The sequence below is a fragment of the Coffea eugenioides genome, chromosome 2 (genome assembly GCF_003713205.1).
Source record: "Coffea eugenioides isolate CCC68of chromosome 2, Ceug_1.0, whole genome shotgun sequence".
NCBI lineage: Eukaryota > Viridiplantae > Streptophyta > Magnoliopsida > Gentianales > Rubiaceae > Coffea > Coffea eugenioides.
In genome coordinates this window covers 953,762-1,022,833 of record NC_040036.1, presented here as the reverse complement: position 1 = coordinate 1,022,833, position 69,072 = coordinate 953,762, and the positions used below count along the sequence as shown (strand labels likewise).

General features: G+C 38.8%; 8 protein-coding genes across 12 annotated transcripts; 3 read left to right on the top strand and 5 right to left on the bottom strand.

Annotated features, from left to right (window-relative positions):
- The first annotated feature begins 523 nt into the window (after positions 1 to 523).
- On the top strand, positions 524 to 1,696 carry LOC113762169. The gene has a single exon (XM_027305478.1). The coding sequence runs from the start codon at positions 524 to 526 to the stop codon at positions 1,694 to 1,696; it is 1,173 nt and encodes a 390-aa protein (XP_027161279.1).
- An 11,195-nt stretch (positions 1,697 to 12,891) lies between these two features.
- Positions 12,892 to 16,559, top strand: LOC113762163 (luminal-binding protein 5). The gene is made up of 8 exons (XM_027305471.1): positions 12,892 to 12,949; positions 13,619 to 13,886; positions 13,982 to 14,196; positions 14,298 to 14,540; positions 14,671 to 15,150; positions 15,280 to 15,434; positions 15,592 to 15,674; positions 15,746 to 16,559. The coding sequence occupies exons 1-8, from the start codon at positions 12,892 to 12,894 to the stop codon at positions 16,239 to 16,241; spliced, it is 1,998 nt and encodes a 665-aa protein (XP_027161272.1). The 3' UTR covers positions 16,242 to 16,559.
- Positions 16,560 to 19,850: 3,291 nt separating this feature from the next.
- On the bottom strand, positions 19,851 to 24,261 carry LOC113761552 (acyl-CoA-binding domain-containing protein 1-like). Its single transcript, XM_027304599.1, has 6 exons — positions 23,301 to 24,261; positions 22,067 to 22,172; positions 21,876 to 21,982; positions 21,382 to 21,473; positions 20,963 to 21,060; positions 19,851 to 20,420 (listed from the first exon to the last, which is right to left on the bottom strand). The coding sequence occupies exons 1-6, from the start codon at positions 23,834 to 23,836 to the stop codon at positions 20,241 to 20,243; spliced, it is 1,119 nt and encodes a 372-aa protein (XP_027160400.1). The 5' UTR covers positions 23,837 to 24,261; the 3' UTR covers positions 19,851 to 20,240.
- Positions 24,262 to 25,984: 1,723 nt separating this feature from the next.
- Positions 25,985 to 28,194, bottom strand: LOC113762284 (glucan endo-1,3-beta-glucosidase). Of its 4 annotated transcripts, none has more exons than XM_027305671.1 (5): positions 27,846 to 28,194; positions 27,580 to 27,735; positions 26,759 to 27,447; positions 26,350 to 26,665; positions 25,985 to 26,243 (listed from the first exon to the last, which is right to left on the bottom strand). In XM_027305671.1, exons 1-5 carry the CDS (start codon positions 27,907 to 27,909, stop codon positions 26,221 to 26,223), a joined length of 1,248 nt encoding a protein of 415 aa, XP_027161472.1. In that variant the 5' UTR covers positions 27,910 to 28,194; the 3' UTR covers positions 25,985 to 26,220. The 4 variants fall into 4 exon arrangements, with proteins under 4 accessions (XP_027161472.1, XP_027161470.1, XP_027161471.1 ...); XM_027305669.1 differs by having other exon boundaries at positions 26,759 to 27,535; positions 27,632 to 27,735; XM_027305670.1 differs by having other exon boundaries at positions 26,759 to 27,508; positions 27,632 to 27,735.
- A 112-nt stretch (positions 28,195 to 28,306) lies between these two features.
- On the bottom strand, positions 28,307 to 29,973 carry LOC113761308 (thylakoid lumenal 17.4 kDa protein, chloroplastic). The gene is made up of 4 exons (XM_027304242.1): positions 29,814 to 29,973; positions 29,560 to 29,696; positions 28,972 to 29,221; positions 28,307 to 28,770 (listed from the first exon to the last, which is right to left on the bottom strand). Exons 1-4 carry the CDS (start codon positions 29,917 to 29,919, stop codon positions 28,547 to 28,549), a joined length of 717 nt encoding a protein of 238 aa, XP_027160043.1. The 5' UTR covers positions 29,920 to 29,973; the 3' UTR covers positions 28,307 to 28,546.
- Positions 29,974 to 35,847: 5,874 nt separating this feature from the next.
- LOC113763076 (uncharacterized WD repeat-containing protein C3H5.08c-like) lies at positions 35,848 to 41,196 on the bottom strand. Its single transcript, XM_027306774.1, has 8 exons — positions 40,905 to 41,196; positions 38,973 to 40,253; positions 38,786 to 38,876; positions 38,486 to 38,643; positions 38,336 to 38,387; positions 37,789 to 37,868; positions 37,592 to 37,685; positions 35,848 to 37,425 (listed from the first exon to the last, which is right to left on the bottom strand). Exons 2-8 carry the CDS (start codon positions 40,167 to 40,169, stop codon positions 36,893 to 36,895), a joined length of 2,205 nt encoding a protein of 734 aa, XP_027162575.1. The 5' UTR covers positions 40,170 to 40,253; positions 40,905 to 41,196; the 3' UTR covers positions 35,848 to 36,892.
- A 12,376-nt stretch (positions 41,197 to 53,572) lies between these two features.
- LOC113763708 (histone-lysine N-methyltransferase ATXR6) lies at positions 53,573 to 56,853 on the bottom strand. Its single transcript, XM_027307609.1, has 6 exons — positions 56,521 to 56,853; positions 55,798 to 55,878; positions 55,453 to 55,685; positions 55,029 to 55,129; positions 54,711 to 54,923; positions 53,573 to 54,298 (listed from the first exon to the last, which is right to left on the bottom strand). Exons 1-6 carry the CDS (start codon positions 56,813 to 56,815, stop codon positions 54,139 to 54,141), a joined length of 1,083 nt encoding a protein of 360 aa, XP_027163410.1. The 5' UTR covers positions 56,816 to 56,853; the 3' UTR covers positions 53,573 to 54,138.
- A 4,866-nt stretch (positions 56,854 to 61,719) lies between these two features.
- Positions 61,720 to 66,001, top strand: LOC113763473. Of its 2 annotated transcripts, none has more exons than XM_027307301.1 (8): positions 61,720 to 62,317; positions 62,709 to 62,843; positions 62,949 to 63,072; positions 63,365 to 63,789; positions 63,910 to 63,986; positions 64,098 to 64,233; positions 64,406 to 64,609; positions 65,423 to 66,001. In XM_027307301.1, the coding sequence occupies exons 1-8, from the start codon at positions 61,925 to 61,927 to the stop codon at positions 65,480 to 65,482; spliced, it is 1,554 nt and encodes a 517-aa protein (XP_027163102.1). In that variant the 5' UTR covers positions 61,720 to 61,924; the 3' UTR covers positions 65,483 to 66,001. The 2 variants fall into 2 exon arrangements, with proteins under 2 accessions (XP_027163102.1, XP_027163101.1); XM_027307300.1 differs by having other exon boundaries at positions 61,721 to 62,317; positions 63,359 to 63,789.
- Positions 66,002 to 69,072: the final 3,071 nt, after the last annotated feature.

Below are 69,072 nucleotides of genomic sequence, written 5' to 3'. Positions count from 1 at the left end.
TACTGCGCAGGACCCCCGTCATCCAGCCCAGGCGGCTACAGTGTCAGAGTCAGGCCTCCTGGCAGGGAACAGAGCCGTAATGTCGGGACGTGGGTCCCACCAGCATGAACCCTCCGCCCTGACCTCCACTCCCACTCTATAAATACCCCTCCTGTACATTTCGCAAGTAAGCATACTATTCATTTGACAATACTACTGCTTTTCTCTCGTTCTCATACTAACTTGATCGTCGGAGTGATCCCAGGGGAGAAGCCCCGCCATTCACTTCGGACACGAGAATACACATCACTTCATCTCAGAGGAGCCTGATTTTGGTCAGTTCAACTACCCATCAAAAATCACCTCTTCAATTGGCGCCGTCTGTGGGAACGAGATTACTGCTAAAATGAGATCCACGCGCTCCAGAAGTGGAAGAGTCACCTCAACCGGGGCTGGGCAAACATCAGGAGCCCAGCAAGATCGTATTTCTGAAGAACAAGGGTCCCCAAGGACCCAGCCCAACAACGAAGACGCCATCGCCAAGATGGCCGAATTCGTGGCTGATAACCCAAACATTTTCGAAGAACTGGGGAGGTACTTCAAGAGGCAGGGGAAAGAAAAAGCTGAATCCTCCAAGAGGAGACCGACGAAGTCCCCTGAAGTGCCTTCCGGCGAAGACTCCGATGAGGGGCACCACTCTCGGAGCACTTCCAGACGCGCCCCTTCCAAGGCGACGTCTAAGATCGCTTCCATTTTCCGGGCGTTTTCCCGGGGCCTACTGGGAAAACGAGCTGAGGACCCACCTCGGCGTCCCGGAGGCTTAGCAGCCGAATATCTGAGGGCACCGCCCTTCACGAATGACATCAATGGGGAGATGGTCCCCCCAAACTTTAAACTTCCCGCCCTGCGTTCCTACGATGGCCGAGGTGACCCCGAGAATCACCTCCGCGCCTTCCTCTCCGCTTTTCGGCTCTATTGCGTCCCCGACGCAGTAATTTGCCGAGCTTTCCCCATTTTCCTGCAGGGCACGGCCCGAAAGTGGTTCTGGGGTTTAGAACCGAGGAGCATTTCCTCACTCGATGAGTTGATTGATCGGTTCATTCACCGCTTTGTATCATCTCGTCCGATTACGAAGACTTCAGCCTACCTCTTGAACCTGCAGCAAGCCCCCGGCGAGTCACTGCGCTCCTACGTGCAGAGGTTCAATGAGGAGAACGTGCAGATACCTGTTCAGCATGAGCAGGTAACCATAGCTGCCTTCACCAATGGGCTGATCGCGGGAATCTTCAATACTGAGATACACCGGGATTACCCCCACACACTTCGGGAACTCTGGGATCGAGTAGATCAGGGAATCCGAAGTGAAGATCTAAACCGCATGAAGCGAGAGGCTCAAGCGGCTCGTACCGGGCAAGATTCCCGGAGGAAAAAAGACGCCGGCCGAGTCGAACAAGGCCCCAGTGGCTCGTCGACTCAGTTCCGAGGCCGCCGAAGTGTCTTCGACCGGATCGTAAAAGGAAGGTCGTCCACCTCGGACGCCGAGATGACACCCCTCAATTCCAGCCGGACCCATGTCCTGGCTGTGATGAGGCAGAATCACCTCGACCGAAACCCTCCTGAAATTCCGGGAAGGAGAGATAAGAGGAACTCAAACCTCTATTGTGCCTACCACCGGGATGTTGGGCACGGGACTGAAGACTGCAACGATCTGAAGTGAGAGATCGAGAATTTGATCCGGCAAGGGTACCTGAAGCAATTCGTCCGCAAGGATGGAGGCTTCAACCGAAGCGTCTCCCACCGGGAGAACTGGGGCCCCCGCCGAGATGACAGGCGGGACACGAGCATGCACTGCCAAGGTCCCGAGGATCGTAGGGAGGACAAGCAGCCTCCACGTGACGGATCACCGGGCTACGGCCCCAACATCGCCGTGGTGATCAACACGATCGCGGGAGGACCAACGGGAGGAGACAGCCAGAACTCCCGGAAGCGGACCTACCGCCAGGCCGGGATGGAGGTGGCCGAGCCGAGCTCTCGGTTGTCCGAGGTCATCACCTATGGTCCCACTGACCCCGTCCCCGCCGCTTCCAGCAACCATGAGGCCCTCGTGATTGAGATCCTCACCAACAACTACATAGTCAAAAAGGTCTATGTTGACCCCGGAAGCTCGGCAGACGTCTTGTACTACCGAACTTTTGAGAGTTTGAAACTGACCAGGGAGCAACTCACTCCTGTCAGAACTCCCCTCGTTGGATTCGGGGGACACGTCGTCCACCCTGAGGGCATGGTGACCCTGATGGTAACAATCGGGCGACATCCACGCTGCCGAACCGTGCCTGTCAGTTTTGCAGTGGTCAAAGCAGACTCCCCCTATAACATGCTGATAGGTCGGCCCACGCTCAACGCCTTGAGAGCCGTATACTCCACCTATCACCTAAGCTTTAAGTTCCCAACACCTGAGGGGGTGGCCGAGGTGAGCAGCGATGTGGGCGCCGCCCGAGAATGCTACCTCGCTACCATTCAAGCAGCAGTCACACCCCGGCTCTCGTCGAGGTCAGAAGAAAAGAGGCCCGCGGTCCTCTCCATAGACTGCGTCGACCCTCAGAGGGCAGGAGAGCCCAACAGGCTTGAGCCCGGGGATGAGGTGGAACAAGTGGTCTTGGATGAGGCGAAACCTGACCAAGTGGTCCAAGTAGGGGCCGGACTCCCCTCACCCCTGAAAGAAGAAATGATCTCCCTGATCAAGGACCACCAAGACGTCTTCGCGTGGTCCGCAGATGAAGTGGTCGGAGTGCTACCCGAGCTCATGACTCACCAACTCAACGTTAACCCACAGGCCCGACCTGTGCGGCAAAAACCAAGGCACTTCGGCCCCGAACGTAGCAAGGCCATATTGGATGAGGTCGACAAGCTCTTGCCGGCCGAAATGATCCACGAGGTCCAATATCCCACTTGGCTGTCCAACCCAGTCATGGTCAAAAAGGACACCGGTGGATGGAGAATGTGTGTAGATTTCACCGACCTCAACAAGGCCTGCCCCAAAGATTGCTATCCTCTGCCGAGGATAGACGCCCTCGTCGACTCGGCGATGGGGTATGTAGTCCTCTGCTTCCTAGATGCCTACAAAGGGTATCATCAAATAGGAATGAGTGAGGAGGACCAAGAGAAAACGGCGTTCTACACCAACCGAGGTACTTATTGTTACACTACCATGCCCTTCGGGCTAAAGAACGCCGGGGCGACCTACCAAAGGCTGATCAACCGACTCTTCAAGAATCAGATAAGCCGCAATGTGGAGGCCTATGTGGATGACATCCTCGTCAAAAGTCTCGCCACTTCATCCTTTCTGTCAGACGTGAGGGAAGTCTTTGGTGTCTTGCGAGACTCGAGGATGAAGTTAAACCCCCAAGAAGTGCGTCTTCGGCGTCACCTCGAAAAAATTCTTGGGGTATCTGGTTTCCCACCGGGGAATCGAGGCCAACCCCGACAAGGTCAAGGCCATTCAGGACATGTCCCCACCTCGGAACATCCGAGAAGTCCAACGGCTGAATGGACGCCTGGCCGCGCTGAATCGCTTCCTGTCCCAATCAGCTGAGAAAGCTCTGCCCTTCTTTAAGGTGCTCAAGAAGGCTGATCAGTTTGCCTGGACGGAAGAGTGCCAGGCTGCTTTCGACAAGCTGAAGCAATACCTCCATCACCTACCCACTCTCGCTTCACCTCGGCCCGAGGAGAAGCTCTACCTCTACCTCTCCGCAGCCGACGAGGCTGTCAGCGCTGTTCTTATCCGGGATGAGGGCACCCAAGTGCCAGTTTACTATGTCAGCCGAGTTCTCCGTGGGCCGGAGACTCGATACACTCAAGTGAAAAAACTTGTGCTAGGACTAGTTCACGCCGCCCGGCGGTTGAAACCCTATTTCTTAGCTCATCCCATCTCCGTCAGGACCGACCAGCCTCTCCGACAGATACTGGTGCGGCCCGAGGCCTGCGGGCGCCTCACCAAGTGGGCCGTTGAGTTGGGGGAGTACGACCTGTCGTATGAGCCGCGCACCGCCATAAAAGCTCAAGCCTTAGACGACTTCTTGGCCGAGCTCACCTTCACGGAAGGTCGAGACTCCATTTCCGCCATTGCCGAAGTGTCCACCACACACCTGTGGATGTTGTATGTGGACGGATCCTCTAATGGGGATGGAAGTGGAGCAGGACTGCTCCTAGAGGGCCCCTAGGGAGAAGTGTGCTCATACGCCCTCCGCTTTGACTTCCCGGCCACCAACAATGAGGCCGAGTATGAGGCCTTGATTGCGGGGCTCCAATTAGCCCGCAGGCTTGGTGCACAGCGGATCCACGTCCGCAGCGACTCCCAACTCGTAGTCTGCCAAGTCCTTGGTGAGTATGAGGCCAAGGACGAAACAATGCAACGGTATCTATCCAAAGTCCACCAACTCATCGCGTACTTCGAGTCTTTCGAGATCCAAAAAATCCCCAGCTCCCAGAATAGGCGGGCTGACGCCTTATCCGGGCTGGCTTCCACCTCATTCTCTGACCTCAACAAGACCATCTTGGTGGAAGTGCTGAGCGAGTTGGGATACATGGAAGAGGTGGCCTGCCCCGTGCACTCGGAAGATACTTGGATGAACCCGTTCATCCTTTTTTTAAGGCAGGGGATCCTCCCCGAGGACCGAGTCGAGGCAAGGAAAATACAACGCAAATCTGCTCGGTACGCGCTCCGCGATGGAGAACCGTATAAACGCTCATACTTTGGCCCCTGGCTGAGGTGCGTTACACCCGAGGCAGGACGCTAGGTCCTCCATGAGATACACGAAGGCTTGTGCGGAGCTCACGTCGGCCACAGGATGTTAGCCAGGAAGACCTTACTTCTTGGATATTTCTGGCCTTCCATTCGACAAGATGCCCAAAATCTTGTTCTCAGTTGCCCATCCTGCCAAGCCCACGCCCCTGAGCTTCACCAACCCTCGAATTTCATGGTTCCAATCACCTCATCCTGGCCGTTTGAGCAATGGGCGACAGACATCATCGGTCCTTTCCCTAAAGCGGTCGGGGGCTATACCTTCCTGGTAACCGCTGTGGATTATTTCACTAAGTGGGTTGAAGCCGAGCCCCTACGGACCATCACATGGCTGGCCATTTAAAAATTCTTTTGGAAATGCATTATCTGCCGCTTCGGCATACCTCAGATCATCATCTCGGACAATGGAAGACAGTTTGCCGAGAACCCATTTAAGACTTGGTGTGAGAACCTCGGCATCAAACAACACTTCACTTCGGTAGGCCACCCTCAGGCCAATGGTCAGGCGAAAAATTTCAACCGAACTCTCTTGCATGGCCTCAAGACCCGACTGCACCGAGTTGGATCGTCTTGGGTTGAGGAACTCCCCAGTGTTCTGTGGTCATATCGGACAACGCCGAGGTCTTCCACGCAAGAGAAGCCCTTCTCCTTGACCTATGGAGCTGAGGCTGTCATCCCTGCTGAGATCCTTACACCCAATCCTCGGCTGACAGCCTATGTAGCCGAGGTGAACGAAGAAGAGAGACAGTTGGATCTCGACCTCGTCGACGAGAAAAGGGACATTGCCTCAGCTCGGATTGCTTCCTACAAGAACACCCTGGCCCACTACTACAATGCCCGCGTCAAGCATCGGCGATTCCTGCCAGGAGACTTGGTGCTTAGAAAAAACTCGGTCAGCCGAGCAGAACCACAAGGGAAATTAGGTCCGAAATGGGAGGGTCCTTACCGAGTTGTGGGATCTAGTCTAAGTGGGTATTGTAAACTGAGTTACCGAGATGGCTCTCTAGTGCCGAGGACTTGGCATGCCGAGAACCTCAGACTGTATTATGTTTGAAGTTTTTACTAAGTTATCACTTCAGCTACTTAGTTATTTTTCAATACTGAGATGCATACATCTGCTATTAAAAAATAAGGGGGACAAATAGGGGACGAATCAAGAAACTAAAGGAGCCGAAGTACGAAGAAATAGACCTTTCATTCAAATAAGAAGAGGCATTACAAAAAGAAGACAAAGACCGAGGTCAGGAGTACTGCTAAGCATCTCCCACCTCGGTTTTACATTTAAAACCCTATAAGCTAAGCCTCCGCCTCGGTTCCCTCTTGGCCAGTTGCCTCCGCGGCTTCTTCCCCGTCGGGGTGAGCCTCTTCTCCTACTCCTTGCTCTTCCTCGCCGACGTCGCCCCCAGCCTCTTCTCCTCCTTCCTCCTCAAAGGCCTCGTCGAGCTCAGCTAGCCATTTGTTGAACTCATCTTGGATTTCGGCCAAGTTCCTTCCAGCCTGAATGCCATCGGCCATCCGATCGCACAGTTCCTTGGAGTCTTCATTATAATTGGCACTATTCTTCAAAGACTCCAAAGCTTCGGAGGAGAGGTGAGTCGCGGCCTCATCAATAGCCGACGTGAAGCCAAGCATGAAGCTCGGCCTCGTCAGTTGGCCGAGATCCCCAAGGAAGGTCTCGGACCTCCGAAAATCCTCAACAGCCGAGATCCTTGCGCTCTCGAGAGCCTGCTCATGGGTCTTCTTCGCCTCCTCCGACCTCTTCTGCTCTTCCTCCAGAGCCGACCTCAGACTATTGATAGTGGCCTCGGACTCTTCCTCCTTAGTCTCGGCCTCTTGAAGCCGTCTCTGAAACTCGGACTTCTCGGACTCAGACACTACTTGCTTTTTCTTCAATTTGGCAATCTGATCTTGCAGTTTGCCGGTGTCTTGCTCCTCAAGCAACTCACAGTACCGATGTGCCATCTCGGCCACAAAGGCTGTGTTGGAGGCCGTGGTCACCATGACGCTTTGGAGCATCTCGGCCGGAGTCAGCTTCCTGGTGAAATCCAAGTCTCTCGGCAAGGTGGACTGCATCACCAGGTCTTGGGCAACCCGAGGGTGGCTGCATCGGTCGTTGACCTTGAGCGACCAGTCCGGACACCAATGCTCGCCGGGGTGAGATTTTTCTTTCCCAGAAAACACCGGGGGGCTTTGGTAACGGTTCCATAGTGAGGACGCCGTCACCGCGTTGACCGGAGATTTCAACTGTTTGCCTCGGCCATGTGGAGGTGGACGTGCCGTGGTCACCACTATTGGCACCCCTTCTGGCACCGAAGAGGCGGACCCTGTGGCCGCAGCCGCCGAGCTGCTCTGGGCTGCCGTGGTGGGGGTGGTCTTCTCCGCCGAGGTCTTAGAGGACTGCCCTTGCGATTTCTTCTTGGGCGGAGGCGCCGATGTCTCGCCCGATCTCTTCCTTGTCGACCTCTTTGCCACCTCGGCACCTGAGCTCGACGTGATGATATCGGACAGTTTGGTCACTGCACAAAGAACAAATATTATCATTTGCTATAGCCGAGGTAAAAGAAAAAGCCATGAAAGAAAAATTACAGGGTTTCTTAAGTTTAATGGAAAAGAAGGGAGTCTTGTTGGGAGGCAGTAAAGCTCGGCTAATTCCCCCATCGACCAGCACGGCCTCGGGGTTGTCCAAGCTGAAGATCCGAAGTCCGGACCCCATCAATTTCTGGAAGGACTCCTTTTCGAGATCCCCCGCGGAGGCGTCGGCCTTCGATTTGATGGGCTTCCACCAAAAGCCCCGTGGGAAGTCCACGGCCGAGACGAAGATGAAGTCACGCTTCCAATTTTTTATTGAACTGGGGGCGCCGACGACTAGTTTCGGGATGGTTTTGTTCGGATTGCAGACATAGAACCATCCCTTATCTGTCCCATGTGCCTTGAAGGTGTAACATCGGCGGAAGAGGTCCACGGTCGGGGTCACCTCTTGATGTCGGCACAGCATCTCGAAACCTACGAGAATGCGGACCGCGTTTGGGACGAGCTGAGTAATCCTCATGCCGAAGTGGCGAAGTGTGTCCCTGAAGAACCTCGACGTCGGCATCCTCAGCCCGGCTTCCAGCTGCTGGATGTAGACTGCCACAGTCCCCATGGGGGGCTTCTCGGCTGAGTCATCTGGTCCGGGCGAGGTGATGATGTACCCCGGCCTGAAAGGGTACTTTCTTATCACCTTGTGAGCCCTGTCTTCCCCCACTCGACTTCTGAACTTCGGCATCTTGCCGAAGTCAATTTTGTCCGCGTGTTTCGGAGCTACTGGCTCCAGTACTCCCTCATCATGGGGTATCTGAGGTCCGAACTCGTTATTGAAGACAACCTCGGAACCCGCTTCACTCATCTCGGATGACTCTGACACCGAGGCTGCCTCGACGATCTCCACCTCGGCTGAACCCTCCGCAGCACCGGACATCGATCCCCCAGAGCTGGACGAAGCCGTTTCCTCCGAAGTGTCCGGCACCTTCTCGGCCTGGTAGCTCGGTTTCACAGTTTCTTTGTGGGTTTTAGCCGTTTTGGCCATGAATGAATGATGAGATGAAGAGAAAGATACTTACTGTTGACTACGGAATCTGACGAAGTGGATGACTTCGGTTGATATCTCGGCTGGCTGGACTGACCTCGGCGACGCTCAAGAATTTTACAAGTCTGAGATTGAGTAAGAAAGTGATGGGCCATATGGTGAAAAGGACCCCCTATTTATAGGGAGTCGGGGGGAAACCGAAGAGGCGGCAAGAATGCGAAAAGGCAACCACGTTCGAATTCAAAAGGACGTGCCCCTCTCTCTCCTCATTAATGACTCGTCCTTTCAACTGACACTCCATCTGCACGAAACGTCCCACTACTTCACGACGCGACGGTTACCAGTGGCCACGTCCTGGCCACTGACTCGCCCACGTGTCCCGTCCCCGCATCTTCCGGAGCAGTTTCGGGACCCCGACTCTTCATGACTTCGGCACAAGGAAGCCTCGGTACCTCCCTAGCCCGGAGCTCCCGAGGCTTGGGGGGCTTATTGAGGGTGCTCACCTCGGCAGTACCTTGTTGCCGAGGTGACCTCGTTTCGTCTCTACACGAACACAGTCATTCCCCGATCCGGACCCTGAGCTCGGCTCGGTCCATGGTCTCCTACTTGGATGACCTCTGCACCTCTGGCTGTCACCTCGGCTAGACGCTGATGATGTCAACACCCCTGACAACACCCAGGACCAGTGCTTTATCTGAAAAGCACTGGGTGACCTTAATGACTACTGCGCAGGAACCCCGTCATCCAGCCCAGGCGGCTACAGTGTCAGAGTCAGGCCTCCTGGCAGGGAACAGAGCCGTAATGTCAGGACGTGGGTCCCACCAGCATGAACCCTCCGCCCTGACCTCCACTCCCACTCTATAAATACCCCTCCTGTACATTTCGCAAGTAAGCATACTATTCATTTGACAATACTACTGCTTTTCTCTCGTTCTCATACTAACTTGATCGTCGGAGTGATCCCAAGGGAGAAGCCCCGCCATTCACTTCGGACACGAGAATACACATCACTTCATCTCAGAGGAGCCTGATTTTGGTCGGTTCAACTACCCACCAAAAATCACCTCTCAAAACCGGTTTTAATTTGTTTTAGATGTTGGGCTTTGATAGCAATAGAGTGTGCGTTCTTTTCTAACCCTAGATTTGGCACAGTTGAAGCAAGTGGTTCTTCCGGGCTATCTAACGATTAGCTCCAGGTGCAGGAACATTAGAAGCAGTCGGACATTAGATCCAGTCCAAACATTAGCGAGGGCTAAGCTACTTGATTCGATTTTCTGAACTTCTTTCTTAATCTTATACGATTTGGAGTCTCTCTGATAAAATGAATCAAACCTTCCCCACCTTATATGTACCTTTTGTTGGAATATTTTCAAATATTAAAAATCTGAGCAGAATTCTAAAAGTGCTTTCTGCATTTCATTCACAACTTTTCAGGTTTCAACCATCATTTGAAGAGATACAATTTCAGACATGTTTCTAACTGTTAATAACTATTTAGAGAACATGAAATCTTATTTATATGGATCAATTTGTGATCTTTTGATTACAGATAAAAGGATCTATAAATTCTAGAAAAATTTCTACTCAGAAATTGCTTCAATAATTAAAACCTTATAATTGATCAATCATCATATGAAAAAGTAGCTATTGAATTCTGATACAAACCTTCCTGCACAAAAGTCTTCCTCCACTCTATCTCCTTAACTTTTCTAGATTTTCCTCACCCAAAAACTTGTCAAGACCCGCTCTTGGCATAAATTTTCAACATCTCCATGGATGCATTGTTTATGCTAGCATAGGAGGTGACAAGGCAAATTTCTGGTAACAGAGTCGAGATATCCAAGAGACGAGCTCACCTGCAAAATAAGAAGTAGTCGGAACTATGTCTCCCGGTCTCACTTCGATGCCAAAGTCAGAGGTTGTTTGGGAGTTGCGTATATTAGATCAAAGATTGTGTACCTCAAGTGGACAGAGAAGCGAGTTTATATACTAAAGAGGTCTACTAAAAAAATGATGAAGTCTGGTTGTCGGTTGTCATAGGACAGTTTAGGACGGCAGTGACAGATGTATTATTGGATAATAGGATGGTTGACAGTCACATCAATCTATCAGTCATTGGTCACGTCATTCGCAGAGGCGTCCGTCGTTCTGGGTTAAGGATATGGCTGAAGGGACAATGGACAGGTGCAACCGTTTCTGGCGGTTTTGATCATTTTCAACAGCGCATAACTTTGGTTGCACACAGCTTAACTTTGTTTGCACAACGTGTAACTTTAGTACAAAATTTTGCGGGCCCTACACATATTGTGAAAATCGATGTACAACTAGTGATCTGGACCGCACATTTTTTTTTGGCCAAAATCTGGCCGTGAACAGTTCAGGAGCTAATGACCGCTCCTGCCCCTCACCCATGGCGGAAGTGAGCTCTCATCATGGGATGACCAGGGCGAATTCTCCCAGATCAGGATGGACCGAGGTGTTTTGTACTTTGGTCCTATCAGGGATCCACGGGAGAAAAAGGGTAAAATTGGCAAAGATGAGGAGGAGGGAATAGTGGCTGATAATGGGGGCTCCGCTTGAATTAGCTGTTTTTGGAAGTGTTTTTTAAAAACTTTACTGTAACTTTATATATGAAAAACTTTTACTGTAGATGTTTTTGGATTGTTTTTAGAGGTATTTTTAAAATATTTTTTTGAATATTTTTTATAATTTAGAATTTTGTTGAGATTCTTTTTAAATATATACTGGCTCTATTTCTATATATTAATGTTTATTTATTTATATATATAATATTTTTATTTCAATTTTATTTTTTAATATGTATATTATTATATATTTAATATACATATACAAATATATATATTAATATACATATTATAAAACAAAATTGATATGTATATATTTATATATTTATATAAATATATATAAATATATTTTAAACAAATATTTATATTTATATATAAATACATATATTTATTTCAATTGATATAATATATATAATATACACATTAATATGCATAATTTAAATTACATATTAATATTAATATAATTTATATATATAATAAAATATACATAATTGAAATATACATATTAATATATATTAATATACATATTATGAAACAAATTTGAAATAAATATATTTACATATTTATATAAATATATAAATAAATATATATTTATATAAATATATATAGATATATAATTATATTTAAATAAATAAATATAAATATATTTTAAACAAAATATTTATATTTATATATAAAAATATAATATTTATTTCAATTGATATAATATATATATATTATACATATTAATAATTGAAATATAAATATCAAAATATACATATTAATATGTATATTAATTTACATATTATAAAAATATTTGAAATAAAAATATTTATAAATTTATATAAATATATATAAATATATTATTTATATAAATATATATAATTAAATATATTTATATATTTAAATAAATAAAATATAAATATATTTAATTATATAAATATATTGTATTAATATTTATATATAAATATATATTTATTAAACAAAATATATTTTTGTATATAATATTTATATATATTTATATATAAAAATATTTTTGTATTAATATTTATATATGTATTTATATATTTATTAAACAAAATATATTTTTTTGTATATAATATTTATATATTAATATATATATTAATATATTTTTTGTATATTTGGAGTTGTTTTTAAAATATTTGTTTGGATATGGTGTTTTTTAAGTTGTTTTTGTTAAATTTTTACTGTAGCATTGTAGATGAAAAACAAGTTTTTGAAAAACTCTTAAATCCAAACGGGGCCGGGGTTTTTCGTAATAGACGCAAGAATGAATTTTTAACGATGATTGCAGTATTGGTATATCTTATTTGTTATGAATATCTTGATAGGTAAATGCTGAAATGGCCGAGAAACTTCATAAGTCCTGTTCCGAAAGTCATTTTACATCTTGTAGCGTAAAACATTTTACACTAGAAAATATTTTCCTAGCATCTTCTGTTTCCAAACACTAGAAAATCCGAAAATTATTTCCTGGAAAATATTTTCAGTTCAAACAAACAGACCCTAGGTGCTAAAACTTTTTCATTTTATAAAATCATTGGCACGAACTTTCTAGAACAAGCGAGCGACGAGGACGTCCAAAAAACTTTGAGGGCCAAATTAGCCAATTAACAACAAACACCAGAACTAGCGGCTAAGATCAACCCAACGCGAGGGCCAACATGAGGATCAAGCCGATTGGCTCCAACATGTCATATACGAAATCCCATTGGTCCACGTCAACAGATGTGACACAATTACACATCAGTCAAACATTCATTCAAATGCACCCACCCGCAAAAAGGTTAAAAAAATATAAAGCTTCCCTATGTCCCTCCTCTCGTCTCCACTATCCACTTCTCCATCTGCGAGCGGCCCCTTCTTTCTCCAGAGCAGAGAATAGCTGACGAAATATAGGCATTTATTTTTTTGCTGTTAAAATTCTCGCATCGCCGGCCGGGTTACTGAGCTTAGCGGCAATGGCTGGTGCGTGGACAAGACGCGCATCCTTGATCGTTTTCGGAATCTTATTCTTCGGTGAGTAGGAGACTGTTACTTACGTTTCTACTTTTTTTTTTTTGGTTTGATGTTTGGAGTTGAAACTCAGAAATGTTAAAACTGCATCTCTAGGAAATTCGTGATTTGAGAGTTTACGCAGTGATTGCTCTAATTAACGGTGCCGGGCATGTGATTAATTAAATCGCACTTTAACGTGTTCTGTCTCCGGTGTTGTCATATCTGCCTTGGACTTAGCGTTGATGTCAGCAATTTGAAAAATATAAATATCTTGTTCAGATCTGTTTTTATGCTTATATGAGTAGCTGGTTTTCTCGTTTCTCTATGTGGATTAAAAGAAAGTTTGTGCTTGCATGATCTTGATGGAGGACAATTGAATGCCGTAATTTTAGTCCTCTTTTTAATATCAATGGCCTCTCCCGTCTCAAATTGATTGAATGGTTTTAAACACTTTCCTTGCAACCAACTCTGAAGAGAGTTAAGAGTTAGATGTAGTAATTATTGTATTGAGTTGAAAACCGACACTTGGAGTTAGGCTGTGGCCTGAATCGATCGAAGTTGAATTTGAGAGGGATGAAAAGAAGCTTAGACTAGGCTGACACACAATTGTAGGATTTCCAGTTTCTTACACCTGGAGTTCCTACACAATTGGAACACGTTGTGTAAACTCTGGCGGCTTGTTTTGAACAGGAAGTTTTTTTGCATTCTCCATTGCGAAAGAGGAAGCAGCCAAATTAGGAACGGTTATTGGGATTGATCTTGGAACAACTTATTCATGTGTTGGTGTTTACAAAAATGGGCACGTTGAAATCATAGCAAATGACCAAGGTAACCGCATCACCCCTTCGTGGGTCGGCTTCACTGATGGCGAGAGATTAATTGGTGAGGCTGCAAAAAACCAAGCAGCTGTTAATCCCGAGAGGACCATCTTTGATGTCAAAAGACTTATTGGCAGAAAGTAATGTTTACTTTTTTCTCATTTTTTGTTCATGTTTAGACACGTTATTAGTATATTCATTCACTTTAATTTTGCAATCCTGCTACTTCAAATAGATTTGAGGATAAAGAAGTTCAGAGAGACATGAAGCTTGTTCCATACAAGATTGTGAACAAGGATGGAAAACCGTATATTGAAGTAAAGATCAAAGATGGAGAGAAGAAGGTCTTTAGTCCAGAAGAGATCAGTGCTATGGTTCTCATAAAAATGAAGGAAACAGCTGAAGCATACCTTGGAAAGCCAATTAAGGATGCTGTTGTTACCGTCCCAGGTTGGTGGAACTCATTGAACAGAATATTTTAGCTTGTCATATTTTAGACTCTAGATTGATTGTTCACATACTAATAAATTGTATCCTCCTGCAAACTGCAGCTTACTTCAATGATGCCCAGAGGCAAGCCACCAAGGATGCTGGTATCATTGCTGGATTAAATGTTGCAAGGATTATTAATGAACCTACAGCAGCTGCCATTGCCTATGGCTTGGACAAAAAGGGTGGTGAAAAGAATATCCTCGTCTTTGACCTTGGTGGTGGGACTTTTGATGTTAGTATATTGACCATCGATAATGGCGTGTTTGAGGTTCTAGCAACAAATGGAGATACTCATCTTGGAGGTACAGGCTATTTTGAACTCATGATTTCGAACTAATCAGGAGAGATTTCGACAATGCATAAGATTAGAAACTCTTGACTAGAGATTAGCATTGCTCTGTTTTATGTGTTCATTTTGTAAACATCTTGCAGGTGAGGATTTTGATCAAAGGGTCATGGAGTACTTTATTAAATTGATCAAGAAGAAGCACGGGAAGGACATCAGTAAGGATAACAGAGCTCTTGGAAAGCTGAGAAGAGAGAGTGAGCGTGCTAAACGAGCTTTGAGCAGCCAGCATCAGGTCCGTGTTGAGATTGAGTCACTCTTTGACGGTGTCGATTTCTCTGAGCCACTTACCAGAGCTCGCTTCGAGGAGTTGAACAATGATTTATTCAGAAAGACCATGGGACCTGTTAAGAAAGCCATGGAGGATGCTGGTTTGGAGAAACACCAGATTGATGAAATTGTTCTCGTTGGTGGAAGCACCAGGATTCCAAAAGTTCAACAGCTTCTAAAGGATTACTTTGATGGGAAGGAGCCCAACAAGGGTGTGAATCCAGATGAAGCAGTTGCTTACGGTGCTGCTGTACAAGGAGGAATCCTGAGTGGAGAGGGAGGTGATGAAACCAAAGGTATTCTTTCTGGACCTTTCAGGCAAATGGGAAATGGACATTACATATTTTAGCTAAAATTATGGAGAAGCAGTAATTGAAAATTGATTCTGTTACTCGAATGTTAATGTCTTTTGTTTTGTTGATCAGATATTCTTCTCTTGGATGTGGCTCCCCTCACTCTGGGTATTGAAACTGTTGGAGGAGTGATGACTAAGTTGATTCCTCGGAATACAGTTATCCCAACCAAAAAATCTCAAGTGTTCACAACTTACCAGGACCAGCAGACAACTGTTACCATTCAGGTCTGTTTTCTTCATTGGAGTAGCAATCATGTACATGTGAAGAAAACGTGGGAAATCTACAGATATTCGTGAAAAGCACTTGCCTTTTTCTTTTTCTGCTTTTCAAAAGGACTCTTAAAGTGGTGCCTGGTTTAAATTGTATTAATGTCATCTGCAGGTCTTTGAGGGTGAACGGAGTCTTACAAAGGACTGCAGGCTACTTGGGAAATTTGATTTAACTGGAATACCCCCAGCTCCACGGTATGAAATAGTGCGTGATTATAAAAGAGATTATATTTTCATTAACCAGAAATTATCCTTTGTCTGAATAGGGGAACTCCTCAAATTGAAGTTACGTTTGAGGTTGATGCCAATGGTATACTTAATGTCAAGGCCGAAGACAAGGCTTCTGGGAAGTCTGAGAAGATTACAATCACCAATGACAAGGGTCGTTTGAGCCAAGAAGAAATTGAACGTATGGTTCGTGAAGCCGAAGAATTTGCAGAGGAAGACAGAAAGGTCAAGGAGAAAATTGATGCCAGAAACAGCTTAGAAACATACGTTTACAACATGAGAAATCAGATCAATGACAAGGACAAGCTCGCAGATAAACTGGAGTCTGATGAAAAAGAAAAAATTGAAACAGCAACTAAGGAAGCTCTTGACTGGTTAGATGATAATCAGAACGCTGAGAAGGAGGATTACGAGGAAAAATTGAAGGAGGTGGAAGCTGTTTGCAACCCAATTGTTACAGCAGTTTATCAGAGATCGGGAGGAGCCCCTGGTGCTGGATCTGAAGAAGAAGATGAATCTCATGATGAGCTGTAGAGAAGTATCTGATCTACTTGGAATTTTCTTTTTTTTTTTCCCTTTAATTTGGTATGTAGGACTGAAAAGACGTAGGATAGGACAACAAATGATTTATCAAGGATTTCCTTTTTCTGTCCTGGAGACAAATTGGAATAGGGCAGGATGGAGAAGGACTAAAGACTAATGGGGGATCGAGATCACCACAACTCCCTGCTTTCCATCCATCTAGTTCCTTTTTTCAATATATGTATAGAGATTTATAAATGCGGATTGAGACAATGTACCCTTTTGATGTAGTGATTCTCGCGCAACCGAAGAGTTTATGCTTTATTTTCAGTTTTTTTTTATCCCCCTAAGCAGGGAGCAAAATGATCATGGGGACTCGGAAATGGAGGGACTCAACTCTAAAACTTCCAACCTAATTATTTATGCTTTTTTTTAACCTAATTATTTTTGTAATGGTGTGCAAGGACCTTGAGGCGCCAGCGTGATTTGGTGCTATGAGATGACAAAATTGCTACGTCACAGTTATCTTTCTTTATAGTGCGGTAGGACTTCCCAACCAAAAAATAAAAAAAAGTTCAAGATATTGTTAGAAATCTCAGTATGTTTTATCTTTATTTCCATTTTTTTCTTTTAAATTAAAGGTTAAAATATAGAAAAGTCCCTTGAGATTATAAGAACGAACATATAGAAAAACTCTCTATAGTTTTAGTATATTGCGGTATCTCATGATTTGGACTAATTTAAAAAAGCGATGAAAATCGTTTGAATTAACAAGTTTGAAATACACGCAACACAGTACCTTGTGATTTGAATTAATATGAAAATTTGATAAAAATCATTTAAATTAACAAGTTTGAGATTGCTTGACATGAAAAATAATTTTCTAATTCAAATTTTTAGCTGATATACCTATTAAACTCCTTAGAACTCATAAAATTTTCAAAAAAACTCAAAACTTCCAAATACAACTCACCTTTTTTTTATACATAAAGTAAATAAACAAAAATTTTAAAATAAACTTACCTTATTTGTATACATAAAATAAATAAATAAATAAATAAAAACTTCCAAATACAAGTTACATTATTGCTATACACAAAATAAATAAATAAAAGTAACATGTAACCATAGAAAACTTTTCTGTAAATTGACTTAACCATAGGTGGTTTTTTGTAAGTTTGCTTAATGGTTGTTGGAAGGTCTTTTATTGCTCACATATATTAGGGTAATTGTAACATTTCGTCCGCCTTCATTAGTTTTGATAATTTCCGTTTATGTTTCAAATTAGTTCAAACCATAAGAGACTTTTTTGTATGTTAGCTTAACTATAGGGATTTTTTTGTATTAAAAGAAGGAAATTCCTTTTTTCGTTGCTTAATTCCATGTTTAAATGCACTTAACCCCCTACACTTTTATGCTTTATTTGTGCTTTATCCTCTTCAACTCATTAAATAAACAATTTGCCTCTCTTTGATATTTGAAGGTAAAAAATACCTTTACTATCTTATTTTGTTTCTTTTTTGTTTACCCATTCTATAGTTTTTTCTTTTCCACTTCTTTCTTTTATTTTTTATTTTTTATACTATTTTTTCACTTTTCTCATATCACTATTTTGTTTCACTTCCTATCAGTGTTACTAATTTATATGCATATTATAATATTATAATTATCTTTTACTAATAATTTCATGGGATAATTTCAGAAACCTCCCCTGAGGTTTCTGACAGTCTCACTCACCTCCCCTGAACTTTGCAAAATATCAGATACCTCTCTTGTCAGATTATTGGGCCCTATTTGTGATATCATTGATGATGAATTGACAGATATACCCTCATCACTTATGATATATTTTGAAGCTATTTTGACAGAATTAGTTAAATGAGTAATAGAGATATAGCTTTTGATATAACTTATGATATACCTTCTATTCCACTTTATACTTTTTATTCGTAGTACAATCACCAATGAAGAGTTTAGCACTAGTGTTACCTTTCTATGAAGTCATGGGGATCATGTTTTTTTTTTTTGTAAGACAATTATCTAGTGTAACTTTTTACTTATATTTGGGTAAATTTGATTTTTAAAAATTCAATGACGTAAATTATATATTACATCATCTCATAAAAGTGATGCAACACAATTTGGGTTATTGAATTTTTTGAAAATCAGATCTACCTAAGTTCTAGTATTCAAACGAAACTTGTTGAATAAATTCGACTAACTACAGTGTGAATTAATTCTTTTTTTTAAAAAATCTCAACTAAATTATCTAGCACTAAATGAAATGAAGTATCTTGCTACTTCATTTCATTTTCCACAGAGAAAATCGCAAAAAGAGTTATTAAACTATTGAGAATTTGGTTATTTGATCGTTACACTATTTATTTAACTGCAATTGCCATTCACTCAATTAACCGAATAGTGAAATTTTTTTTGTGACTTAACTAGTAAAAATTTATACTTTTAATCACTCAAATAATATTTTTTTATGACTTAAATAATAAAAATTTATACTTTTAATCACTCAAATAATATTTTTTTATGACTTAAATAATAAAAATTCATACTTTTAATCACTCAAATTATAAAACTATACATTTTTTTTATATCACCAGAAGTATGTTTCAATTAATTGAATGATCATATTAGCTAAATAAATGTCTTATAGCTAAAACAAAAAAATATAAATAGCATTGTAACACTACTTGAAGAAGCCATCTGCATTTGTCTCTATTTGGTTCAACTGAGTACTTTTTTTTTTTGCTTTTGCTTTAGCTCAAGTTGTAGATAAGCAAAAAAGGCATATGTGGAACACAAATATCATCTCACTCCTCAAAATATTTTTTTAATGCTCATTTTTCTGACATGGGCTAATCTTGTTACTCCAACTATAATTTCAGGAGAGGTATCTGATATTTTACAAAATTCAGGGGAGGTGAGTGAGACTGTTAGAAACCTCAGGGGAGGTTTCTGAAATTATCCCTAATTTCATTCTTGTTTTATTTATTTATACTATTAAAAAATTTAAGACAAATTGGATGGCGTAAAAAAATTATAACCATTACACTATTTAAAAAGATACTAGCAAACAAAAACTTTAAATTACTTAATATTTAAAAGTATTTCCCAAAAAAGGTAACTAATAATTTTATTTGCTTTTTTTTATGTAAAGTTAATTAACCATTATATTATTACAATCTAAATTTGTTACTATTGACATTAAAATTTATTTTATTCTAAGCTCTAAACATATTTATTAAAGTAATATGTGAAATAGTTATATGCGTAGATAACATATATTTTGTCATAGCATAGACTTTATCATCATTAATACTTCCAATAACAAAAGATAGAAATAAATAGAGAATAAGTTTAAAGATTGCAATTAATATATATATAATGGCAAAGAGAAGAAAGTAGTCAATTATATGAGAGAAGTGAGAAAATTTTAAAGACAAGGGACAAGTAGAAAAAGAGCAAAAAAAAGGAGGAAAAAGAAATAAAAAAATAATTAATATGAGAGGAGTTCTTTTGATCTAAAATAAAAAAAAGGACAAAATGCCTATTTATTGAGTTAAGAGGATAAAGTACAACTAAAGAGTAAAGTTTAAGTGGATTCCATACTTTTAACCCTCAATATTATTTCAGTATTTCTTTTTTCCTTGCAAGGGTAGAATATCTAACATCTTTATCAGCCATAGGAATGGGGAAAGTAAGTTCAAGTTCAATCCCAGTAAGATTTATGGCTGCTGTTAACTCAGTTTTTGGATAGAGCATAAAACCTAGAGTTCAAAACAAAATGGAACATCTATAGTTAATAAAATTCAAGCCAAAATGCTAAAATCAAATCAAATAATGCAAACTAAAGCCAATGAGAAATAAAAAAGAATGCAACTTCCAAATGGACATAGCATATGTTAAAGATGACCTTTTAAGAGGTAAACCTAATAATTATGTATAGCATGTACAATGTTAAAATTTCAATCAGTGGAATATAACACCGAAAAATCCTCAGTCAGTCACATTAGCTGATTGCTGCATCCAAGGCCAGTTCAATTCACAAAGATCGGCAGGAGAATTGCCATCATTGTCCTTTATTTCTATATCAGCTTTATGTTTCACTAGGAATTCTGCAAGAGTTGCCCTTTCACATACAGCAGCATAATGTAATGCTGTTTGACCATCATTGTCCTGCAGTAGAAAGGGACAAAAACTTGAGCAAGCAATGAAACATCAGTAATTATAAAAGGGTTAAAGGTGAAAATAGCTGTTTTCAAATCAGCTGCCACCTTCGCAAATAGTCCTAAGATGAGGATCATCGGAAATGGGGGAAAAAAATAAAAGTGCATGCCAAATCATCTCAATGTTGGCCTCTTCTTACATTTTTTTTGGCCAAGCATCAGGAACAGAATGAAAAGGCCAGCACCTTACGCCTCTCCCCCACGCAGAAAAGAACAAAAATAAAAATAAATAAAAAGAACAAAAAAGAGGGGAGCGATTGAAAATCGAATAACTTCTAATTCCTAATAAAGAAGCGAAAGCAAAGGTCTTTATCATCTAAACACAAGGTATAACCAGATATTAAAGTCATAGCCAGGCTCCATTGGTTAAAAAAAGAGCTAAAGGATTTCACTTAATCCCCCAAAACAATTTGGTATGGTTATTACATGAAAGGTCAAAACATGAAGAAAATACATAACAGAAGTTCAAAGTATATCAAGGTAGTCTTTCACCTTTGCATTTATATCAGCACCTTTGCTTAGAAGCAATTCTGTGACATTCAGATGACCACGATCCACGGCCCAGTGTAACGGCGCCCTACCCTCACTATCTGCAATTATTTTAATGAAACTACATGATATCACAGTGAAACATGAAAACACACTAGGATTCTTATTTCATTTTGTGAAATGCATCAGATTTCAATGTTTGCCATTCATTTCAAGGACCATCAAGTAACTGGTGCAATATTGGCAAATGAAAACATATTTTCCCCATTCATTGCTCATTCTTCCAGGTAAAATCCAGAAGTATATAGTCCAGCAGTAAAGGGTTCTTGAAAACTAGTTTAAAAAACTTTTATTACCCAAATTACAAGTTCATAACATCACAAAAAAAATTCTAATCTTCAAGACAGAAGAAAAAAACCAACCCTTTGCATTTACTGGAAAACCATTTTCAATGCACTGAAGTAAATTCCCTGCATCTCCTTCTCTCGCAAAAGCGTGTATTGCATCCAATTTTCTGCAAAGAATGTAGCAATCCTTCAGACTACAATTCAAAGTTTGTTCAAAGAACAATTATCCTTGAATCATATGCACTACACGAAGTGCAACAAGAACAATTAGAAACTGCTTAAATGCCGATGCCGTTTGATGAAAGCATCGCAGAAGGGGGGTGAAGGGAAGTGCCACAAATAATAACAATTGGAACCTCAAACACGAAGCAATCAAATTAAATGACAATCATGTTGTAAACTAAATATCATGTTGCATCTTGAAACTATATCAGTAACCTCTAAAAGGTAAATTGTGAAAGCCCTTCACCATTTCAACAAAGCCTAAAGATTTGTATTCAATCAAATAAAGAAAATCAAGTTCAAGTCTTCAAATTAGACCTTCAATCTAACATATGTAGAAATCTTACAGGTCATTTCCAGGTTCATCCTCATAAGTAAAAGTACTGAAAACAGGTCCCATCGGTCCTCTGGATCCTGCACTTGATGCACCACTAGACTCTTTACCTTCCTTCTTCTGTCATTAACCATGTGTAACAATAAGGACTAGCACCCCCAAAAAAAAAAAATGCCCAGTAATTTAGACAGTTTAAACACTTACAGTAGCTGTATTGGTAATCCAAGAAGGATACAATTCAGTAACAATCTCAATGTACTTCTGCATTGCTTCTTCAGGGGGCATAGCACCCAATTTCTGCCATGCTTGCCTAGCGAACATGAGATTTTTTTCTCACTTATCAGAATTGAGATATTCATCCCAAACAGAAGAATAACTGATAGACATCACATAATAAACAATCATCTATCTCACAAGCTTATAATCATCATATGTTAAAAAAAAAACCCAAAAAGTGTCTTAATGAGTACTTTCCTAGACAAATGCATCCATCTGAAATTTAGACCAAAAAGCACAAAGAACAACAAAGACCAAGGAGAGCGTTTTCAACAGGAAAACCAAATACAATCACACACTGGTCACTAGTAGTATAATCAAAGCTAATAGCACTCTCTATTATCTTTCACATTCTAAAGATCACTCAGTAACCAGTCTTGCCTCTCATTCTTATCTCATATATAAAAAGATGAGTCCAGATTCCCCGTGCACATATGACAACACTCCCAAATTTTGAAGGTGGTGAAAACAATTTGATCAACCACCCCGACAAGGTATTCTCAAACACATTAACCCAAGTTACAAACAAAACAAGGCTATTCTCATAAACATCAAACCAAGTTACGAGGGAAACCATGTATTTGCTTCAGAGTGACTTGCAAGCAAAGGTAAAAATGGATGACTAGCATGATATACAGAGGAATGAAGTTCGAAACTGACAACCTCACAATCCAAACAGACAATTGATGAAATTTTACTTGCATGAGAAATTTCTTATTAGAGAATACTTCATTTAGATTTATTACAAGTGGAGGATAATATGATTTCTAGACGATATGCTTTGAATAACGGGGCTAGGCAATTCTCATTCATTGACCAATGGAAGGATTAGAAAGAAGATATATATATATATATAACTAGCCTTGCAATGGCCATAAAAGCCACAATGTGAGGGTAATTTATCTGGTAGAGAAATTAAAAACCAATTCTTGATTGGCCACAACATTCCAGCAAAGCTTCAATTATAAAACTATCTGCACAAGAATTGAACCAACCAGCCACTTGAATAGTACAAAAATCACACCGAATCAACCACAATAAGATCGTAGAAAGAGTACAGTAACAGTTTGCTCATCCACAAATGCATTGCAAAAGTGTTCCTAGTGTGTGTGTGTGTGTGAGAGAGAGAGAGAGAGAGAGAGAAGCTGAAAAGGAGCATTACCACTTGGCACGGGCAGTCATCTTGAGGGGCGACGGCTGAGGGGTGCTGCAGGGTCCCTCAGTGGCAATCTTATACAGGCCGTAGAGCTGCAGCTGCACATCATTCGAGACTTTCTGTGATGACCTATCCGCAGCGGTTGCGGCCACAAACGCGGTTGCCGCACTAAAAGCCTCATCCAATTCGGTACTCTCAACGCCCTCCCAATCACTATCACTATCACTACCACTAGTATAAGTATCGTCCCCACCAGGAGTAGTAACTGACCCGCTCTCCTTGGCGACAGCGGCAGCAATGTCCTTTTCTGTATCGGCAATCAACGGCTTGTTCTCTTCGAAAACCCTAGAATCTGATTCTGAAATTTCCCGTTCGATCGCGGCGGCTGAGGGTTTCGATTGGGATTCTTCGGTCGGATCGCCACGGACGACCCGGAGATTTTCTTCTCGGAAAGCGAAAATTACAGCGAAGAGCTTCGCAAGCAGAAAGGAGAAGATTACGCCAAAGAAAACAGATTGAATAAATTGTTGCCATTCAGCCATTGCGTAACCGAATGATCTCAAGGAAAGGGGGGACAATTTTAGATACTGGAAAAACTTTTATCGAAACCCTAGCAGAAAAACGAAACTGTAGACGAAGAATTTTATTCGCTGCTTATCCTATATATATTTAAGATATCAGTAGTAAACCCGTGGGACTGGGCAGTATGTAGAGATCGAAACAAAAGCAAGACGAAAGTTGCCGCCACTGCCTCAACCTTGACAGTCGCTGTCGTAGACGTAGATGTTCGTTCGACGGAGATGTATCATCGTTCTTCGAGTAAATTACTCTTTCTACTACAGTCAAACAGTGTCAAATCAACAAATAATAGCGCAAGTTCTTCAGTGCGAGTTTAAAATTGGGAGGCAGAAATTTGGCTCATCCGCTTCTAAATTCCCAAATTTGAAAACCCTGGGGATTTTTCACCTTATATTTATTTACTTTTGCTTTACCAATCACCAATTCACCGCCTCGAGGCAGAATGGACATGATATATAAATAGTTTTTGTTTTCAATGAAAAATTTACAAAAACAAAAATAATAGGCTAAATCAGGTATTGCCCCCCTTTAAGGATCAAATAGCAAATTGCCTCCTATCGACGACCACTAGGCAAGCGTATGTTTCTAGCAAAAAACAATTATGCCCTCTTTGTTAGACATTGTTAGATGATGGTCGCTTTTCTTTTCTCCTTCTTCGCCATCTTCTATTTGTTTAGATAGGGTATTATTTGAAATATTATTTAAAATAATTATTATAGAACTTTTTATGATGTGATGTATGTGAGATAAAAAAGTAATTGAAAAGATAAAAAATTGTATTAAAAATTGTAATGGTGATATCAGCAAATATATTTGGCCAAATAATCTACTGTCCAGACAAATGTATAATGGATTCCTTTTTACTCCATCGGCTAGGATTTACAAATTTTAATAGTAATGTATCAAAGAATTTATTTTTATGGTTTAACATATTATATTTTCTCATTAACAATTTCTTTTGTTGGGTTATTTAGTTATGTAGAATGTTTAACTATCACAAATTATTATACGAAACAAGAGTGCATACATAATTAAAAAAACCTAAAGTAGTTTCTATTGTTCTTTAACAAATTCTTGTTGTGTATCAATTATTGATGCAATTTTGATGGTGCACTAGTATGCATTAATTATTAATAAGATGTTTATGATGCACTAATTTTTAATAAAAATAGAAATTACATAAAGTACTATTGTTAAATAGTTTTAGTTTCTTATAATAATTTGTGATAATTAAATATTCAACAAAAATATATCTGTATATGATTGTGTGTCAAATAAACTGTTAATAAGCATCAAGAAGAAAAGTAGATGAAGAAAAAGAGTAAAATATTTATATTTAACAAATAATGCATAATGATAATTTGTTAATAAAATAGGAGTTACTTAGAATAAATATATACTTTTTTAAAATTCTTGTGCTAATTATTTTTTTTTTTCATAAGACAGTCTTTAGTACATTATTATGAAAATTTGTATTTTATAGTAGGAAAGAAATTCAAACAATAATAAGGAAAACTACATGAAGAAATAGAAAAAGACAAATGGTCATTGGACAATATTCTAACAATGAGGGCATAATTATACTTTTGCTATCCAAATACATTAGACTATTATTAGCATTAGCGGGTAATTTGTAGGTTTCATGAACATAGGGGGCGATGTGCTACTAACACCTAATTACAAGGGGGCAAAATGTATTTAAGCCTAAAAATGACAATATTGACTTTATATACAGAATAGAACTTTGCGCATGAGGTAAACCATATCTTACTCATTTTGGATGATTCCATTTTAATAGAAAAGGAGCAAAATAATAATAATGATATGATGATAAACGTCTCCATGTTGCCCTAGAAATTTCCATTTACCTCTCAATTCTGAAACTACGTTTGGTCCTGTTGATTGGTTTGATACGTTCGGCTACTGTTTGCAGGGTTTTCCATTTCTGGATTGGATTCTCTCTATGTTTTTTTTGGAGGGCGGGCCGGGGAGTAAGAAAGACAACTTGCATAAATAAACACCTACTATTTCTGGATTAGATGATCTCTTTGTATGCTGAACTTATTCAGGTTTGGAGACTTGTTGGAGTGGAAAAGCTTGTGGATAGTGGATACAACAAATCGTTAGGACTGCATACCCTACAAATAACTCAAAACTTTGGTACATAAAATTTTTTCTTGCTTAGCAGAGAATTCCTCTTAAATTTTTGCACCCTGTAAAGTCTATACTATTCTTCCACTATTACTCGTTATCCTCACATTACAGTGCTCATATGACATTTCTTGCTTCACAGCTCTGAACAACAGAATTTAGCAGCCAAGCATCCGTGAATCCCAGTTTCTTCTTTTCAGTATTTGCAGTTCCCATAACCTGAAATTTGAATATAAATAGATTACACAAGTTAAAACTATGATTATGCATCACTAAGAACAAAATGAGTGTTGAAACTTGATCTATGGTTGCAAAATCAACATACTTGGATCTGATTTGGTGATGGCTCCAGTTCCTCCGAAGTCACAGGCGTAATCATTCCTTCCCGTAGCTTGATAATATGCATTCATGGCATAGGCTGCATGACCTCGAACAGTGTTGGGAAGATAGCATGCTCCGCCCTCTTGGATTGGTTTGCAGTCCATTCCCAATCCACATATATAATCAAGATTCTTCTGCAATGCATCTTCTTTAGCTCCTGTCTCCGGCAGACACCATCGTTTTGCCCCTGAAGCCGGGATTGGACTGGGATTGACTGGTGCAGCTTGTGGGGTTGGGTAGGAAGGGAAATTCGCTTTAGCCTGCCAGAGCCAAGTTTACAAACCAATCAAGCAAATGAATACAACTACGAACAAATATCTAGCACTATGGTGATTATCAGCAGCTGCAGCTACCGTTGGCCGGAGAATTCCAATGTCATATACTGGAGTCATATCTGGCTGGAAGAGACCAAAATTTCTCTCGCAAGTTGGCCCTGGCTTTAAATCCTCATTAAAAAGAGCAAAAATGTACGTCTCAAATGTTCTGTTCGGCATGAGGGGTGTCCCAACCCCAGATGTTACATGCTGCATGAGCTTTCTGTTGTATTCAGCTGCCGTATCGGCATCAACGCCAACTTGCCCTGCATCTCCTTTTGAGGGCCAGCCTGTTTCAGCTATGACAATCTCGAGATCAGAAAAGTCCAGGAGCTTTAGTGCTGAGAAAACTGCATCTAATTGGCCATCTAGCATGTTTGTGTAGGTAAACTTTGTGTCGTCATCAAAAGCGCCTGAATTGGGCCTAAATAGTGCATAATCTAGAGTGTCCGCAGAGCAGCCAAAGAATGGATATGGGTTCACTAGAAAAGGTGAATCCGTGGCTCTCAGGAAGCTTAGCAATGGCTTGAGCACATGAGTATCATAACCTTGCCGAAATTTCCCACTGGACGGTGGGCTTGAGCTCGAAAGAATACCTAGGGAATGTGGAGTTGAAACTTTAATACGATGGTCTAAAGACTCAGCAACAAGGGCAGTGTGGAGCGTCTGCATTGCAGGGACAAGACTGGTTATCAACAATTTGCTAGCACTGGAAACTACTTCATTCCCTACAAGAATCCGGACTATGTTGGTGGCAGGAAAATGAGGTGTAATGTTGGCTGTGACCCACTGTTGTGCAAAACTGAGATTTGTAAGCTGTGGAATTTCATTATTGGGGACAGTTAATGTAATGGCAATACCAGTGTGAGCAAATGCTTCTAAAATTTCAGGGTTGGCATCAAAAAGCCTCACACGATTGATAATGGTGTTTTCGAGGAGAAAATGTGCAACTTCAGCTGGCGGAGGTAGGTTGTCGGCCACCGTGCCATAGTTAACACCAATAGTTCCTTCAATTCCTAATTGCAACAATAAAAACAATATGTTTAGTTCTCTATTTAGGAAACAGTCTCTTTATCAACTATATAAACCCCGAATCCTGCGGATTGCAGATAAATTTAAGGCATACCTTGAATATTTACTGAGGCAACAAGCAAAAGTGCGCTAATGACATGAACGAGAGTGGTGCCCATGTTCTTCTCCGTCACTCTGAATAGTACGTAGGTGATGATTTATGGTGTGATTTGTGGGAGACGCAGATTAGGCATAATTGAATGGAAGATTACTTCTGGAGATTGGGATTCTTTGCTTTCTGGCTGTGTGCTTCATGGAGCATAAATGCTGGAGTGTGTTTGGAGAAAAAGAATATTTGATGGACCAACTTTTACTTTCAGAAAGAACTGCGAATCTACATCCTTCCTTGGATCTGTAGCCTACTAAAGCAGAATTCGATTTTCTTCGTGGTCATTTGTTTTGTCTTTTTTGTTCTATACATATAATTTTTTGAAAATTTTTAGAAAAACTTGCAGCTTAATTGACATTTGAAGCTTAATAGTACTAAGCTTGTCTTCCCCCAAAACCATCTATCTCCTGGCAACATTTGCAGCATAACTGACATTAGAAACTGACAACAAACAAAGCTTATGAAAACTGAGATGTTTTGCCTACATGGGCTATAACAAATCTGTACGAAAACGAGGACACAGTAAATCTGCAATTTGAGGTGCATTACATTATAAATTCTCATAAATACAAAAATTGCAGTTTACACCATTAGTCTTAGAGAGAAAATTGGATCAGAAGCGAAAGCGATGGAAAACAAGGCCGGAGTCATCGGCACCCCAAAGTAGCTCTCCCATCCTCGCTGATAGTTTTATTTGTGCAAAGCTTCTGAAGGTCGATGTATCCTATGATAGTATCATCGAAAACTGCATCTTGAAGTTGAGCTCCGTCAAAGGTGGATCCAGATAGTACAGTATTCTTGAATAAAGCTCCCTGGAGGTTGGCTTTCCCAAAGTTGACTCGGTCCAGAACTGCATTGGAGAAGTCTGTACCTGCAGATACACCTTAGAAGAATTAGTCTGATCTCAAGCTCAAAAAGAATGACGCTTTCCTCACTTTAACCAAGCCAAATACGATGGATTCTCGCCTTTACAATCGATTCCCAAAGTTGATCAGGTTTTTAAGTAACACTAGTACTAATTTTGAGGCTGAAATTGAAAAAAGGAAAAAGAGAAAAGAAACGGTGGAAGTACCCTTAAAGCTTGCTCCAACGGCATAAGCCTTGGTCATGACGACTTCAGTCATGTCAGCCCCATCAAATTTAGCTTCGGACAGGAGCGCCGCAGCGAGAGATTTGCCCTTGAGGTTGGACTTGTCATTTGCGTAATCACAAAAGCGGAGATCGAGTGGCTTGTCATACACACCATTTGCTTGACCAATGGTGTTGCCAACAAATGCACGCTCACACCTGTTGGGCTCTGTTGACAGCGGCGGCAACCTTATCTGCATACGAGTATATCACTATTCACTACTCCTGCTATATACTTAATCATATCGCTCAGGCTGTGCCTCTTTATATCAACAGCAGTCAAAAAGTATTCTATCATCTTCAAGTTTGATACGCGTGTGGTGCACAAGAACAGGCTAACCACAAGATCAATTGTTAGTTATACGAGATTCTGTCTTGAGACTAACAAAAGAATGCTAAATATATTGATATGGCAACACCCAAAGATCGATGACGCAAGATTTTGGGCTCAAATTAATCTCCAAATGGACCTGAAATTGTGCAGACCGAAAAGGGAAAGGAAGATGAGATTGGTCGGCGGAAATTAACCTACATTTGCCCCGATGACGGGTGAGGCAGCAGTCACTGCCCAGACAGCAAGGACGCCACAAGCTACGCTTCTTAGCTCCTTGAATTGGGATACATTTTCATTAGGTTGTACTTGTTCGGGATCGTCGTCTCTTCTTGAAGCTGCCCAGATTACATTAAGATCAAACATTAATTTCTGGCAGTTCAAGTAGTTGTCAGATTAAAAGGGAGAGAAAAAAAATAAAGAAAAGATTAGTAGAGGTTCTTGACTTCTTGTACCAGAAAATCTAAGAGAAGAACGATGGTGTCTTGTTGAGAGGGAATTTCTTCCAGTGGCAGAGAAGACTTTCTGCGACAAAGGAGTTGAGTTTGAAAGGGTTGCCATTTTTGTGAATCACTGGTGTTTCTTCTTCAGTTTGTCAACGACTTATCCATCCAGACTGAGTGGATTGACCATTTCAGACGTACACATATTTTCCTTGTGACGTGGCATGCACATTAATCGACCCCGTAATCTGCTTCGGATAAAAACGGCTCCGGTGGAGTAGAAGCAGGTGGGTCAAGGCAGCTCAAGGAGGAGGTGTTTGATGTGCTTTGCTTCATAATTTGGGCCATGCATGGTTTAGAATATTCCAACACAGGTTTGTTTAAGATAGTGTATTATTTGAAATATTATTTGGAATAATTACTGTAATACTTTTTGTGATGTGATGTATGTGAGATAAAAAGTAGTTGGGAATATAAAAAGCTAGGTTGGGAAATGTGTTTGTGATGCAAGCGAAATATTATTTGGGATAATTTTGGTATCCAAACACTCTATCGCAATTCACACTTCAATCAGAAATTTTACCAAATGGTCTCTAAGTCATACCAGTTGATGTTCAATTATCCCCTTTCTCCTCTCCACTCCCTAAATTTTACTTATCCATTGCTTAAAAAAATGAAAAAATTTTATGGACATTTTATTCTGAATCATTTAATTTAGAGATAATTGCAGAAACCTCCCCTCAGTAAATTAAAAAAAAGAAATCATTTAATTTAGGGATAATTAAATATTTTTTTAAAAAATAAATGCCCATAAAGAGTCAATACTTTACTCATCTAATGGATGAAAGCCATAAAGAATTAATACTTTATGGGCCATTTCTTTTTTTTTTTAATATTTAATTTATATTAAATAGATAACCTACCGATTTCCTTTTTGTAAGAATATTCCCGTAACACTTTTTGAATTTTACTTACAAACATTGATGTATTTATCATAAATTAAATGTTTGAAAGTAAAATACCCATAAAGAGCCGGTACTTTAAATAGGTAATGCGTATTTGCCTATAAATTACACCCTTTAAAGTTTATTAATTGTTAATTGATTTGTAGTATTTTGTCATTCATTGGACATGAAACAAACTAAATTGCAAAGGATTAGTAAGTTCAGGGGAGGTCAGTGCAAGTGTCAGAAACCTCAGGGGAGGTTTCTACAATTATCCCTTTTAGTCATGTAGTAATTTGTTGGGAGACTTTTAAAATTATAGGATTGAATACTTTTATTTAATTTAGATATACTATGTTGCTTTTTTCCTTTTAAATCTAATTATTATTTTTCCTATGTATAAGAGGATTATACACAAACCTCGTTCAATAGGTTAAGTGATCATCGAGTAACCAAACAAGGTTAGGGTATGAAATGAAATTTCATTCAAACCGTCACATACAATTAGAATTAGCCAAAATTATAAATGGTTTGGTTACCCTTACCGGTCTATGACCAACGTCGTTTGGATAAATAGGGTAGACAATATATACTATCAAATTGTTGGAAAAATATGATAAACGATAAAAAAAAGTAGGTCCGATGTTAATTTTCTTTTTATCAAATAGTGATACAATTCAAGTAGTACGAAATAATTTAACGAAATTAATAATTGATTGCCTTATTTTTGGTGTACTGCATCCCAATTGTAACCCCTGTCCTAAATGCTTTCCCTATTTAATAATTTTAATTTTGCTTACCTTAGAAAAATGTTGTAATTAACTTATTAACTAATCCTACCACTAATTGCACTCAGACTTTATAGTGTGTTTTCCTTCAAGGAAAAAAAAAAACTTTATCGTGTGTGGACCTCCAGCACCGCCTTCGTGTTAATGACCAATATCTCCTCCTGGAATCCTCACTTTCTCGATTAGCTATTCCTCCTCGTTCTTTTCTCTCCCAGATTCAACGAGCAGCTCCAGCTCCCCCTCTTTCCTATTCTCCAGTACTAGGGCTTGAATTCTTTGTCGATCGATCTATCTTTCATCCATCTCTCTCTATCTCTCGATTATTATGGAGAATTCGCCCTACGAGAAGCTGGACGGCCTGGCCAGGTGGTTCGGGATGAGCGTGGCTTCCGCATTCTTCGCGTCGCTTGAACGATGCTCCTGCGTTAACCTCAATACCTCTGAGTCCGACGACGAGGACGAAGAAGAGGCTAAGGACCGCCCTCTCATGTTCACCAATCTCCGGTCCTTCGGCGCCGACTCGTCCGTCTCGTCGTCCACCGTCAATCATACTAGTAACCAGCCTCCCTCCGTCGATACCCTCCCTGTCTGATCAATTTTGTAATTGATCTATCAATTCAAGACTGATGGGTAAAAGATTTTGACTTTGTAATATGTTCCTGTCGTGATGTTATTTTATGAATTGGAGGAAGAAATAAAGTACAAATCTTTGGTCTCGGGGAAGACCCAAAAAAAAAAAAGAATTTATTTTTATCCTTTAGAGGTTGGATATTATGAACTCTTCAATTTCTTTTCTTTCCTATTAATTAGGGCCTATAAATATTTTGTTAATGCTAGCTTTCGATGGGCATTGTAGTTCATTGATTCAGGAGAAAGAAAACTTAATCTTTTGCAATCTGTTTGAAATTTGAAGAAAACTCTTTTATCGTGGGTTTCTTTTGTCGACTTGATCCCAATTGCCTTATTTGGATGTTCTTTGGTTTCATTGATTGTTATTTTTCTTTCTCAAAGAGAAAATGGAAATAAGAAATAGGGTTTGCATATGAGATTATCTTTGAAGTGGTATATTACAATGATGCTGAGTCGTAATCTAGTGTCGTGGTGTATGGAATGCTGATATATATTTAGGGTATGTAAAGTATTAGAAGCAATAGCAAAGTAGTAGGAATTGAACCTGCATCGCTAGATGATAAGGCTTAGTTTTATGATCATGAAATGAAGATCTCTTGGATCTTGCAGTTGTTTGAACTGCAAATGCAACAAAGTCATTGTTGTGCATTCTGATGTTCTTCAGTTCCCTACAAAATATTGGTAGGATAAGCAACAATTGAGGCGTAGTAAAGACATAGTGTAAATTGATAGATATCTTAATTGGGGTAATAGATCTCCGGTTTTTGTCCTTTTTTTCCCTCTTTTGAAGAGGTAGTATTGCAATAGCAAATGAGGTAAATGGAGGAATAAGGTGTTCAAGTATACCACTTTTTAAATCTAATAAGTAGTGATATATAATGAAATTAAAATAAAATCTCTAGTTGCTACTTAATGTCATTGATATGAGGGCGACATTATCTGATTTGGAAAAAAAGAAAATAAAAAAAAAGAAGTATGATTCTCTTCATAGCATTATGTTCAGCATTTTTTGGTTCAAAAATGAAAAGCCTTTACGAGATTTCTTGAGCTAAGTTTACACTTATTCACATTTCACATTTTGAATGGCTTTTTCCTCAACAGTTTGTCATCTCGTATTTGGAATGGACACATTACTTGGCTGGTACGTGAGGCAAATGAAAGGTCATTTTGAAGGGTCATGACAAGTTTTGCCACAACTAGCTTGTGAGAATGTTAGAAATGAAAGTGTAGTACCCAACTTATATGCATTGCTGTCTCTAGCTTGTTAAAAAACTGCAGAATTTGTGCTTATTTTTGGAGCAATGCTAACAATAACTGATTGAAAGTCAATGGCTTTGAAATGCCACCATGCTAAAGACTACAGAGAGATTGATGAGTTCTTTTCAAGATAATTGGTGGTAAGTCCGGAAATTTCCTTTAGGTAGAGACTTGTGCTGACGCTTGAAGTTTCTAGGGAATTTTGGTTGCAGTCCAGAATCGTACTTGTGCACATAACTGATAACAAGTTGGGTTCTAATAATTCGTTTGTTAAAAATATTCTTTATCTACTTTTATTCTTTAGCTAAGATAAGGGGTCCTCACATTCGAGATTGAGAGTGAAGGACCTTAAGTATTTCAGTAGGGAAATATTGGATGGTAGATGCACAGACAATGGTAACTGGTCAGTTTTGCCACTGCTCATGCTGTTGCAGTTTACCAATAATGCCTACCAGGGGAACAGGTGGTTATTAATATCAAGATGGTGGCTGATTTTATGATTGTATCCGAATTGTAACTGGTTTTAGTCAATTTTGCATTATTGTTTTTGCTTGTCAGCTTCGTACATAAAAACTTGTTACCATTTCTCTGGCTTCTTAGTTGCTCATGGATGCTGCATTCCTGGTTTCAATGGGCTGGATTGAATGGGGTTGGATTTCTTTCTAAATGAGAATTTTCTTTGCAAAAGTTGCTGTCGGACCATCTATCTTATTATTTCCAAGGTGCTAAGTAGGTGCGATCTTTTATGGACTTCATTATAATAACTAGAGCTGTATGGATATCTGAATCTAGATACTATGATACATAAAATGATCTTGCTAGTTAGGATTTGGCTTTCTTTTGCATTTTTCCCCATGTGATCTGTGATTTTTTCATTTAAAATTTCAAAATCTGAAAGTTGTCAGCCTCTGAAGGGAGTATAAGGCATTTTTACCCCGCCATGTAAAAACACATTCTTTTGTAACATTGTATAGAAGTACAGATTCAAATATTTGTGGTTGTATTGATGTACTTTTTCTAGCCTTCCTCGCTTTTTGTTGCTCACTGTTTGGGTACCTCACTTGTTTTACTGAAGAAAACAAGTGAAATTGATGCGATTGCATTTTATCCTTGCCTCCACAACATTGCACAAGTGTTGTAACTCACCTCCCTATCTTGCAGACTTGGAAAACGGAAGGCTGGATTTCTTAGGTGAAGAATCAATAGGTTTCTTGTTTTGATTAAGAGGATGAGCTTAGAAGGTGAATTAAGTATCCAAATTCTGAATAAATGTTTCTATTGTTTCAATCCTGCCATATACCTTTTGACAATGGTACTCAAGCAGGCTAAACAGAGAAAGTAGTTCTTTTTGTCCACAAAAATAACGGATTTTGTGGCTGTTGGTGATTTTGCACGGTTAATATGGGAACTAGTCTTTGAATTTTATTGTGTTTTTGAAATTTTCCAATATTATCTGTTCCCTATAGGTATCCGTTTGCGCAAAATGTAATCAGTGTTTTTAATGAATCCTGGGTCAATTTGGATGCTCGAGCTTTTGCTAGTTTTTAATAGATAGTTTTTATCCAACCTTATCTATAGTAACTTCAAAAAATTCGCAAAGTTCCTAAAATACACACCTCATACCACTCAAAAAACATACATCTCTCTCTCTGTTCTACCACCATCCTTTGACCTCAGCCCATGTGACGCCACCTTCCCGTCAATGCCGTCTTTCCTCCCCTTTTGTTTTCTTTTTTCCCTCTCTCTCTCTCTCTCTCTAGGGTGGTTGTACCAGCCTATCGGATTTGGTGAAGCCGCCTGGCTATTATTGTATTGCTAGGCAATGAATGAGAGTATCAATTTTTGTTATGAAATTGGGCCCTTAACATTTGGAGCTCACTAGAAAATAGAAATAACAAAACTCATTAGTTATAAAATTGGTTTGGTCACACGGTTGTGTGGATGAGCGTGTGCGCTGGAGTTGTTCCGTATTCCAAGTTGTCGCGAACTTCCTTCACAGAAGAATACAAAGCCTGCGTATCTTTGAAAGGGATCTCCATGGTTTCACCACTTTCTACACACATGACCCCTCCGCGGTCATGTTTATCTTCAAGCGCAAGCAAATTATGGACCGATCTTCGCACAGGAACAGCACGAAGATAAAGCAGGCGCTCGAGGACAAAGAGAAGTTCACCAATGTTGTCGAGAGGTTATACTGGCGCAACATCATCCAATCCAATTACTGCTCCCCCCACCCCATGGCCCATTCTACCAGCAGATCCTTGAAATTAAGCACCACTTTCTTGTGCGTACACGGTCACATGCGCACGGTAGCATTGCACACCAGCTTGCAGACATGTAAAATCAATACGAGCCCCCAGTGTGAAATGCCGCAGTATCAAGGCGAACCCTACCGTTGTTGAGTACAGTAGTAGCAGTATGATCCAATGAACCGGAAAAAAACTATTATGGTCCTTTCTCTTGTATTATTGGTAATAATAATAATGTGGAAGGATGCGACTGTGAGATACCAACCGTTTACATCCAAAACAGAAGTTGATGAAGAAAAATGGCCTGTACAAGGAAAAAAAAAAGGGGGGAGAAGCTAATAATTGAATTACAAATATGTTAGACATCACACTTCATGTCGTCATGTTAGTGCGAACAGAGTAGTAGTCCACGAGCAAAGCAGGGACCTCCGACAGATATCTGGGCAGCAGCAAATCAAAGTCGAGAAATCGAGAGCCCTTATCCCACTGTCATTTCCCAAAAATCTGTAGCACGACCCAAGTGAAAATGGCCCACGCCTCTCAAAGTCCCGGCTAAAAGTTCCCCTAGTCCCTCAAACCCCCCCCCTCAAATGGGATGAAATGGCAGACAAAAACTATTTCAATTATTCAGACCCAGCCAACGAACCCATGAAAAGATGAAGCTCCCCACTAGTTTTCCCCCAACAATTTCTAACCACCTGCTCTGCCAGCCCATGGCACATTCCAGAGAACAAATGGAAGAGGTTGTGTAAGGACCCACTGGATCCTCCATCAGACGGATATGCAAATTGACGTCTCCTTACACACGACTCCCATCTTTCTTTTTAATGGCCCAACCCATATGAACTCCTCTCCTCTCCTCTCAAATAATAAATCGAAGAATCCTAAAACCAATCTCTCTCAACAGGGCAGATGCGGTAAAAACCTCAAAACTGTGCCCATTCGTTTCAGCTGCAAATTGAACAGAGTGTACAAATTGAACACCTCACCAAGCGTCAATCATGTACCCGGAAAAATCCCAACGGCCCCACCGGACACCAATTCTCAGGTCAAATATCCTTTTTACCCTGCAATAACTGGAATGCAGTCAGCGAGTTTTATGATGCCAAAATCGACATTATTCCGTCAGATCAAAGCCGCAAAATGAGGGGATCCCGAAAGAGGCGTCCCGCCAAAAGATCATTTGTGAACAATGCCATCCCCAAGCCAGTGGTGGACATTTGTCAAAGAGGAATTGGCAATCCATAATTGTGAAATGATCTGATTCGACCATCCCAGCCTGCAGTAACAATTACCATGCCCCAGGCATGGGAGCTGGATGAACTCTGGAAAGCAGTCTTGAGAAACTTGTATTGAGATTTACTCAGAAGAGAAGCGACCACCTGAGAGCCTGCAGCAGGAAGCTTTTCCTCTGGCCAAGTTGCTGATCCCCTGGGTATGGACTCTAAGAAGAACTCGTGACCCAAAGAGAAACAAGTAGGAGAGAGAGGCAGTTCGTCAGTTGAATTCCGATCAATTCCAGACAATTGCTGCATATCATCTGAATCCCCTCGTTTAAGCCCAAACCAAGGAATTGCTACCGAGGCATCACCTGAGAAGCACTCAAAAGCTCTTACATTTTTTGGCTGAGATGGAGATGTGTCGTCTAGATTAAAGGAGTTCCACATATATACATTACAGTCCTCAGATGCAGAGATAATGTGTTTCCCATCTGAGGTGCAAGAAGCAAAGATCTGGTTTCCTGAGCTTCGTGAGCCTAAAAAGAAAGAGAGAGAGAGAGAGAGCAAGAGTAAACACTACAAACCGTGACATCTAAAAAAAAAATGAATGACAAGCTTTAAAGTCAGGTTTCACACAAGAATTGAACATAATCATTTCAACAACATTATCTGACACAAACCAGGAAAAATGCAAGCAAATACCTCTGTATTTCCTGATCACATTACTGCCGCTAAGGATTCTGACTTGAGAGTCAGCACAAGTAACAATTACTTTGCTCGGGTCTTTCGGGAAGAACTGCAGATAAATAACAGTAAATAAAGAGAAGTGTACTTTTATATCCAAGAGAGATAAAATGCAATCAGAAACAGCATCAAAACCAGCTAGTGATGTATGATACCTGAAAACTGGTTATCCTTTTGCAAGGAGACTTCTTTTTAGTGGCTAAACACGTCTGTGCTTCCACCTGCAGGCGATCACCTAATACAAGACATGCATCCACGGGTTGTTTTTAACCAGACAATTAACCTAGGGCATACAAATGCTACACATTGAAGATTAATTGCTGCAAAGCCTTTTAACTCAGTGCTAAACAACAATACACTAAAAAGGGAAAATGGATACAACTTCTGAACCTAGACTTATGAAGATTTCATACTGGCACAGAACATAGATATTTAATTGCGGTATATCTGTTTCATGTCAGTGCACCAGGAAGAGAAAATATCATCAAATTTTTCCATTTTAAAGCCAAACGTTTTGGAAATCAACAACTTTAGTAACTGCCTAAAACCACACAAGCAGTTGAAGCAGAGAAGGTTACAGCTATCGACCAAGTACCTTTCCTAGAGGTTAACATTATACACCCCCATGCATACAAAAACCAACACCATCCTAGAAAAGAACACAGTATGCCAACTATTGACAAAAACCAGAAAAAGAGTTACCTGCTACATTGAAAAAGCGACAGGTGCCAGTCATTGAGCCTATGATCCCTCCCTGCATGGCAAACAAAGAAATGTCGACAAAATTCATTAATTTCTGTCACAGTACATTTTCCTCCCAAACAAAAGGGGGAAAACATCAGGATTACTGACCTGCCCATCAGGGCGATAACAAACTGCAGTAATGATGTCTTTTACATCACTCCAATCAACAACTCTTTGAACACTAATTTCCCAAATTCGAACTTTGCCATCTATCGAACCAGTAACAAAGTAATCATTGTTTACAGGATTAAATTGAGCGCATGTCACTGCATCACATCAAAATGGAAAATAACAAAGGTGTACTTCAGAGATTACAATCACAGCACATCCAAATTGACCAATATATCGCTCTAGCAACCAATATTTATGTATGAAATTGACATGGAGAAAAACCAGCCAGCTTCATACCATAATCACTATGTGGAAAGACTTTCAGGCACTGATTGCATCCAACTTTCCATAAGCGAACAGTTTTATCAACAGAGGATGAAAGCAAACACTACAAGAACAGAAATTCATGAGAAAATCATGGATTATCCACAAAAGTTTAACCCATAGGAGATTCTTCTTAGTAGTTGGCATATGATAAACTCACATTATTCTTCGACCATGAGAGATCCAAGACCTCCGCTGTGTGACCTCGGAACACATGCAATGGTTCCTCCAGAATTCGAAAAACCTTTGGTGGAAAGATAATACAAGCAGAGTCTGAGGTCTTTCTGATACTCTTCAATTTACTGATTTTCTCTTTATCAACCATTAGAGGTGCAAGTTCAGAGAGATGACTAATTGTGAAGTACAAACACGATGGATCTATATCCGGGATATCAGTTTCATTAGCTCTCTCATCTTCCACAACTTGCCAAACTCGAACAATCTTATCTTCTCCTGCACTTGCTAAATATTGTCCGTCAAGGCTGAATTTCATGGTTAAGATTGATCCCTCATGAGCCTGGATATCTTGCCCCTTGAACAGAGCAGAAAGCTCCTTCAATTTTTTCCTAGTACTCCGAACCTTAACCCTTTGGACCTTAGCTGCTCCAGTGGAGTTGGAGCCATTATTTCCCCTGTTCTCAGCATGTCCAGGCTGACTCGTCATGCAAGTCATAGAGCGTATTCTGCGCAACCACCGACTCTTGAACCTGTCCATAATCGCAGCATTGTTCCCATTACTCTCCATTTCTCTTGCCACAAAGTGCTGATCCACAGATTGTGCACGATATGTGTTCTCAACCCCTTCAGTTGTCCGTAAATGGTTTAAGCCCACAACTCGAGTTTGACTCAGCTGAACATTCTCCGCCAGTTCATTGGTATTGCCCTCTCTTCTGCCGTCCGAAGTCCAGCCTCTCATAAAACTCTCATTCGTGCCCAATTCTCTAAGCGAGTCCAAAGCATCTGTGGACCAACTCGACACACTAGATCTGCTTGAAGAAAATTCATCTTCAAAAATTGAGTTTCTCAAAACCGCCCCACTCTTCTCCAGGACCCTATCAATTTGCCCTCTACAGACATCCATATCACCATATTGTGTTATACAATCATCTCCCGGTAGCCTATCTAAATTTACACCCATCCACCTAAGGAATTTCCTTCGGCGCTCCCTAACACTTCGGGGACTTCTCATCCAGACATCATACTGAAAGCTAACGGACTCCCAATTCTCAAAAGCAGAGTCAAAATCGTGACTTCTGGAGCAACCTAGACCTGAATCCGAAACTGATGCAATGCTTTCCTGAGCATCAAAGAATCGATATTCGTTATCGTCTTCGTAGTCACTAGTGAAGCTACTCATGATTTCAACCCATGAAACCCCACCTCAAGAAACCGACTTATTAAGCCTTACGGCAATGTGCAAACTGCCCTCCAACATAGCAACCTACAAAACAAACCAACACAAACACATAAATAAAATATACCACCATGTACGACTGGTATAAACAACAGACAAGTAACACAACTACCAAGATCAGTAAAAGAGAAGATTAAATAATAGTCCTACTTAGCGACCAACTTTTACTTCAAAATAATACTACCAATCCCTACGGCACCCAAATTTTATACTAATAAACAATAGATCCAACATGGATCCCAATCCGCAACCGTTGAACTTGGTCTTCCCCGAAAACTGATGATAAACTTCCTAAAACAGAAACAACAGAAAGCAAAATACTTTGCATAGGAATATGAGCCCTAGTTTCCAGCAAATATATTAGTGTGTTAACATAACCCAGACACACTTAGTCCAAAAAGTAAAAAATAAAAATTTGCTGAATAGATAGAGAGCCCATCATCAGGATGACGACTGCAAGGACGTTAAACTGAATAGAGAAGAGTTTAAGCGATGCAGACATACAATCATGAAACATACTTCAGTTTTTTTTTTTTTTTTTTTTAAATATTTGCATTTTATAATATACCATAAAAACACACAACAGGTACATGAATGAAATCTTATCAACTCGGTGGAATAAAAGAAAAACTCAAATTTTAAGCGACTAAAAAGAGGGAGGAAAAAAGATTCGCTCACATGGGTTTGGATTATGCAAATGGGATTGAAGAGAAAGGCATCTGCGTTAAAATGAGTTCATGAAATCAGAGTTTTTCCGAAGCCGATAAAATGCATTTATTCATCTAGTACTAGTATTTATAGTATTTTGATTCCCCTTCTCTCTCTCCCTCTCCCTCTCTCTCCAAAGGGAGGGGAAGCAACAAGGTGGAGTGACAATTAAAAGAAGGGGAAAATGGGAAAGGGACACAGAGTAATTAAAGGGGAGAGGCGGGGCTGAAACTGTGAAAAATTCATTATTGTTACTGCGATGCTGGTCTTACTGGCAGTAATGTTAAAATATAACGAGACAGAAACGGAAAAAAAAAATTTAAAATCCCTTGATATTCGTGAATATATTGGATGGCTCGAGAAACGAGATGTAGACAAGAGGAGGGCAGCCGCGGTGGTGGTGGTGGTTGTGGTGGTTGTAGTCGAAGTGGTTATAGGAGCGTAGATATGCAAAGTACTGCTCGTGTCCCTGTACCCATTTTAAGCTAATTATTATGAGATTGTGTTGGTTGGATTCTTAAAATCTTTCCTTAAAAACCTTGTGACAGTCAAAGTCGCTCCTGAATATACAATCATATTAATAAGAATCTCCTCCATGAATAAATTTGAAAAAAAAAAAAAAAAAAAAAAAAAAAAAAAAAAAAAAAAAAAAAGGCTCCAACTTTTGTTGTTTGGTTCTTGCCCGCCACTCGTATGTTGACAATTAACTTGCACTAGTACTAGTATATTATGAGGTGTTTTCTTTTAAGTTTCGATTACAAATAAAAGTTGTTCAAAAGATCTGCTATTAAAATGGTAAAGCTTCATTTGGGCACTGTTTGGATTGAAGAAAAGGAAATAAGAGAACTCTAATTAAAAAGAAAAAAAGAAATGAGAGTTTGGAAATTGAGTTAATCCATCTTGTTTGGATCATCGAATGAAAGGAAAGAAAATTTCTCACCACATTAAATTCCACCATAAATATAAACAAAATTTCTTATAAATACATATATAAAAGTCATATTTTAAAAGTTTAACACAAATTCTTATTAACATTCTCTTGTTTTTTGCCATTTAAAAAAGTTATTTTTTTCTCGCATAATCATTGACTTTGAGGGTCATAGTATAAATTCATTGAAAGACAACTCACAAAGACATATCGATTTGTATGTCTCCTGGATTTGTGAAGAACAACCAAATTATGAGATGGAATGCTACAAATGATCCAATTGTAATTATGCCAATTTAGAGACAATGGAACCAACACATAACCGACTGTTCCCTCCAAGATTACCTTAGTCGCAATGGATGTGTTGTCTTCCTTTTTATCCTACTCCTTGTTGTACCTTATGTTATGTGGCCGTATATCATTTATAAACATTTCATTTAACTTTCTATTTTCATCATTTATAAACATCCCATTATAATTTTTTTTTATTTTTTTAAGTTCTAATAACTGCTATTAGGATTAAAAAAAAAGTATAATACAACATGTTAAGGCACTGTTTATTTTGAGGAAATGGAAGGGAAAGGAAATAGAGTGAGAGCAAAATTTTTGATGTTGAAAGGAATTGGCTTTTGAGGAAGTAAAGGAAAGGATTGGGAGGGAAAGACAGGAGTTATTTTTTTTGTCAGCCTATTTTTTTGTCCAAAAGTGGGTGAAAATGGAGAAGAAAGACATCAAGATTAATCAAAAGTTTAGAATTCCTGAAATAACCTATCACGTGTTTATAAATTAGATTTTTAAATTATGTAGACACTTATGATTCTGGAAAATTGGCCTTAGTAGTTACTGCATATAAATAAAAAATGAGAAAATATAAAGCATGTCTTTGTAATTACGAGATGTTATTACGGGAAATATTATTTGCACTTTATGTTTTGTTAATTGTACCCCCACTATTTATTTACCATGTAATTTAATAAATAAAAAATATATGATAAAAATGGTAGTGGGAGTGTGATTAACAAAAATTGGAATATAAATAACATTTCCCAAAATTGCAATCATTCCTGTCCTTAATTCTTATAATGCACCTCAGACAGTCTAAAACTACCGAACTAGCTACCAAGCTTAGGAGCTTATTTGACCAATACAACAAACTTTGAGGGAAAAAGGTGATTTTCCAGGATTTTGAGTAATTAACCTAGGGGTTGTTTCGTAAATTGGTATGAAGGAAAGGAATGGATACGAAAATTGATGAGACTCGTACCTATTCGTTGGTGTTATATCTGGTCTTCAATCATTTTTCACTTTTATAGTATTAGGCAACTGTTTAATACAACGAATCTTATTCTACTTCCGAACGAAACATGCAAGGGAGGTTTACCAAATCCCCCATTTATAGTGGTTTGTGATTTCATTTCTAAATTTGATTTCGGAATGCGAACCAAACACGTCCCAAATTGTTGTACTGATTGCTTGCTTATATGGTTAGCCTCCAATGCTAGAGTCAAGTACTCGTGGAAATCCCCCGAGGCAGCTCAGACGGTTTCGTAGTCTCCTCTTTAGGAATAGATTTCAGATTCGAATCCAGGGAGTTATCATGCTGTGATCTTTGGGACAGACTCTCGCAACCTGAGAGAAGTAGTCTGACCCGTTCAGGTAATTCTGGCCAGATCAGGATACCTCCCAGTTGAAAAAAAAGAAAAAAAAAAAAAAAGTACTCGTGGAAAGCATCTAATCTCAAGTTCTCAACTATCTTGTTGGTGGTATATATAGTGGAATAGAATATATGGTCTCAGCCACAAATGGGTGCTTAAATATCTAGTATTATATTTGTTACTTGTCTATGAATTAGGCCAGAAAGGAAATTTAATTTTTTCCCCGTTCCGGAAAGGAAATTAAGATGCTTCCCCGAAATGTGCCGGCATCACATTCTTGGGAGCGGACGGGTACCTGCAGGAGTTAGGTCAGAATATCTCCATTTGATCGTAGACTCCCTATGGTTAGTTAAGTGAATGTTTAACATTTCACTATAAATAGGGAGGGATGGATTTATTACTGATTTCTCACCTCTAATGACACTCGATGCACTTAATCGTAGGCATCTCACCATGTCTCCATTGATTTCTGTAAGTTGAAAGGGAAAGGAGAAAAAAAAAAACCAAAAAAAAAAAGGATCTGACTGTGGAGAGGGGGAAAAAAAGTCTGAACTCTCTCTCCGAACAAAATTTTAAGGAAGAAAAGTCTAATTCAAAAAAGGTTTCATTGTTCTGGGTCCAAGTTGGGGGGCTATAGCCTCCACGGTTTGCTAGCGGTCAACTTTTAGGTCTTTCCTCGACTGGTAATACGAGATTAACAAAGAATTGAACAACTAGTTCTAATCATATACTCCCACGCCTCAAATTGTTTGTCGCATTTTGAGATTTCAATTATTTAATAATAGTGATTTGATGGCGATGTTCGTGAATTTGTTTTTGAAATTATCCTCAAAGATTCAAATTTTAAATTTAAATTTAGTATAAAATATAGATAAAAGTGGGCACAACATTGAAAATAAAAATTCAAAAGTAACTCTGACTTTGATATGAGATGATAAACATTTTGATCTATCTCAAAATAACACTTTCAATAGGACAAAAAAAGTATATATATATTTTGCTACTCATATAGCAATGAATCCACTGGGAAGCACCGGAAGAATTTGATTTTGCAAGGTACTGAATGCATTGAACCGATCGGCGCGCGGATGATGCTAATATCCAAAACCGTAGTGTATTATTATTTTTTTGTCAATTCACACTTATCTACTTTATATCTACTCCTACATAGGGCTGTAAACGAATTTGATCAATATTGAACTCGAGTCGAGTTCGAACTCGAAAATATTAAACTCGTGAGCTCGCGAGCCGAGTGTATATATATATTTTTTTATTTTAATAGTAAAATTACATATATATATATATATATCCCTTATATTTTATTATTTATTGAGAAAAAAAATTTTATTTATTTTTTAAAAATAAAATAAATATTTTTTTTTATTTTTTCGAATTCGATCTTTAAATTTGCAGCTCGTCGAGTTCGGGCTCAAGTTCGAACTTGATAAAACTAAATTAATGCTCGACTCGATTAAGATAAAACTCAACTTGTTTACAGTCATACTCCTACTCCTACTTTAGTCTATTTTAAAAAGGAAGGGTCCAATTGGACCTATTGAAAAACCGACAAGAACTGAACCACCATCGAACCGGACGAGTACACTAAGCACCTGTAGCATATTATTAATTTGGAGTGGATGCGCTGCTTATAGTTATAATCGCATGTTAACACTTTCTCGACCCGGCCTTCTCAGATATAAACCTGGTATTCCACCTCCAATCCCAATCACTTTCCCGATTGGCGTTCTTCTATCTATATACAAAGGGTAATTCGATTTCACAAAGTAACGGAGTACTAGCTAGCTAGGGTTTTATTTTAAGCTCTCCTTGAGAATCGAAGTCACATTTGTCATCCCTTTTTCCAGCCAATTCACTCGCCTCCTGTCGTGGCGCTTTCGTCGTGATGAAAAAAAAATCACAAATAGGCCCGACAGAGCTCAACTAAACTCCAATTATAATCAACGTATGTCCGATCCAGGGAGGTCAAAACTTTCTTAACAATTTCTAACCCACAGCGTAAGGCCACGCTGACTCCAGATCAAGGGTATCTACACTTGCTAGCAGGAACTACACCATGCATTATAGACAGCAGCATAGTAAGTTTAGACACTACTAATAACTCAATAAATATAGACAATAAAATAGCAACAATAAAAAAAAAAACAGAACAAATTTTCTCCCTTCTTGATATTTGTGACCAGAAATTGCTGTACACTTGGATGTTATTGCGTTAGTATCTACATTTGTTGGTTTAGTATTTATATTTGTTATCTAATTATTGTCTGCACCATAAAATTGCTACTAGCAAGTATTTGTAGAAGCGCTTGGCTTCGTGTCGCTTCTCTCCCTATGCAGCATATCCATATCCATATAGTACATCCTCTTCTTTTTTTCTTTTTTTTGTTGGTTTTTGAAGCATAATTAATCTGCAAAATTGGGTGCACGTAATTATTTAAGTATGCTTCACTAATTGATCAACATTTCTAGGGCCTATGACAACTTTTTTATAGTTAGCTAGGATCAATGACATTAATGTCGGGTAATTGTGTGGTAGGGCGTACCGTGCACATATTCAAAAGGAAGCGGCCGGGCATAAATGGGGATTGTAGAGACAATGGTACCAAAAGTTCTACTACAATATTAACCTCTAGAAAAGTGCAGGCGGAAAAAGTTGAATTTGTCGACAGAAACCCTAAAGCTTGTCACTGTTCGTGTAGGTATTAGGTGGTAAGCTTGTAGTCAAGGATTAAGACGACTACGTCTTAATCGAAGGTTAACAAAGAATTACAAAGGTCAAAAGTGAATGTTAGCCTTGTTCCCATCAGAGTACACTCCTTCGTTAAAGTTCTCTGATTTATTATGATTTAATACCATCTGTTATCTTTTCTTTCTCATCCAATTGCATTGATTACCGACCGAGTCATTATTCTGTCAAGTGTTAAGTACAGACAACCCGCCAACACCAAAAGGAGGTTGTAAAAAAGATAAGTTGACATACATTGTAAGGAGGTTCAATCTACTTTCTTTTTCTCATCTTCTTTGTCTTAGCTATGATTGATGAGACGTAGTGCTAGCTGCTAATTATTGTTGGAGAAAAAGATCACCAAATCAATTGCGTAAATACTCTTCGATCAATCAATTAATAGTTGACAGGGGTGAGGGGGCTTGTGTGTATTTGTCTGTATCCATAATTGCCTCATTGCTAATCATGCATATATCTGAACCAGAGATCACGTGTTCACTTCACTGGTACTTCATGAATGTGATCATTAGACTAGGTTACATTAGTTGGCTTCTGAAAATTTGTCTTCTTGATTCCGAAGCTTGTGAAGATTCCCTGTGCATGTGGAATAAACAAGTTAAGCTAAAATGGTACAGCACAAGAAGAGAGTATTTGGCTCGCTGGATCGGCCAGCATTCGCTTCAAGTATTAGAATCAATAGCAGTACAAGTTAGTTCGACTTTTCTCTATCAACAGCAAACATTTTCTATGGGCAATTATAGTGATTAACAACTAACCCCGGTTTTCTTTTAATCCAGTTCACGAGTTTCACGAGTTGGGTGGAAACCTGAGGATTGGATCATTACAACGATTAATGACCCTACTGTCTATACTTGGAAGAATGCATTATATATGAAGTTCTCACTGCCATCTGATGAATAATTTTTGTGCCAAATGTGTCAGCAAACGCTTTCCTGCCATCCTGGTCCCTGATATCTGCCATATCTGTCGCAGCGAGGTTTGTGCCCAAGTTAGAACGTTAAACCCATACTCGAATGAAACAAAATCAACTGCAGGTTTGTGATGGTACAGAACCAGATTACAGCAATTTCTTCATGCTACTGTGAACTAAAACTGAGTATCAGTCCCTCCACTCCATCACAAGGTTGAAGAAGGCATGGACCATAAAATTTATGCCCAAGCATAACTTAAAATTCATGCATGAAAGAAAGCACGGATATTTTATGACATAAAGATCGATGCCCACCCGGCAATATTTGCTTTTGAATCTAAATTTTCAGAATGCAGCAACTGGCACGTTATGCATAATCTGCACGACATAGCAAATTGTTTTATGCGGACAATGATTCATCAGTTTTGTCGTACGCATTTTTGTATTTGCTGAATGTATATGGCATGTAATTGGTGGAAAGTCTTCTTAAAAGGGAACCAGGCAGAGGGCTGCTGAAGTTGCTGCCTAAAATTAAAAGTTACTCCATAACCTAACAAGAGAGCAACAACGGAATCAGTCCCAAAATCCTTTTGTTTCTGTGTTGGGAAAACCACATATTCATTGGTAAATTTTAACGTGGGGAGTGATCTGTAATTGAAGGCAATGGAGACAAGCACATAATATAGCCAGCTAGCATGGAAGGAAGTAAAAGCAATGTGCCTCAAATACTGTGCATTGTATCCGTAGGAATGCCTGCTTCTTATGCAACGAATCATTCTCTGGAGCACAGAAACCCACCCACACATCGTCCAAGGTTCTATCCCCTAAGATCTTCTCCAGTTCATAGATTCAGTTGCTGTCCCGAAACACCACCCACATTCTCTTAACCGTTGACTTATGAACTCTGTTATGATATAGAGTAATTTAAAGTACAGCTTCTACGAGCAGGATTAAAACTTAGTAGGCTACCGCAATTTGATCCCCAGCACATACACCTTTTTTTGTTAACTGCATGCCTTGTTTTTTTTTTTCGATTTTCTCTCCATTCTTTTTTAAATTAATCTTTACCATGCTGAAAGCATACACACTAGCGAGTCCGAACGTATGACATGTAATTTAAATTTAAATTTATTTTCAAATTTACGTATACGGTATACATCCACCCTTACGAGTGTATGCAGTATCAGTGCTAGCCTATAAATCTGTATGTAAGTGATCTCGTTGATGGACTACGTATGGCAATGAATGAATGTTTCCCTAATTAACTCCTTGAATTAGCATAATCCGACCACTTTTTAAAAGTAGACTAGGAGTCTGATTAATTTACTGATATATTACCAATCAAGGAGTGCTCATTGGTGTGTTTGGTGGCCGACATAGAACTTAGTTGCAAACTCTGATTGATGCCATAAAATACCAGTAAGAACCCTTTTTTTTTTTCTCACGAACGCTTGATTCAGTTGATTGCACAATAAGATTTAATTCCAGCCAAAAGAAAAGAAATTGAAAAAAGAAAGAAAGAAAAAAAAGAGCACGAAGAAGTCGGTTCTTGAGTGGATGTCTCATGGTTTCACGACCTCTGAAATTGGCCTTACAATCTTTTAAGATGTTTGAATTCTACTTTTAGGAGAAATAAAAGTTTTTTCCAAATTAAGTTTTTGTGAAAAGAGGGTACGTTCGTACTTCTGATTTATCCTGCCTGATTTGTTGGATCGATATTAATATTGGCCACCTAATTTGTGCATTAAGAAGCCTGAAAATGCCAACAAAAAAGAGAGAGAGAGATAAAGAAAAAAGCCCATGATATATCAACATCTTCTCCTGGCAGAGAGGCACGTAATGCAGTAATGCACTGAGCGCCACCCCCCCTTCCTCCTCCCTCCCTCTCTCTTCCCCCAAAACAACCAAACAAAAAAAAAAAAGAAAAAAGGGGAGGTTTGCACCGCATTTAGCAGAAAATAGAAAAAGAAATGCCATACGCTGCATGTATATAAAGAAAATAAAATGGTGTCGAATGCACTCGGAGAAAATTAAAAAACATGTGCGATGAATGCCATCATTCATACCCGTGTTTCATTGTTTGTTTCAAATCACATTTGGATGATTTAGAAATTAAGGTTTGCAAGATTCAGAGCTCCTCCTCTACAATATCCAGACACCAACTAGTCGACTGGCTGCCTCAATTGTCTGCTTCAAAGGGGATTAATGTCACCTTTTCTACTTCCGAAGAGTTACCACTCAAATTAACAAACTCTTGCAAGGTATTTTTCTCGTCGAGGGAAGGAAAAAGTGGCACCAGCTGCACTTGTCATTGCGGTGGTTGGAAGGAGTGTTGCTATACATTACTTCATAAATTTTCAAACTGCAAAGTCCCCATAATAGGAAGGTGCATGGTGTCAGGTTTGTCATGGAGGATCCAGCTTAGATGAATTGACCGGAATGAATCTCTATGGGTTTTACTTGTATATAAAGGAAGTTAGCATTACTACTTTTTCTTTTGATTTTTATTTTCTAGAAGAACAGTAACAAGGGAGAAACTGAAAGAAATGAAGCCGTGTATTCATTTAAGACAAATATAGTACTAATACTTTTAATTAACAGTAGGCTACATAACATTCACGTTCGTTGCTCAGAATTAGGGTGCGAACGAATCGAGTTCAATCAAACTACTCATGAGTTTTTTTCAACCAATTTCAAGCTTGATTGAGCTACTCAAAGATATCAACAAACTCAAGCTCGAGCCTTATTTGTGAGACTCAAAAGTTTGTCGAGTTTAATGCATCCATCATATATGTGTGTGTACACACACACATACACACACTAATGTTGAAGTATCTATACTATTTTTTGTTTAAAATTATATAGAATATTAATTTATATCACTTAGGTTCGATTGATTTCAGTTGAACTCAATTAAGTCAAAATCTAGTCAAGCTCAAGTTCGAACTCTAGTAAGATAAAATTAATTTGAGTTTAAGTATTTTAATTTGAGTTGAATTCGAGCTGTGTACTACTCAAAATTCGGTTCGATTACACTATTATTCAAAATGTAGCAAGTATGACTAAAAAGGAATTAACATGAAATTTTTTTTGTTTATTGAATTGAAGGAGAGACTTCACCACAATAATCTAACTATTGTCTCGTTAGAAAGAGAATAAAAACACACACACACACACACAGAGTTTTACTACAAAAGCTGTCTGCAATTCAAAGGATGAAATATCTAAACTAGGTACTTTTTGGGTTTTGGGCATAGTCTTTCCCACAGTTGTACCATTGCAATTGACTTTTTGTTGTAGATGGGCCTAAAAAATGGCAAGTACCACTGTACAACGGCAACGGCCACCACCACAAAGCATATCTTTGAAATCTTACAGCACAGAAGGCCGTGGTGGCGCGGACAGTGTACACCAGACGAGAAGGTGGGGGGGGCCTCTGATGGTTGCAATTCCCTGAGATGGATTAACTAGGATGGGTGCCCACAATTCACTTTGTCTTTAAGCATTGCTATCTCCCACTAATGTCATTGGGCTGCTTCTACTCTCGTCCTCTCCCTCCTCCCCCGGTTTTTTCTTTTGGTTGGTATGGTATAAATCACTTACTGTATTTTCTTTTTCTAACATGTAAAAGAAAACCAAAAACTCTGCGAGCATAGTAGAACAGAAAACCTAAAAGAATGCAAAACACATTAGCAGTATCTTTTTGCAGTCGTATTAAAATTTATTTTTTTCCTTTTTGAGAAACTTTACTACTCTCAATTTCTGCTGAAAGAGGTCAAGAACCACAATGGGTGATTGGGGATTGATATCAGCAATAGCATCCCATGGTTTAGGCTTGGAAGTAAACGTGAGTTTATTACTGCATTGCTATCAGACACAGACGATTGCCGGAAAGTAATAACGAAACATAAAAGTACTGAGAAAGCAACAAAACTACATACTACAAACCAAACACCGATGATGATGATGACAATGATCTCAATTTCTGACAGCTGGAAACAGAACAGTTGAAGCCATAACACAAAGAGGACGAGGACGATGGAGGTGCTTGATTATCATGCGTGCCTGGGGCTGGGCGGGAGGCTTCTGAAGCAAAATATTTGGTTGCTGACACTTTTCTGTAATGGCCGAAGCAAGTGAAAAAGTACCATGTTTACGTAGCAAACTCAGAAATGGGACCATTAATTGTTGTGGAGGTGTGGCCTACTTGGGTTATAAGTTTTTTCCGAAGGAACACGATTTTCATAAGTTAGTACTTGGCCTACTTGTGTTTTTTTTTTTCCAGAAACTATAGACAGCCTACTTGGGTTATAAGCAATGTGGTTCATCTCGGATCGGATAGCGACTCGGTTAAACTATTAGGGTCAACTAGTCGGATTGATCGGACCGTTTATAAAAATCTGCTGACATGAGCATGATGCTATAATTATTTTATTTTTTAAAAGTTTAAAAAATATTGAAATTAATTTTTTTGTTATATTTTTCCTATTAATAAATGAAAGTGTTACAATTTAAGTAACTCAAATTATGTTTGGAGAAAAGAAGAAAGAAAAGTTTGAGAACCGGATCAATTAGTCGAATCGGGTCATTGGTTTAGCTGATTTTTTATGATTTTGACCAAAACAATTTTAGGGAAAATCGTTCAAAACGTCCCTCACATTTTGCAAAATAACTTTTTTCGTCCCTTGCTTTTAAAAATGTAATTTTACGTCCCTTACAAATTCGCATTGGTCAAATTTGGTCCCTACTTAGGTTTCCGACTAGTTTTTGGTCAGAATTCACTACGTGCCTTGCACGTGATTATATTTTAAGGACAAAAAATTCATTTTAAAAAATGTGAGGGATGAAAAAATTCATTTTTTGAAATGTGAGAGACTATAAATCAAATTATGTAAAAATTAGATTTGACAATTTTGCCCTTAAAAAATGATCACATGCAAGTCACGTGGTGGATTCCGGCAAAAAACTAGTCGAAAGCCTAGGTAGAGACCAAATTTGGTCAATGTGAATTTGTAAGAGACGTAAAATTATACTTTTAAAAGTGAGGGACGAAAAAAGTCATCTTGTAAAATATAATGGACGTTTTGAACGATTTTCCCACAATTTTATGCTACAAACCAGTTCAAAAAGAAGGCCAATTTCACAGTCGGGCCAATCGAACCGACCGGTCCAATTCGAGTCTAACAACACTGGTTATAAGTTAGTAACATTATACAACTTAGGCAAACCAAACTTGATATATTAGGAAACTTGTTGCATTAGAAAACATGATGGCGTTTCAGTGGCATGATAGATGAGAATACAAGCAATAATTAGTAACTAACACTTGTTTTGTGATAACGTTTTAAAGTCACACCGTCCGTCGGTGGGTTACGTTGTTAATTTTGTTTCAACAATATGTAGTACTTATTTGGACAGACAAAGGGGGCTTCTATTGTGTATATCAGCATGTGTACCTGCATAAGAAAAGAATCAGAACAGCAATGGTGGGACGACTGCTTGTGGGGGTAGCTCTGATCCAAAAGCTATTGATGCTCTCGTCCTCTGTTGCGCCTCTGCATAAGGATTGAATTCGAGTTAAACGGCGATTTATTATGTTGCAAGGCCTATGCTTGGACCACCCTGTCCTCATATTTTTTCAGAGCCCTAGGGTGGTCCTGTTGCATTGCCATGTAGTTGTTTCTAGTTATGAATGGTGATTCACCGGACGGTTTGTCCCACCCTCCCTGGGGTCTATTCGTATTTGAGGTACCCTTTGCTTAATTGAATGCTGGAGGAAAGTTGGACAAAGAAGAGGAAACTAAAAGAGATCGGAGATTTCTCGAGATGGACTTGGGCACGAGACGAGTTTTACGCAGTCGGGCATCGGATAATATGATACCGTGAGCCCTTTTGTCTTTCTTTCGTAAGAGCGAAGGGAGCATTGGACCTGAAAAGAACCAGGAAAGATGTGCCGCATTTACTCACGGCCTAATATGCTTTCTTCTTAGGTATGTGTTGGAAAGGTCGGTTCCGGAACCATAGTGTTAGAACCAGCCCAGGTTGTCAAGAAAGGTACGAGGGAACAAAAACAAACACTGTTGAAGTCTCCAGACACAACCGGGCCCAAGACACAAAAGAGCCTGGACATCCACATTCATCTTCAATGCATTATACTAGGAAACAAAGAACATCTTTTGTGCACTACCCAAAACATAAAAAACTGAAGAGATTTTTGTTCCTTGCTGTTGATTATCATAACAGAACAGAAACAATACTGCTCCAGTTGTTTTTATCATGTCGAAGTACATTATATGTGTTCTCGAAGTACTAGAGTATGTTTTTTCAGTTGTTTTATTTGTTTAATTAAACTACATTTTCATTGCTCTACATCTTGCGACAGACACCTAACATTTTTTTGTTTCCATTCCATGGATTGTCAGAAGCAGAATGTTTTGCTGCAAAATTGCGCGCTTCATCAAAGTTGCCCCCCGCCAAACTGAACTAGGACCGCACGGCATCCTCCCATGACTTCTCCTAATCTCTCAATAATATTGGCTCATTCCTGAGTAGGGAAAATTTCAAAACCTACCCAGGTCCTAGACTTAGGCCGGCCACTTCAACCTGTGCAAGAGCGCACTTGCACAGAAAAGAGAAGACCAAAACAAAGAGTCGAGCTTCCATCCCAGCAAAAAGATTTTCTGTCTATTAAAGTAACCATTTCCCACCCTGGGGGGGATCGGTAAACGCTGCTCCACACTTTTCACCCAAGTGCGTTTTCACCGCCCCTTTTCCTCATCTTCTTCATCGCCGGTCCCCTTCCTTCTTTGAAAAATCTGAAAAGCAAGATTGCGCAATTTAACTGGTGACTGGATGCATGTTTGGTTGGAAAAATCATCATATTTCCATCTTGAGTAAATCAGACGAACGGGAGGAGGTTGAGTTGAAAAGCAGTTGATGGTGGGAAGTCAGACAAAGTGCTCTGTCGGGTATTCATGTTCGTAGCCATTGTAATCGTAGTACAACCTCTCCCCTTTTGCTATATCTCTGCTCGCAATCAGTAAGACCCGACACTCTCCATTCACATCATATCTCACGCATTTTACATTCTGCTTCTTCTTGCCATCCCTGCATCACAGGATCGTAAATACTTGTCAGCATTTTCAAGGTAGACCTGAACAATAAACAGCGGATGCCTTTCATACCCAACACCCCCCCCCCCCCCCCAAAAAAAAAAAAAAGAAGAAGAAAAGGGGTTAAGTTTGATACTTGAGTGTCTCTAATGTCTTGTGGCGATGCACCGAGTTTCTGACAGTCGGAGCAAGCAAGATAACCGTTTAAATTATGTGATCTTTAAATAGATCAATTAGGCATCAAAACTTAACGAGCATTATATCTAATATGGTGCTTTAAAACATCCTAGAATGCAGATAAAGCACCTGGCTGCTGATAATTTGATTGCCATTGATTTTATTATATCCTAGAGACTAGAGAATGAGCTCAGGAAAGAAGTACGAGTTAGATAGCGAAATAAACGTACGGTGTGTGATTGTTGATGCCATTAATAAAGCGAGCAATATTACTACGCTTGTCCGGACAGATTACGAGGCTTTTTGATGGATCGGCTGCAGAAAGAAGGGTCATCATGCTATCACCTTCATCGTTTTCTCTATTTTTCAAGTAATCAACATCCCCAACATACTCCGTAATGATTGTCAAATCCCTTATAAATCTATCTGCTTCCACGGTGAATCTGTTAAGATCATCAATTTCTCAAATGAGTGTAAATCTCCCAGAATGCAAAACCTGGTTGCATATGTTTCCAGTAGAAAGACAATCAAATTCTCGCTAAACTCACCCTTCTAAAGAATCAAACACAACCATAAGGGGAGGCCATTCCCCTCTTCGCATCATAGCCTTGCACAAATTCAAGGTCTGGCTATCTTCCTTGGATATAACCTGCAATTTGTAAATTCTAAGTTTCATATTTGTACACAACTCAAGCTTCAGTCTTTAATGTAAATAAGACTGAATCAAGTAGCATGTTTACAGATTGCTTACTATTAGACATCCATCGGACTTATAAAATTTCACTGATGGAGAACAAAAGACGCTAACCAAAAAGCATATTTGAGACATCATTATCAAAACTACGAATTTCATGCTGGCTTTAATATCTTGCGTCCGTGTAATGAAAAAAGGCACCCATTTCTAAATGCTGATAACAAGTTCATACGGGTTCTAATTATCTAACATAGTAGAGTTGATTTAAAACATCCAACCTGCATTCCTTCTCGTTCATGTTTAGCAAGATTGGCAGATCTTGGGGCCATCCCAGGCATGTAAGTGAGCTCATTACTGAATTCTGTCCCTGTTGCTATCAATGCTGTGGCCAGCGATGCCATTTGCTCCAATCTCCTTGCAGGATCCTCGCTGGGATTGAAAGGCAACAGCTTCCTTCTTTTCTTTGACATGACTAAACTGCTGCCAGTGCGCTTTCTTCTCTTTCTGCCGTCTAGAATATTGTATAAACAGTAACGAATAATAGTATATTCATTAACATTTGAAGAGAGCAGACGCTGAACAAAAGAGAGGTTACGCCTGCGGGACATAGGGATGCGTTGTACCTTGACCAGGTGCTTCAGCTGATAGTGAAGACCTCTGAATCCGAAAGAAATCTACAATTTTCGTTTGTACAAGAGGAAAAGCTGCACATACATTACAGAGCAGGAGTAAGTATGTCCGATTATATGGTCTGTAAAGCATTTGCTAATGGAAACTAATACACACATTATTGTGGCAAAAACTTGCACAACACTAATCAAAATGGGTTATACTTCTAATAGGACTACTTTGATATTCTCAGGTTTAAACTCGCTCTTAATTTTAGCTCACTTATTAAGTAGTATATCATCGATTTATATCATTTCTACGGGCATAATTTTCCAAAACAAAAAAAAAAGTTGGCTTTTGACAGCCCGGAGAAGAAACTTTTACAGATTTTACAAGCACACTGATGGCAAATGCTAATGAACTAATGACCAACATCCACCCCCCCAGCCCCACCCCTTTGAAACTGGTGAGATCTAAACAAGCAACTCGGTCGACAGAATCCCATACTTACCACTAAACGTCAAAAACAAAACATGGAAAGTCTGGTACAACTTGAAAAGGCTATCAGCAATTCTGATATACAAATTTCAGAATCTAAGGAATCTATTAATTGGGATGAAACCGGAAGGTGGGGAGTAGGGAAGTAGACATCTTGAGTAAATAGCATGAATGCTTGAATTTGCTTCCATATATTGCAAAAAAAATAAACTTTTAATAGGGAAAAAAAAAAGACATACTGGTGAGCCTTTTGTTATTGGAGCAAGAGGGACAAAACCAGGAGCGTTTAGGGACGGATGCGATGATAGGCCTGAGGCAAAATAGGTGAAACCCACGATCACATTTGTCACATAACAGAAGCTCGTCAGCATCCTCACCAGACCCACATTTCTCGCAGCACACATTGCTGTAATCTTCTTGTTCTTCTGCTCCTCCTTTCTTTGATCTGGATCTCTTTTTAGATCCGGGTAATACGGAAACTGGGATGGGAGCTTGGGTCCTTTTCCTCAGCACCAGTCTTGTTGAAGAAACCATTGTTTTCACTCCCAAGTCACAGCTCCCTTCTTCTTGGGTTGTTTACGTAGGCAGCGTGAAATAGTGACAATAAAATAAGGGTTAGGACTTAGGATGGCGTAGCGGAGGTTTTGGAAGATTTGAGGAACCGGGAAGGAAATGATTTGGCGCGCGAATTTGGTTTCGCGGGAAAATGGTGCTTGGCGCCAACCTGGTGAGAAGTTGTGGTATCAGCCTTCAGCCAGTGGGCCGGGTGTGGACTGTGGAGGTTCCGAGGTGGACTGTTTCCTTGACCGTTTCGTATTCGCAATTCACTTTGGTTATTGGGTTTGGGCTTTATTAACGTTTCTACTTGTAATAAATGCCTTCCACGATCCAAGGCCATGCCTGAAGACGGCCTTTGAAGAAACGAATCAAGATTAGGAGTGTGAGCGGGTTCGGGTCAAAAATGAAAATTTTTTACTCAAACTCGTTTTTTGAGTAGATTCAAATTCGACCCGTATATCCGATGAATCTTGATTTTAGAGTTTCGAAACCAGGTTCGAAAGGTCCGGGTCTAAAAGGTCCGAAATTAAATTCAAAGTCAATCACACAATCAATCTCCAAATTTAAACAAATCAAATTACAAAACTAAATCACAAATAACTCACAATATTCAATTCAAAACTGACCACAAATTAATCTATAAAATTATTACTAAATTATTAATTTGGTAAAATAATTTATTTAGAAATATTTGTATTTTATAATTATTAATATATTGTTTGAATTCGGGTCAGAATCCCATATTTTATATCCGACCCTTTTTTTTTATTAGAGTTAACGGGTCGGGATCCAAATTTGAGTATTGGATTATTTTTCAATCCAAACCCAAAAAAATTTATTGGGTCCGAATCCAAATCCGATCTGTTGACAACCCTAATCAAGATTCAGTGAAACCACATAGTCTGATGGATGTGGACGATATCAGTCCGACCCAGTTGGGTTGTCAATCTCAAAATTAGGAAAATAAATAAATAAAATGAATAGTTTCAAATCAGGTTGTTGCGATTTAATCTGAATCATTTACTAGACTGCACCTACAACCAGAGATAATTTGGACCCTGGAGAATCACTTTCATGTCCCTCTACAGACGAAACACTTTAGTGTCATAAAAAAAAAGAGTAAATCTTTATATACATCGATAGTGTATATACTATCACCGTTTGATTCATGATATATGTGCAAAAATTGAATTTTACATAGTTGTCATTCATCCAACGCTAACATTGTATATACTATCGGTGTAGGAAAAGTTAATACTAAAAAAATAGGAAAAAAAAATTTAGTGTCAAATGCAGGTAACACTAGCAACTTAGCAGTAGTAGCATATCTCACATTTTCTTCGAGAGAATAAGAAAAGTCATAAGTCATTCGAACGCATTTATTACTTGTATAATTGTATTCTTGCACCTCTTACAAAACCCATAAATGCGAACAATCATAATATCATGGCAAACATCCTCTTTTAAAGGAATCAATTATGCAATGACATTATTGCCCTGCTCAAATGAGTATTACAGAAAGGAAGCAAAAGACTAGAAAAAGGACGAAAGGGTCAACTAAGGGGGCGTTTGGTAAGAGGGTATCGAATTCGGGGAATGGAATGAACCCCATAAATGGTGTTTGGTTCACTGGAATGGGAATTGAAATCTTAGAATGATTTCTAAAAATTTGGTGTTTCTCCATTCCCAAGTATTTTGGTGGGTTTTGTCCGATTCCCAAGTTTGATTCCAAGAAACAAATCCAATTATAATTATTGTAATTATAATATTATTTATTATTTTAAATACAATAATATATAATAATTACTATATCTAATATTAATATGCATTATACTTATATAAAATATGAGTACAATTAATATTTATATATTATATAATTATAATTATGTATTTATTTTATAGCATTTGTATAATTATAATTAATTATATATATAATATTTAATTTAATTAGTTACAAACTTATAATAATGATGTTATTGTATTATATAATTATATATTATAATTATTTAGTTAAATATAATTATACTTATATAATATATATTATAAATTTATTATTATTATATAATATTATATTTATAATATATATGTATATTTATAAATGTATATTATATGTGCATATAATTATAATATATACATGTATGTAATATTAATAAGTTATATAATTATAATAATTATTATTTTAAATATAATAATATATAATAATAACTATATTTAATATGTAATATATATTATATTTAGGAGGTGTTTGGTTTCGGAATCATGAGTCTCGTCCTGAGTTTGGGTTTTGGTCCTATTTTTCTTAAGAGGTGCTTGTTTCACATATTAGAATCGAAAATTGAAATGGAATCATAGACTCTGGTTTTGGAATTAAACTTTTCATTCCAATATCTAGTTTGGTTCACACATTGGAATTAGCATCATTCCAATTCCTGATACTTGGTTTAATGAGTGTTTCGGAATTAAATGCAATTAAATTTCAAATATACCCATGGTATAACAATTCTTATAAAATAAATGGTTAATTGCAAAAACCTCTATTGAGGTTTCTGACACTCCCTTAAGGTTTCAAAACAAACAAATTCATTCTAAATTTTGGTTTGAGGTAATTTCATAAACCAAATCGCGGTCACTTTTTGTAAAGTATCACTTTCCCATAAAAAATCAGCTCTTTATCGATTTCCTCCATTATAAGAACAGAGTACCCATTTTTTCATAAACAAATTTATTTATCGGATAAAATAAAAATAAACTCATTTTCCAATAAAATACCGACTCTTTATGATTTTTCTCAATTATAAGAACAGAGTATCCTTTCAAAAAACAAACGGGAAACCGCAAAAAACGTAAACAATGAGAGCCTCCAAGAAGTCAGAGGGGGTCTGCACAGTTTAGTCCTTGGATTTGTTCTCTTCTGAAGATGGCCGATTCTCCAAGTCAGATTGTCGGACCTCTTCAATCATCCTAACTGCTTCATCCATGTTTGGTCGCATGTCTGGCACCTTGGCAACACATGCCATGGCTATTTGCAGCATTTGCATAATTTCTTCTTCAATATTTTGGAACCTCATCAACTCGACATCAAAAACTTCGGCTGTCCATTCCTTCCTGACAACTGATTGGACCCACCTTGGGAGATCAACCATGTCATCCCGTCATGGAGACTGAATTGGTTGTTTTCCAGTTAGCATTTCCGCAATTTTTTCAAATCGTAAATTCTACCTTAGTATTAATTATAAGAGAAATTTGGGTGGAGGGTTTTTTTCAATTTTTTTTAGAGATCTTTCTCATGGAGATCTTGTTGAATAATTTACCCACTGAAGATATTTGCCCACTATTAATCTATTTACATTTACTTTAGATCTTTTTTTTTCAAGAGATTTTGGATTACAGATGAGGACTATATGATGAAGAAGAAGAGATAGGAAAACTGATAAAAAATAAGAACAAAAAAAGCGGCGTATGATGGAGAGAAAGAGAGGGTAGAGGAGTTTTGTATGTGATGGGTAGGTCCGTCATAAATGTTGTCCGGGGGAATTAGTTGAGAGTTTTGTCCAAAACCTCCCAATTTGTTCGGGAATGGGATAAGTCCCATTTTTTAGAAATGATTCAAAAAATTACATTCTAATAGGCTTAACCGAAGCAACAAATAAGGGGTTTATGCCATTATGTGATTTTCAAATCCTTTAACCAAACAGCCCCTTATTTGTTTGGTTTAGAAGTGGAATATGTTTTATTCTAATCAAAAGTTAATAAATTTGAAACTTAATCTATAAATGAAGAATGCTATGGGACAATATCTAATACTTTCATTTTCATTGAATGATTTGTATGATAGTTTACCAAATTATAAGCATGAGTGTTGAAAAGATTTTGATTTAATAATTAAAGATTGAGACCATAAAAACTAGAAAACCTTGAATTCAAATTTCCTTTACCCTTACTTCATTGTTTCTTAAATTCTATCCCTTGAGCTCATTCACCAAGCACTCCAACAGAGATATGTCTAGCACATAGTAATTTGTTCCTAACAAATTAGGACTACTATTAACAAATTTCCCTCTTATGTCTATTTTCACTGTCTATACCTAAGGCTCCGTTTGGATTAACTGTTTTTGAAAAATTTTACTGTGGCAGAGTTTTTAGAGTATATTTTAGAATATTTTTTTAAAAAATTTTGAAATATTTTAAGAATAGTAGCATTTTAAAAATATATTTTAGGATATTTTTTGAATATTTTAAAAAATTTAGACTACTTTTTAGAGTACTTTTTAAAAAATTTTATAGTATTTGAAAAACTAATTTTTGAAAAACTAGTGGATCCAAATAGAGCCAAATATTTTGTAAAACCTTTAGGTTCGTGATGATAATTCTAAAAATGTCTATATGCTTCTTTATAATACTTATTTCCTTCTAAATTCATTAACCAATGAACCAGAAATCTTGTCGAGGGCTTTGATACCTTTTTCCGATGACTGAGAAACTCAGACTTTTTCGTTACTAAAGTTGACCTGCGAGAAACCTTCAAAAGCCGGCAACTTTTGAAGGCTCCCGCAGACCTTAATAAACCCAAACCCCAAACCCCCCCGAACCGATGTGGGATAGAAACCCCACAGGGGTGCCCCGCTGCTAAGAAGTAAAGACCCCCCAGACACCCACTGAAATGGAGAGATCACCTCCCCGAGGTTTCTGTCTTTTTCCGATGACTGAGAAACTCAGACTTTTTCGTTACTAAAGTTGACCTGCGAGAAACCTTCAAAAGCCGGCAACTTTTGAAGGCTCCCGCAGACCTTAATAAACCCAAACCCCAAACCCCCCCGAACCGATGTGGCTTTGATACCACTATTCACTAAAGAATTGTGAAGATATTCAACTCCGGTATTGCAAATAACAAAGCGATTATAAAAAAAGAAGAAGGCCCAAGGCCGAACGGATTCAACGGCCCACAACCACCAATTAAGAGTAGTTTGGGTAGGGCCGGAGATGTTGTAAATCACTCTTAATACTAGTAATTGTTGGCAGGAGTGCTCCTACAGTCCTACCTATTACAGTATTACTGTCCAGTCTGCTTTGGAAGATCCGTCATCAATGGAATCCACGGGCGAAAAGCCGAAACTTACTAGTAGCAGTATTTACTGGGTCTCTTGTACCGATTCGCCCGAGTTCACCCACCTGAGTTGGTGTCTGACTCACTCCGCTGTCGTCGGAATCGACGCCGAATGGAAGCCCCACCGCAGCCGCCAATCCACCTTTCCCACGGTCTCTCTCCTCCAAATCGCATGCCGACTATTCCCGGACTCCAACGAGTCGCCGGTCTTCCTTCTCGACCTATCCGTACTTCCTCTTCCCTCAATCTACGAATTATTGAGCAACGCATTTGTATCCCATGATATTCTCAAATTAGGTTTTAGGTTCAAACAAGACTTGGTATATTTATCGTCCACTTTCTGTTCTCAAGGCTGCGATCCTGGTTTCGATAGGGTGAGTACGGTTTTCATTGTACTTTTTCTCTTTCCCCTCCAAATTCTGTCTATACTTTTCACCTCTTTTATGTTTGAGTTTTTGGCTGGTCAAGGTAATGCATTTATTTTTTCAATTTTTGGCTGATGAAGGTAATACATGCTTTTTAAAAGGGTGGGATTTTTCTCATGCACGTTATTTGGACCAAAATTGCTCCTGCTATATAGCGAATTTTTTTTGGCTGACATTGTTGTTATTTTTCTGGATTGTACGTGGCTTTTACTTGTTTTCTTGGTAGAGAACATAGTTCAGAGGATGAAATAGGTTAGATTAACGATGTTGCAGACTTGCAGTTACCCTTTTGCGTTGATATAATTTGTGATACCATTTCACTGATAATTGGTCAGAATAGGTGGAGCCTTTTCTAGATATTACAAGTGTGTACAGCCATCTACAGCACAAGCAATCTTCAGGAAGAAAGGTACCAAAACAAAGCAAGAGCTTGGCAACCATTTGCCAAGAAGTGCTGGGTGTTTCACTTTCAAAGGTTCGAACATTACCAACGGCTTTGCCATTGGCTCCATTCTCAAGTTTTATTATTGTGTTTGATTGCATTTTCGGGAATTTACATAGTGTGATGCATATGCTTTAGGAACTTCAATGCAGTGATTGGTCGCACCGTCCTCTTAGCGAAGAGCAAAAAGCGTATGCAGCTGCTGATGCTCAGTGTTTGCTTGATATATTTAATGTCTTCCAAGCAAAGGTTGAGAAAGAAGGTTGGGCGCCCTTAATGTGACTATTCGCTACTGTACATTCTTGGGTTAATCTCATCATGTAGAGGTCACCTTTGAAGTTAAATGCATAGCTACTTTCAAGTGTCTGTTGACTGTTAATATGATGTGTGGACGCATGAACCATTGAGGTTTATTTCAACGCAGATAAATTATCATTTTTCTCATTGAGCTTTCTTAATTGTGTATAGACAAAAATCTCATGTTCTTGATTTCTTATCTGTATCAATGCTTTCTTAGGTTATCTGGTATTAATATATTGGGCTATTAGTTGCAGGGAATTCTTTTCATAGGTCATCGAACTTTAACCTTGGGTTGAAGCAGATTCTTGAGATTTCTAATTGTTGTCAGACGGTCCTAAGGAAAAATGTCTCTGAAGCTTCTAATGTGATTCGAGCTACTATGTCTGAGTTCCCAGGTAGAATTCCTGCTATTGAGGCTAAAGCCTCTGAGAAATCAAGTGGATTTACCAAAGAAATGGATGTCATCCTCTTGCGTATTGCTAGAAAATATGGTGACAAAATTTTGTTGAAGGACTCTGACAGGAAACCTAAAATGTCCAAGAAGAAAGGAAAAAGGTCATCTGCAGGGATGACTTACAAAGAAAGACTCGTGCAAAGTGTTGATGATTGGCAAGGGCCTCCCCCATGGGATCTTTCAGTGGGTGGTGATGGATGCCCCAAATTTCTCTGTGATGTGATGGTGAGTTGGAAAGGTTCTTCTTTTCAATTTGTAGTAGCTGAAACTTTTTTGCTTAGATTTTGTTAAGGTTAACTAGATGATGGTACGTGATGGTCCTGGTGTGTACTCCTGTATGTATAGGTGGAAGGCTTAGCAAAGCATTTACGTTGCGTTGGGATAGATGCTGCTATTCCGCATTCAAAGAATCCTGGAACTAGGTGATTGTTCAATGAACGATCTTGGTGATTTTCAAAAGAAGTTTTGGAGTATGTATCAGCAGCAGAAAATGGAGACACGGTTCCTTAACTGCTTTTCATTTTTTTTTTCAGGGATTTGATAGACCAAGCAAACAAGGAAAAGAGGGTGCTTTTAACTCGGGATGCGAAGCTTTTGACACATAACTATCTGATAAAACATCAAATATACATGGTCAAAAGTCTTCTGAAAAATCAACAGCTACTTGAGGTAGATCTCCAACATTTTTTGGGAATATAATTCAGCTTTCCCCAACCCTACTTCTTATCCAAACAACAGGAAACAACAATTTTGATATTCATTTTTTTTATTGTTCGCCCATCAAGGTTAATGTTACATTTTTAGTGCCATCTCCTGGAGAATGAAAATTGGTTGACTGCAGGTAATCAAAACTTTTCAACTGGAAATTTGCGAGCATCAGCTAATGTCAAGGTGCACTAAATGCAATGGGAAGTTCATCCAAAAACCCTTAACAACTGAAGAGGCTGTGGAAGCTGCCAAAGGATTCCAAGTGATTCCCAACTGCTTGTTTAACAAGAATCTAGAGTTTTGGCAGTGTGTGGACTGCAATCAACTTTACTGGGAGGTATTTTTTTTTTTAAATGCATTTTTTGGGTTCCATCTCATATCCCCCCCCCCCCCCCCCCCGGCGCGCAGGGCGCGGGGGCGCTCCCCTTCTTTTTTGTTTTATTATCTCTTTCATCTATGTCAAGATCTACTTCATAACTTTGAAGCAATCAACCTGCAAAGTTCTGATTCTATGGAGGTCTTGTGTGTTAGTGCAACAGTGGATTCCATTCCAGCATTTTCTTGATTAAGGAATTTTTGTTTGTAAGATATTGTTTATTATTTTTTTTATCTTTCCTTCAAATGAAGATACATGTACATTGCATTGTGCCGAAAATGCCATCTTTACTTGTTTTAATTTGATCACTGAGTTCATTTCAATGGATTCAGGATGCTGTTCCTTAATTTGGATCCTTTCTATGGTTAAAGCAGAAACTTCTCTATTGCATAGTGTATTGTATAATTCATACCATATCCTCCTGCTCTATCTTTGCTGGAAGCTGTGTCTGCTGCGTTTGGTTTTAGTAGCTGTAGTGCTCCCAAAACATGACGGGATGTGCATGTGCATGGAGTTGCAATCTTGTGGATAGAGTTTAGAACCCATCTTTAGTCAGTAGTATCATACCAGTCTTGGTTCAATGCACAGCATTTTTCATCTGAAATTCCTGTTATACAGAGCTTCCATAACCCTCCATTTATTGCATGAGTACTGATATTTAAGCTGAAATTTGAGTTAAATTGTGTGGATAAAACATTCAGCATCTGTGGCTTAGTGAAGTGATCTCCAGTAGCATTGCTCACATGTAGTTTTGTACACATTCTGTTGTCACAGGGAACCCAATATCACAATGCTGTTCAGAAGTTCATTAACGTGTGCAACCTAAATGAATAGCTCAAAGCCATTTGATTTGATGATCAAACGAAAGGCAACCATGCTTCTGTCGTGGAGAAAACAAAAGGCAACCATGATAAAACGAAAGGCATTGTGATTTAATAATGACAGTGCTGTTCAGAAGTTCATTAACGCGTGCAAACTAAATGGATAGCTCAGTGCCATTTGATTTGATGATCAAACAAAAGGCAACCGTGCTTCTATAGTGGTGAAAAAAAAAAACTGAATAAAAGTTTTGTTATCTTCTCTCTGGCTCAAGTTCTATTGACTTCTTGTTACTTCGTATGTAATGGGCTGCAATCCTCCCCAGAACCCACCAAAAAAAAAAAACTTTTCTGTAGCAGTCCGCCTGTAACAACTTATTGTAAAAAGTAGCTGTTTGGATTGTAAAAAGTAGATGGTGTAAATTTTTTGGTGTCATACACATCCGTTGAATGGCTCCATCACCTTTTACTCTCTTACATTCTGTAAGTGGGTGTGTGTCCAAATAATACTCTCACTATCAGTCTAACACTCCCATATTGTGACATGGATGTTTTTATTTTGTTTTTGACTTTTTCCCCTTCTGTTCCCCCCGGTGGTTTCCTGGGTGTATCTAATATCTGTAGATTGGTGGGGAAGGGATTGCTTTATCTGGAAGCTTAATCCTGGTTAATAATGAGAGGCGCTTCTTGTAGATCATTGTAATGCGCGGATTAGCATTATAGATGTGTAATAGTGTGGGGGAAAATGGAGTTGAATAATGGCGTTGGAGCATTGCTTATTATTCTTTTGATTGATAATTTAAAATGGATAAACAGCTGGTTATGAAGAATCAAGAATGTATTCCTTAGCCCATTCAGCTTGACTTGCGGATCAACTTTCTGTCAAAGCAATACATCATGTCGTCAAAAGCACAATGAAGACCTACTATAACAAGCGTTTTGTTTGGTAGGCAAGCATTATGCAATATGGCAAGTGTTATTTAAAAGATAGAGACAGGCTTATGTGTGGACTGGACTCGGAGAAATAGAGAGATGGGAAAAAGCAAAAGGACCCACACGAAACTCTTTGTTGGTCGGTGGGTCCAGCTCCGTCGGATCATTTTTCAAGTTATCGACTTTTCGGACGTTAAGACAAATGTTTTTTTTTTTTTTTTTTGAAGGAAAACGTTAAGACGAATGTGGTGGAAGAAGGAGGCATCCATCTTCATTAAGGTTTATTGTGGCGCTGTGTCTTTTGTTTCGATGCACATCCTTGTCCGGATGTTTGATTGTTTTCACGTTGAACATTGGCGTTAAGTAGTACTTTTGTATCCTTGTCCAGATCTTCTCCCTGTTTTCCCCCTTTCCCCGGCGACCAATGAGAGAGAACCTTCAACAACGAAATGTGGAATTTTTCTGAATTTTTTTATAAAAAAATTATTGTAATGATTTGATATATTTGAGATAAAAAATTGATTGAAAAATATGTCCATAAAAAAAATAACAATTTTTTTTTTTAGAAAATTGCAATCCAAACACACCCTTATTAATTTCCCTTAGTTACATAGTAGTAGTATTTTATCTAGCCGGTAATTCACTGCAAAATAAGAGTTACAAAGGAATTGTGAATAGAACAATTAACAAATGCTTGCTTTCCCCAAAAAAAAAAATAAAAAATGGTGAACTTTATTAAATATGCTGAAGACATTTTTATTTTTAACCTTCCTGCCTTCCCCCAACAAACTTGACAGCCAGGTTCGATATGCTGAAGAGATAGCGTCCGAATAATGGCCTCGTTTGGCAAGTGAGTTTTTGAGTGTTTGTCTAAAATTTTATTGTAACTTACTGTAGAAGTTGTAGAAAAAAATTTTGAAATGTGTAAATTTTTGGATATTTTGAAGTGTATATTTTAAAATTTTTGAGAAGTTTTTTGAGATTATTATAACTAAAGTTGTTAAAAAACTTGTAGCAGACAAATTTGACCAAAAACGTGCTTGCCAAATAAAACCAATATTTCGCTTGCATTATAAACACATTTTTAAATTTATTTTTTTAAAAATATATTTTCAACTATTTTCTTTTATCTCACATACATACATTACATAAAGTGTTATAGTAATTATTTTAAATAATATTTTGAATAATACTCTGTCTAAACACACTCTTCAATTTAAAGTGATAAAAAAATGTGTTAATAATGTAATAAAATAATAACAAAATAAATGGCTATCCATAAGAAGTTGGACGGGACTATGGATCTCGTGTTCCTGGGCTTCCGTCCTGCTGCTAGGCTCGTACGAAGAATATTTGGAGAACTTTCGTTGCTGTTCTGTCCTGGCGTTTGACGCGGAGCAACTGGACTGACGGCGGCTCAGCTCACGTTCCGTCATTATTCCTCAGATTGTTGGATGTCTGGCGATAGATGGAGCGGACAGCCCCCTCTTCAGTGTTCAACACGCCGCACACGCTCTGATTAGGGCCGCCCAAGTCCCATGTCCCAACTCAACACGCCGCACACGCTCTGATGGCACCAAACGGGACTTCTACAAATCCAAATATTCTTGCTCGGTACCGAACGTTTCGTTTTCTCATTGGTTCCATGTGGGGTCCTAAATTCTTTCGGTGCTGACACTTTCTACCACGTTTGTTCCTTCTTTTAGTTTAAAAAAATAAGAAAGGGAATAAAATTTAGGAAAAATATTTCCTCACATATTATTGATTCTTATATCTTTTATGTCTCTCACATATATAATGATAATTTTTCTTCCCTTACACATATTGACTTTGTACCTTTTACCTCCCTCACGTATAAAATGATGATTTTTTCGTCTTTTACAAATAAAAAAATGCATATATTTAGTCATTCGACTCATTTCTAATTATATTTTCGTTGGAATTAAAAGCGCATGAAACTCATGCTTCACAAATTTTAATGCTAAACCAAAAGGCCACGAGAAAGAAAGGAAAAACGTCTCTCACATTTCGTTTTTCTTCGTTCTATTTTTCTAACCAAGAAAGAGGCATCAGCCATGGCTGCATCCAACAGCCGCTGTGCTCGTGGTGTCACCGTTGATCGGTACCATTTTCGATCACAAAATTTCATCAAAATTCAACTCCCCGTTCATTTATATTTCTGGGAAGTATATCATGTCTTCCAAAGTAAGTTTACACTGTTAAATTTTATGTTCCAGCAATGTTAACACTTCTCAATTTTCCGAGGTATATACTTATTTAACAGCTCTACTTAATATTGAAAATTAATTTATTCATTGAAATGTATTGTCATTTAACACACTAAGCACTGCTTAATTTTCTGTTCAAAATTTTAAAGTAAAAATATTTTACTGAGTTTGCTGGATTAAGCACCCTCTCACATAACATATTCTCATGCACGTTAGACATCTTCTCTCTTCCTCTTCACACACACACACACACACACACTCACACACTAATATACTTAATCACTACCTTTCAATTGTTTCGTTATCTTCACTCTCATATACTTTACAAACTCTCCCATACGCAAATAAAGGCAACCTTTTTAAAAATAAAATCATCATATTGTGCTATATATCAATTCAGCATTTGAGCTAAGTTTGTTATTAAGCAAATATGACTTTGTCAATG

Excerpts from the sequence above, each read along its gene's own strand:
- LOC113762169 (XM_027305478.1), top strand. The coding sequence starts at position 524 with ATGGCCGAATTCGTGGCTGATAACCCAAACATTTTCGAAGAACTGGGG.
- LOC113763076 (XM_027306774.1), bottom strand. The coding sequence starts at position 40,169 with ATGAGTAGCTTCACTAGTGACTACGAAGACGATAACGAATATCGATTC. Across the intron at positions 37,869-38,335 it reads TCGCTTTTTCAATGTAGCAG|GTGATCGCCTGCAGGTGGAA; the intron begins GTAACTCTTTTT and ends GTCTTGTATTAG. Across the intron at positions 37,686-37,788 it reads AAAGGATAACCAGTTTTCAG|TTCTTCCCGAAAGACCCGAG; the intron begins GTATCATACATC and ends ATTTATCTGCAG.
- LOC113763473 (XM_027307300.1), top strand. The coding sequence starts at position 61,925 with ATGGAATCCACGGGCGAAAAGCCGAAACTTACTAGTAGCAGTATTTAC. Across the intron at positions 63,790-63,909 it reads AATTTCTCTGTGATGTGATG|GTGGAAGGCTTAGCAAAGCA; the intron begins GTGAGTTGGAAA and ends CTGTATGTATAG. Across the intron at positions 64,610-65,422 it reads GCAATCAACTTTACTGGGAG|GGAACCCAATATCACAATGC; the intron begins GTATTTTTTTTT and ends CTGTTGTCACAG.
- LOC113762163 (XM_027305471.1), top strand. The coding sequence starts at position 12,892 with ATGGCTGGTGCGTGGACAAGACGCGCATCCTTGATCGTTTTCGGAATC. Across the intron at positions 15,151-15,279 it reads GGGAGGTGATGAAACCAAAG|ATATTCTTCTCTTGGATGTG; the intron begins GTATTCTTTCTG and ends TTTGTTGATCAG. Across the intron at positions 15,435-15,591 it reads AGACAACTGTTACCATTCAG|GTCTTTGAGGGTGAACGGAG; the intron begins GTCTGTTTTCTT and ends TGTCATCTGCAG.
- LOC113763708 (XM_027307609.1), bottom strand. The coding sequence starts at position 56,815 with ATGGTTTCTTCAACAAGACTGGTGCTGAGGAAAAGGACCCAAGCTCCC. Across the intron at positions 55,879-56,520 it reads CAATAACAAAAGGCTCACCA|CTTTTCCTCTTGTACAAACG; the intron begins GTATGTCTTTTT and ends ATGTATGTGCAG. Across the intron at positions 55,130-55,452 it reads ATGAACGAGAAGGAATGCAG|GTTATATCCAAGGAAGATAG; the intron begins GTTGGATGTTTT and ends TACAAATTGCAG.
- LOC113761552 (XM_027304599.1), bottom strand. The coding sequence starts at position 23,836 with ATGGCTGAATGGCAACAATTTATTCAATCTGTTTTCTTTGGCGTAATC. Across the intron at positions 21,983-22,066 it reads GGATTACCAATACAGCTACT|AAGAAGGAAGGTAAAGAGTC; the intron begins GTAAGTGTTTAA and ends GGTTAATGACAG. Across the intron at positions 20,421-20,962 it reads GTGCTGATATAAATGCAAAG|GACAATGATGGTCAAACAGC; the intron begins GTGAAAGACTAC and ends TTTCTACTGCAG.
- LOC113761308 (XM_027304242.1), bottom strand. The coding sequence starts at position 29,919 with ATGGCAACCCTTTCAAACTCAACTCCTTTGTCGCAGAAAGTCTTCTCT. Across the intron at positions 29,697-29,813 it reads TTCTTCTCTTAGATTTTCTG|CTTCAAGAAGAGACGACGAT; the intron begins GTACAAGAAGTC and ends TAATCTGGGCAG. Across the intron at positions 29,222-29,559 it reads CACCCGTCATCGGGGCAAAT|ATAAGGTTGCCGCCGCTGTC; the intron begins GTAGGTTAATTT and ends ACTCGTATGCAG.
- LOC113762284 (XM_027305667.1), bottom strand. The coding sequence starts at position 27,909 with ATGGGCACCACTCTCGTTCATGTCATTAGCGCACTTTTGCTTGTTGCC. Across the intron at positions 26,666-26,758 it reads TTGGAATTCTCCGGCCAACG|GCTAAAGCGAATTTCCCTTC; the intron begins GTAGCTGCAGCT and ends TGGCTCTGGCAG. Across the intron at positions 26,244-26,349 it reads CATCACCAAATCAGATCCAA|GTTATGGGAACTGCAAATAC; the intron begins GTATGTTGATTT and ends TTCAAATTTCAG.